This window comes from Plectropomus leopardus, chromosome 11 (assembly GCF_026936395.1).
Source record: "Plectropomus leopardus strain MGB_pleo_1.0 chromosome 11, ASM2693639v1, whole genome shotgun sequence".
NCBI lineage: Eukaryota > Metazoa > Chordata > Actinopteri > Perciformes > Serranidae > Plectropomus > Plectropomus leopardus.
Window position 1 is genome coordinate 36,886,633 of NC_142186.1, and position 69,342 is coordinate 36,955,974.

At 40.2% G+C, this 69,342-nt stretch overlaps 7 protein-coding genes and 1 long non-coding RNA gene across 15 annotated transcripts in view; 5 read left to right on the top strand and 3 right to left on the bottom strand.

Annotated features, from left to right (window-relative positions):
* The window catches only part of gon4lb (gon-4 like b), a 21,452-nt gene extending 20,538 nt beyond the window's left edge, over positions 1 to 914 (top strand). Inside the window, exons 28-30 of the mRNA XM_088084804.1 lie at positions 1 to 283; positions 408 to 510; positions 601 to 914. The exon at positions 1 to 283 is cut by the window's left edge and continues 342 nt beyond it. Coding sequence (XP_087940930.1) covers positions 1 to 283; positions 408 to 510; positions 601 to 717 — 503 coding nt within the window. The 3' untranslated portion in view covers positions 718 to 914. The remainder of the gene's footprint in view (positions 284 to 407; positions 511 to 600) is intronic.
* A 1,537-nt stretch (positions 915 to 2,451) lies between these two features.
* LOC148188349 (uncharacterized) lies at positions 2,452 to 4,637 on the bottom strand. Of its 2 annotated transcripts, none has more exons than XM_088084805.1 (4): positions 4,386 to 4,637; positions 3,206 to 3,346; positions 3,041 to 3,127; positions 2,452 to 2,927 (listed from the first exon to the last, which is right to left on the bottom strand). In XM_088084805.1, exons 1-4 carry the CDS (start codon positions 4,471 to 4,473, stop codon positions 2,878 to 2,880), a joined length of 366 nt encoding a protein of 121 aa, XP_087940931.1. In that variant the 5' UTR covers positions 4,474 to 4,637; the 3' UTR covers positions 2,452 to 2,877. The 2 variants fall into 2 exon arrangements, with proteins under 2 accessions (XP_087940931.1, XP_087940932.1); XM_088084806.1 differs by lacking the exon at positions 4,386 to 4,637 and adding an exon at positions 4,226 to 4,379.
* A 659-nt stretch (positions 4,638 to 5,296) lies between these two features.
* Positions 5,297 to 9,305, bottom strand: tmem79b (transmembrane protein 79b). Of its 4 annotated transcripts, none has more exons than XM_088084807.1 (5): positions 9,180 to 9,305; positions 7,900 to 8,507; positions 7,610 to 7,804; positions 7,285 to 7,510; positions 5,297 to 5,851 (listed from the first exon to the last, which is right to left on the bottom strand). In XM_088084807.1, the coding sequence occupies exons 2-5, from the start codon at positions 8,501 to 8,503 to the stop codon at positions 5,647 to 5,649; spliced, it is 1,230 nt and encodes a 409-aa protein (XP_087940933.1). In that variant the 5' UTR covers positions 8,504 to 8,507; positions 9,180 to 9,305; the 3' UTR covers positions 5,297 to 5,646. The 4 variants fall into 4 exon arrangements, with proteins under 4 accessions (XP_087940933.1, XP_087940934.1, XP_087940935.1 ...); XM_088084808.1 differs by having other exon boundaries at positions 9,166 to 9,294; XM_088084809.1 differs by having other exon boundaries at positions 7,900 to 8,487; positions 9,180 to 9,278.
* A 4,783-nt stretch (positions 9,306 to 14,088) lies between these two features.
* LOC121945700 (rho guanine nucleotide exchange factor 2-like) lies at positions 14,089 to 42,814 on the top strand. The gene is made up of 22 exons (XM_088084811.1): positions 14,089 to 14,279; positions 23,361 to 23,523; positions 27,762 to 27,829; positions 28,534 to 28,597; positions 29,255 to 29,387; positions 29,490 to 29,593; positions 30,409 to 30,552; positions 30,675 to 30,925; positions 31,885 to 32,010; positions 32,377 to 32,494; positions 33,240 to 33,488; positions 33,596 to 33,672; positions 34,256 to 34,428; positions 34,557 to 34,624; positions 35,023 to 35,247; positions 35,326 to 35,403; positions 35,508 to 35,551; positions 36,264 to 36,305; positions 36,551 to 36,601; positions 36,712 to 36,978; positions 37,631 to 37,787; positions 39,011 to 42,814. The coding sequence occupies exons 1-22, from the start codon at positions 14,223 to 14,225 to the stop codon at positions 39,058 to 39,060; spliced, it is 2,709 nt and encodes a 902-aa protein (XP_087940937.1). The 5' UTR covers positions 14,089 to 14,222; the 3' UTR covers positions 39,061 to 42,814.
* A 1,890-nt stretch (positions 42,815 to 44,704) lies between these two features.
* Positions 44,705 to 55,808, top strand: LOC121965221 (tropomyosin-like). 4 transcript variants are annotated; one of them, XM_088084816.1, is made up of 9 exons: positions 44,705 to 45,014; positions 47,634 to 47,780; positions 47,986 to 48,119; positions 49,466 to 49,583; positions 50,092 to 50,162; positions 51,846 to 51,921; positions 54,012 to 54,074; positions 54,175 to 54,244; positions 54,803 to 55,808. In XM_088084816.1, the coding sequence occupies exons 2-9, from the start codon at positions 47,646 to 47,648 to the stop codon at positions 54,883 to 54,885; spliced, it is 750 nt and encodes a 249-aa protein (XP_087940942.1). In that variant the 5' UTR covers positions 44,705 to 45,014; positions 47,634 to 47,645; the 3' UTR covers positions 54,886 to 55,808. The 4 variants fall into 4 exon arrangements, with proteins under 4 accessions (XP_087940942.1, XP_087940939.1, XP_087940941.1 ...); XM_088084813.1 differs by lacking the exon at positions 51,846 to 51,921 and adding an exon at positions 53,356 to 53,431 and having other exon boundaries at positions 44,706 to 45,014; XM_088084815.1 differs by lacking the exon at positions 51,846 to 51,921 and adding an exon at positions 53,356 to 53,431 and having other exon boundaries at positions 44,706 to 45,014; positions 47,637 to 47,780.
* Positions 55,809 to 58,251: 2,443 nt separating this feature from the next.
* On the bottom strand, positions 58,252 to 60,477 carry pmvk (phosphomevalonate kinase). Its single transcript, XM_088084817.1, has 5 exons — positions 60,289 to 60,477; positions 59,273 to 59,336; positions 59,019 to 59,171; positions 58,696 to 58,825; positions 58,252 to 58,509 (listed from the first exon to the last, which is right to left on the bottom strand). The coding sequence occupies exons 1-5, from the start codon at positions 60,381 to 60,383 to the stop codon at positions 58,337 to 58,339; spliced, it is 615 nt and encodes a 204-aa protein (XP_087940943.1). The 5' UTR covers positions 60,384 to 60,477; the 3' UTR covers positions 58,252 to 58,336.
* Positions 60,478 to 61,037: 560 nt separating this feature from the next.
* decr1 (2,4-dienoyl CoA reductase 1, mitochondrial) lies at positions 61,038 to 66,842 on the top strand. Its single transcript, XM_088084812.1, has 10 exons — positions 61,038 to 61,149; positions 62,535 to 62,743; positions 62,926 to 62,983; positions 63,185 to 63,271; positions 63,522 to 63,669; positions 63,781 to 63,880; positions 64,425 to 64,497; positions 64,605 to 64,751; positions 65,484 to 65,546; positions 65,722 to 66,842. Exons 1-10 carry the CDS (start codon positions 61,081 to 61,083, stop codon positions 65,779 to 65,781), a joined length of 1,014 nt encoding a protein of 337 aa, XP_087940938.1. The 5' UTR covers positions 61,038 to 61,080; the 3' UTR covers positions 65,782 to 66,842.
* Positions 66,843 to 68,733: 1,891 nt separating this feature from the next.
* The window catches only part of LOC148188350 (uncharacterized), an 8,708-nt gene continuing 8,099 nt past the window's right edge, over positions 68,734 to 69,342 (top strand). The window contains exon 1 of the long non-coding RNA XR_015778067.1: positions 68,734 to 69,149. This is a non-coding gene — a long non-coding RNA (uncharacterized LOC148188350). The remainder of the gene's footprint in view (positions 69,150 to 69,342) is intronic.

A 69,342-nucleotide genomic window follows, 5' to 3' on the forward strand; every position in this document is an offset into this window, starting at 1 on the left:
CTGTCACCACCTCCTCCTCCCTGATCTCCAACCCATCTATCACCTCCTGCCTCATCACTTCTATCGCAGTAACCTCCTCTGTCTCCTCCTCGCCCTCCTCTTGCACCTCCTCCATCACATCTATCACCTCCCCGTCTATCTCTCCCACTATCCTCTCCTCCTCTCCCTCTGTATGCGCCTCCTCCTCTGCTCCTCCTTGGCCGAGTCCTCCTCTTGACCTCCCTGTCTGCGCCAAGAACATTTCTCTGACGGCGAGCGGAGAGAAAGTCATCCTCTGGACCAGGTACGCTTCCTGCTGCACCTCCTCTTTTTGGGAGCTGCAGGAGTTTATATTTCAGCTACTCACTCCTCTTCTGTATTCAGCAGGAGCAACAGCAGGAGTACACAGTGTTGTTTTTGTTTTTTAGAGAAGCAGATCGAGTCATTTTGACAACTTGTCAGCAGGAAGGAGCCAATCAGAACACCTTCCAGTCCATCTCTACTCTGCTCGGCAACAAGACTCCGAGCGAGGTGATTGGCTGTTCAGTCTCCTCTGTTGTCTGTGATTGGTCGACTGATAAAGCATTAAACGGTGTCAGTAACTCCTCCGCACATCTCCAGGTGTCTCGCAGGTTTCGGGATTTGATGCGTTTGTTTCGGACAGCGGCTCGCCAGACAAGTTCAGAGGACGAGGCTCCGCCCACTGAGCCGGCAGAAGCCAATGACGAAGAAGATTGATATTAACCAATCAGAAGAGCTGCAGGAATTTTTTTTTTATATTCCAAGGACTTTTATTGTGAAAGTTTAGAGATGTGTTTACTGTCTATAAAAATACTGTAAATATGAAAATATATGAAAGATTATTTAATGTTTTTGTACAAAGGTGGCGTTTTTGGTTTTGTTTTTTTTTTACAATAAATCGATGTTCAATCGAATTCTGTCCGTTGTCTTGGATCAGAACACATAAGACAAACCTGTTGAAACTTTCCGTAAACACTGCAAACAAAGCCGTGCAATTACAGCAGCGCAAATTGTATAGACTATAAATAACAGACGTAGCTGCGGCGATGTCACCCACTGATTTGCGCGCTTCTGTTTTGAAGCCTCAAGTTTGGCACTCCAGCCAGCGCCATCTTGGTTTTTCGGTGAGAGGGTGGAGCTGGCTGATCAGCAAACAGCCTTTAATTATTGGCAACTTTAAGCCTTAATAAAACGTAAAGGGGTGAAATTTGACTTCTATAGCACCACAAACAAATCAAATAAAATTCAAAGTGCTTTACAGTTTGAGTGATAAAAACCAAACAACATGGATCAAAAAACAAAAATGGATCTTAATAAACAGAATAAGTATAAACCATAAAACTATGATAGTAAGACACTACATAAAAGCCAGATAAACAGATTTTTAGTTTAAAAGTATTAATATCTTCAGATCCTCCTGGCTGTGCCATTGTTTAGGAGCGTAATGTCCAAAAGCAAAATAACTTTGATGAGGGGAAGAAAGTAACGCCTGTACCTTTTTTACTCATCAAAGTCATTTTTTGATTGCGATGTGTGTAAAACTCCTTTTCTTCAACTGAAAGAAAAATAACCAAATGTTCTAGCTTGTCATGAATGTTGAAATGTGCTATAAAGCCAAAACTATCGTACTTGACTTTAAAAATGTTCATTTCTGCTGTAAAGTTTGACATTTTTTTCTTTGGGGATTGACTCTATTTTGGAGTCAGCCTCAAGTGGCCATTAGTGGAACTGCAGTTTTTGAAAGTTTCTGACTCAGACTTTTTTTTCCTTTTTGCAGATGAAAGTGCACAATTTGTTCTTTTATTTAATTTATTCTCTCTTTGTTTGGGATGTAATAGATCAAAGTGGGACTTTGATTTAGGTTGTCCTCACATTGTAGAGATGACTGATGGAAATGGACTTAAACCGTGATGTTTTCTCCTGTTGAATTCATTTGTTTATTTTATTAATATAATTTAAAACATCTTTTATCTCACAGTGTGCTTTCACTTGTTTGACTGCTAACTTGTCTTTTTGCTCATACTTATATTACTTGAGCACTTGATTATGTTGATTTATTGCCAAAACAGGTATGAAGTAGTTTTTGTAACTGTGTTTTTGCTTCAGGCTTCTAAAATTGGAAAAAAAAAAAAAAAAAAAAAAAGTGCATAGTTCACATATAACACATAATCTCTTTAAAATGTGTCACTTCATCTCCATGACTTGTTGTTTGAAGGTCATACATTAAGAAACACACATTTTGCAGGCATTTGTAAATAATTAAACTGCTTGTGCTTGCTGACTTTACTCACTCAGACTAACAATGCCAACTAGCTGCCAACGTGTACCACGTGATAATGTGCGATTCTGGAAACAAAAACTCAATTTCTCATCTCAGGACTGAAAAACTCAGGATTAGGCTCAGAGTTTGTTAAACCTGTTTTGTGGAACAGATCCCAAAAAACACATCTGAACTATTTAAACTTCAACTTTATTGAACCCAAAGAGGAAAAAAAAAACAGACTTAAACTCACACAACACCATAAAAAAATAAAGTTAAAAAAAGCAAAACAGATGATAAATTCACCACAAAGCTCACAAAATAAAACCTGTATAACTTTAAAATAATGACAATCAGCTGACTTTTAACAACTTGATAATCTCAAGAAAAGTTTTATCTCTGAACAGATGACTTTCAGTGGATAAAAAAAGTGAATATAAAAGTTTTTTTAATGAACTGACCTTTCAAAACACCTGCTGCAGGTGCGGTTTCCTGTTTCTCTGTGAAAACATTAAAGCAGCAATCTCATTTAACCTAACCGGGCTCAAAGCGTCCAGAGGCACAGCAGTGACTGACGGGTGGGCGGGGTTTCCCTGCTTGACCGGTGGTGGGCGGGGTCATCCCTGCGCTCTCTCACCAGTTTCAGGGTCGACGTCATCGTCCAATTCTGAGAAAAACAAACTAATTAGGACTTTTACAGGCGGACTAGTGATAGTCTGCTGTTCTTCAGTAAGTAGTCATAGCCCAGCTGTTATAGGGTGATCCGTCTGAATGTCTCACCCATGTAGTCCTCCGCTCTGTCCTCTGGGTTCTGCTGGTTCTGCTGGTTCTCTTGGTTCTGCTGGTTCTCTTCCTCCATGTGAACATCTGCAGGTCGAAATCAGCAGAGAGATGAACAGAGTTTGGTTCAGTCTGTAAACTGTACTGGTCATACTGGACGCTCACCTGCGGCTGGCTCTGATTGGTCGAGGGAACACCTGGAGGGAGGTGGGAGGGGCTCTGAGTGGACTGTGCTGATTGGCTGGTTACTGGTGGACGGCTGGTTCCAGTACGAGCCAATGGGAGAGGAGTTAGCTGCTGACAGGTCTGTTCAGGAGGGAACAGGAAGTGATGTAAGATCAAAAGACAGGCTGAACCATGGAAGTATTGATTGATTTATTGATAGATGTAGTTATGGACTTATTGACAGATCCACAGATGTATTGATAAATGTATTGATAGATGTATTAATGGATCTGTTGATGGATGTATCATTGAATGTATTGATGGCTGTATTGATAGATTTATTAATAGATGCATTGGTATGTATTGATAGATGGAAGTATAGATGTGAGTGTTATCACTGCAGCGTTGTTTGGGCTGTTTTTGGGATTGTTGTGTCCTGTTATGTCTGTTTTCATGGCAGCTTTTCTAAAAAAAAATGCAAGTTACGATGTTTGCAGGCGGCTTTTTTTGCAGTTAAATGAAGTGTAGTAAGTCAATGGGGAAGTCAAATTTGCACAAAAAAACAACAAAAAACAGTTGCGATGTTGCAGCAAATTTGGAGCTTATTTTTATGGGAATTCAGTGTTTTCTGCAAAATTAGAATCTAAAATCAATATCTCTAGATGCGTTGACAAAATTGCAAGGTTGCGCATTATTCTCGGGGACTGACATCACGAAATCCTGAGGCCACGCCCACTATGTGGATCCCAAAACTGGACCTTGTTTCTGCCGATCTGAACTCTGTGAAAAAACATTTCAGCCCCAAACAATGATTTCAATACAAACTCCCTGATATGAAAATATATATTAATATATACAGAGAGATATATAGACATAGAAATGTAAAACAATATAGATATAGAAATATAAAAATAATAGATATATAATAGATAATTAAAAAACAGCGTATATACAAAATGTATAAAACACTGACAACAAACAAAAATATAAATATGTAGCAAATAATAAGAGCATCTTTACATGATCTGCACTGATGGGAAACATGAGACATCCGGTTCGATCATCGTGTTTTAATAAGTCCTGAATCAGTTTAATCGAGTAACCATGACGCTTGAATCAGTTGAAGTCGGACGGCTGGTTGAAGCTCGATGAAAGTTTCCTTAAACAGCAGTGGACTGACCGTAAGTCTGTCTGCGGAGCTTCCTGAGAGGACAGTTTTCTCGGAGGCGCAGCAGGCAGGACCTCCTCCGCACAGGCAGAGACTCCATAGAGAGACGCTCCTCTTTCAGATTAAAACTCCGTTTAAACGCGCAGATTCTCCGCAAACTAAAACGTCGTGTTCAGTTCAGAGGCTCCTTGAGTCAGGGAACAGCTGAGTCTGCGCAGACATCTTCAAACACCGAGTGCGTGTCAGCAGAGTCCACCTGCACACACAGCACACCTGAGCCTTCACAATAAAAGCCCTGCAGGCAGAACGGCTTTCTCTGTGGACTTCCCCTCTGAATGTTCCTCTTTACCGATGAGTCAGTTCACAGCCTCACATCTGATCTCAGACCAGTTTCTGCACTTTTCAGTCAAAATATTAAAAATCTGCAGTTAAATAAAGTTTTAACTTTGACTGCAAACGGATTTTGCTTTTTCTGCGCATATATGATTACTTATATTTAATATTATTAGTCAATAAGACGTGTGATGAAATAAAAGATTTTAAACGTGATTTTAAAACTCAGACAGGAAGTTCCATCAGTAACATCCCATAATAACAAACTCTTGAACGTCTTTTATTTTGAAGTCAGACTGTCTGTACTTCCTGTGTGCAGGTGTGTGTTTGTTCGGTGTCGACTGTCAGTCTGACCGGTTCAACCGGAAAAACACCCGCAGCAGCTTCATGTGACTGAAGGACAGACTGATCGATATTTAACGCTGATCAATAAACAGCACAGAGTGAGCTGTTCGTAAATAACATTTTAAATATTTAAGACTCGTGTTAAATCCTAAAAATCATTATTGATCTTAATCAGAAGTGAAGGTGAATTCCATGCTTTTACTGTGAAGCATGAACCTTTGTGTTAATTATAAAAACAAAACAACTTTTTTATACTGAGATCAAATATTTAATGATCATTAAACTGATTTTACAAAATAAAATGTTGAAAAATGGACCAACAGAAACAGGCTGAACAGGAAGTAAACAGGAAGTAGTTTGACAACAAAATATTTCTACAAACTGTCTCAAACAGACAAAAAAAAAACTGAAAAACTGAAACTGTTAAAATATTAATGAAACGTCAGATGTCGTAAGTGAGGTTGTACAATGAACGTCTTAAAACATTTTATAAACATAAATCTTTTAATTCTTATTTCTCTTTTTCACTTCATAAAAAAAAAAGTTTATAAAAAATAAAGTGGTCATAAACATTTGAGCCGTTTTTGATTTCCGTTCATCCCCAGAACCTTTGTCTGCCGGCCGGCGGGGTCATCGCCTCCTCGGGAGGAGGCGGGAGGCTGAAGACGGACCCCGACGACTCCACGGTGAAGATGAAGTAGATGTTGGCGACCATCATGGCGACGCTCGGCAGGAAGGAGAGACCGAAACCGAAACCACGAATGCTGCTGCTGAACGCTGCGGCCACCCAGTAAATCAGCCTGGAGACACGAAACAAAGTGAGTTCACACCACGTCTGATTAACCCGAGACACCATCATTAAATGTTCTTTGTAGATCCTTTAGAACGTTCCACATTAACCTGTGGCTTCAGTTAATCAAAGGTTCTGCGTAAAAAAGCCTCGAGGACGTTCCGCCCTAATCTGAAACACCACAGTCAAACAAACGTTCCTCATAAACAGTCTGTGGATCCTGAAGAACGTTCGTTTTTTATTTGAAACACCACAGTTAACTGATTGTTCTGCGTAAACAGTCATCAGATCTTTTAGAACGTTCCACCTTAATCTGAAACAGCACAGTTAAAAAAGTTCTACGTATGCCCACTGTAGATCCTTTAGAACATCCAACATTAATCTGCTTCATTAGATAATCAAAGGTTCTGTAAACAGCCAGTAGATCCTTTAGGACGTTTCACGCTAATCTGAAAGACCATAGTCAGGTTAACGTTCCTCATAAATGGTCTGTAGATTCTTTAGAACTTTCCTCATTGACCTAAAACACCAGAGTTAAAGAAATGTTCTGCATAAATCTGTAGACACTTTTAAAAAGTTTTTTATTTGAAACACCACCGTTAAATAATTGTAAATCTTTTAGAAAGTTCCACCTTAAGTTAACTAATTGTTCTGCGTATGTAGTCAACAGATCCTTTAGAACTTCCCACATTGTTCTGAAACACCACATTTAATTAACATTTAAATAAACAGCCCACAGATCTTTCAGAACGTTCCACCTTAATCTGACACACCACAGTTAAATAGAAGTTCTACCTATAACCTCTGTAGATCCTTTAGAAGATCCAACATTAATCTGTAACATCAGTTAATCAAAGATTTTGTGTAAACAGTAATTAGATCCTTTAGAACAGCACATAAAACGTTGTGCATTAAAAGTCTGTAGATCCTTTAGAACATTCCACATTCATCTGAAACACTGCAGTTAAACATTCTGCGTTCCACTTAATTCATTAAGTTAATAGAACATTTTGCCCAAACTGTCCGAAGATCTTTTAGAACGTTCCACATCATTCAAAAACACCACATTGATACGTTCTGCTTATAGTTACGTTTACGTTTGCTGTAGCGTCTCAGATGAATGTGGAACGTTCTAGAGAGTCTTCAGACTGTGTCCTGACGAACGGTCCACATTTTTCTGATACATCAGTTAATTAATGTTCTGTCTAAACAGCCCGTAGAACCCTTAGAAGGTTCCACATCTCTCTGAAACACCACAGTGAAATTAACGGTTCACTTAATGACATCCTTGAGAACATTATTCAGTAAACGTTCTGTGTAAACAGTCTGAAGATCCTGCAGAACGTTCCACATTAAAGGTTTTGGTGTCTCTCTGCTGCATTTTGTTTTCTGGGACGTTCTTCACTTCTTTAAAGGTTCTTTGTGTTCTCTTTTAAATCTCACCGTCCGAAGGCGAAGACGACCGTCAGCAGAGGGATGAGCTTCAGGTGCTCTTGGCTCAGGTACATCGCCATGACGACCAGCTGCAGGAAGTAGATCAGGAACAGGGAGACGGAGTCTGAGACGAAGCGCTGATGGACGGCGACCTCATGAAGCTCCGCCTCGTTCACCTGGTCCAGCGGGCGAATCGCACCTGACCTGAGCCGACTGACGCCCAGAACCAACCAACCTGAGACACAGACAGGTGAGACAGACAGGTGAGACATCATGTCCGTGGAGACTGACAGCTGCTCTGTCTCTTCTTCGCTGGTGTCGGACTGCTGCTCACCGAGGACGATGGGGATGGCGGCGAACACGGAGCAGCGCAGCGTATAGACGAGTCTGAGGGGAGCGCCGTCCAGCAGAGGGGCGTCAAACGGCAGGAAGACAAACCCCCCCCACACCAGGAGGGGGAAGAAGAGCGCTGACGTCATCAGGGACACGGCTATCTTCAGGATGTCTCTGTGGGGACAGCCCCGCCCACCTGAGACACAGACAGGTTAAAGCTCCGCCCACCTTAAAGAGAGAGCGACAGGTAGAACCCAGCAGGTAAATATTATACATTTATTTCATAATTACATGTGGTTGGGGGCGGTTCCTCGGGCCACTCGTACAGGTAGCCATGTTGGTTGTAGTCCTGTGGGACTCCTCGGGAGTCCAGGTAGGGACTCTTCTCCGGCTCCGTGTCCCAGAATGCCTCGCTCTCTCTGGGTGAGGAGGGGCCGTGGAGGACGGTCACTGCAGGACTGAACACCTGAGCCGCTTTCTCCGGCAGGTGGTTCTCTATGGGCTCCTCTTCCAGGTGTGTTGTTGACCCCGCCTCTTCCTCCATAAGCCCCGCCCCTTCCTCACCCCGCCTCCTCTTCCTCTCCGCCATCAGCTCCCTCTCGCTTTCCGTCCAACTCGCCGCCTCTCGTACAGAACTGTCTGACTTCATACTCATCCTGTCGCCTTTACCTCCACCTGTCTGTCCCCCTGTCTGTCCCCCTGTCTGTCCCCCTGTCTGTCCACCTGTCTGTCTGTCTCCGGGCCACTGCAGGGTGCTGGGCTCCATCAGGGCCGACTTCACCGCCACATCCTCTTCCTCCGTCTGTTTCGTCTTCATCCCCCCACTGTCCTCCATCCTGGTGCTTTCTGTGGGGCTCACGGCGTCCTCAGGCCGATCATCTGTCAGCAGAGACATCTGTCTGTCAAAGACAACAGAGGACGGTCACATGCCGTATATTTACAGTTACATATATGAATATATCACAGTTATATATACTGTATATATACATATATATAAAAAGCCTGCACTGTTACTGTGTAAGCAGTAGTATGCAGTATATTATAGTACCTGTACACATTAAGCCTGCACTGTTACTGTGTAAGCAGTAGTATGCAGTATATTATAGTACCTGTACACATTAGGCCTGCACTGTTACTGTGTAAACAGCTTCCTTCCGTTCATCATTTTGTCTTTATTGATCTCTGATTGCTGATCAGACACTAAACTGTATTTCTAACCTGTAAATGTATCTCTTTCACGTGCAGCTGCTGCAGGTGAGCCTGCAGGTAACACTAGCTCCGCCCACCGTCACTAACGTCTCCAACATGGCGACCGAGACGAGTTTCGGGTCAAAAACACAACAATAAAAACAAAGTAACGTTGATCTGGTCTCTGGTTGAGCTTTACGCCATCATCTATCGATTAGGATATCACGGTCCGATGTTTGCTGCCGATCACAAAGAACCGATCGAGTCAAAGATCGAGCAGCACAGATCGGTGCTAACATGCTAACATGCTAACAGAGCTAGAATAAACTGAAATTAAACTCAGATTCAAGATTAACCGAAATTATTTACTCTTTTTCTCCTACTTTTTCTCCGTCTTCTCTTTCTTCTTCTTCTTCTTCTTCCTCTGTTGTTGTTGTGAAATGCCCCGGAAGTTCAGCTCAGGTGTGGTCGCGTCAGGTGAGTTAAAGGGGAAGTTTTCTTAAAGGAAAACATTTCGGCGGATAAATATTAACTTAAACTCAGCTGAAGGTGCAGAGAGACCGAGCTGCCCCCCCTGACAGGGGACACGGTCAAATCTGATGTTTCTGTTGGAAATAAGGACGCGGACTTTGTCCTCTAAAGGACATTTGTCTTTTTACTGGACAAGTTTTTCATACGTGCAGGAACTTAAAGACTAAACGCAGATTAAACATTTTAAAGAATGACTTAAAACACTGTCACTGTAAATCACTGTTTCCATTACTACTTGATAGCCTTTATAGAAATCAATTTGAGATAATCCTGTTTTTATATCGAGGATATTTATTTATTTATCAGCCGTTAGTTAAATGAACAAAACAAATAATGATTATATATATATACATACATATATATATATAAAACAACAGAAACCAAGAAAAAAACAATATATCAAAAACATTCCATATTTATTGTTTTTTGTATGCATTTAATTTTTTTAAAAAATTATTTCCACCATGTTATTTTTATTAGTATTATTTCTTTTACTATTATTTATTATTATTATTAATATTATTAATATTATTTTACTAGTAGTAGTAGTAGTATGAATTAAAAATGATTATATATCCCTTTGTTTAATCCTGGCAGAGGAGATATTGTATCTTAACGTGACCTTTCTGGTTAAATAAAGTATGAATAAATAAGGAATAAATGTAAATTTAAAGGATTCTTTTAAACTGAATGTTGTGTAAAAGTGTTTAAAAATATATTATCAGCTAAATGTAGCCCTATACAAAGTTTTACAAGTAAAAGTACTTAAATATCAACAGGTATTTGTAAACAAAAGTAAAAGTAGGCTGTTGTCAGAAATAAGTAAATAAATTATTAAAAATAAAAGTACCAAGGTATAACTCTCTAAATGTATGTTTAAGTACTTCAGTGGCTAAATGACTGTTTGTGTATCAGTCACTTACCACGTGTTAGTCTGAATTCTTGAATAAAACTTTATTTTTCTCGGTGCTGCTGTGTTGAACAGAGAATCCACATAAGAAAACACTCGAGAACTGCAGGCAAAAAGTTCCACGTTGAACAAAAAAATCTAAACAAACTGACATCACTGCTGCAGTATAATCTCATGTATCCAGCTGTGTGCTCAGTACTTCACAAACATGCACTTCTGTTAAAAATCTATGTATGTAACTTATTTGTTTTGTTTCTTCTTATTAATTCTTTGTTTGTATGTATGAAAGGAAACCTGGAAAATAAGAAGTTAATCTCAAGCGGATTATCCTGATAAATAAACTTCTACAACAAAAGAGGATGAATCACCTAAAACGACTGACGGCCAGAATCAACCAGTGCTGACAGGTAAGACTTCGTATCCATGGAAACAGTCAGTGATGGCTGCTGCTGCTCAAAATTATGAGATTTTATTTTTATGAGAATTTTTTTGTCTAATAATTACAGGATCCTTTCTCATAATTCGGAGACCTTTCCTCAGGTCTTTTTTCACGATTATGAGATCTTCTCTCGTAATTAAGAAATCTTTATCCTAATAATGGTATTTTTCTCACAATTCTGTTTTTTTCCTCACAAGATCTTTACTCATCATTACGAGAACCTTTCTAATAATAACGAGATCTTTTCTCATTTCAAGACCTTTTCTCATCATTAGGAGAGTTTTTTTAAAACAAGATTTTATTTTCTCAACTATGAGATTTTTACTCGTAATACTTACTAATACGTACTTTTTTTCATAATTATGAGATCTATTTGTAATTAAGTCATTTTTTCATTACAAGATCTTTTTTCATAATTAGGAGATTTTTCCTTGTAAATACAAGGTACAAGGTCGATTTATTTGTTATTTTTTTAAACAAAATTGAAATACAAGATGTTTTTTTGTCGTTTTTTCTCAGGCTATTGTTCACCTCATGACACAACATTAAACATACAAATATTCAGAATACAACATGCAATTGTGCAAATGAGCAACAGCAGCAAAAAGTGACTTCAATAATGAAAGAGAGCAAATCTTATAAAACGCCAAGCGAAGTTCAATCAACAGCCGAACTCTGAGTGCAGTGGATGTTTTATTTTGTTTAGTTTTTCTTTTTTATTCTTTTGTTTTTCAGTTATTTCATACATGGCTCAAGCATATCGAGATTTAATTAGGAAACAAAAAAGAAACACAACACTGCAAACAAGACATGAGAAAAACAAAACAACAAACACAGACAAAAACATGCAAGACAAACTATTTAATACTATATACATGTATAAATACACATAATGGGTATCGAACTTAAGTATCAAACAAAAATATTTTACAAATGTCTGGTGTTTTCTCAGCTTAGCGATCTTTTAGTCGGCATAATGTTTGTATATAATGTATGTATATTTCTATTTTGCATTATTTTATTTTTGGTTTATTTTGAGTCTATTTACATTTCCGAATGGAATATTTTCCATCCAAACGTGTGTAGCGGCTGTTATGTGTTTGGCCTTCCAGCAGGTGGAGGTGTTGTGTTAGTGTTAGAGCTGTGCGTGTGTGTGTCTCTGTGTGTATGTGTGTCTGTGTGTGTGTGTGTGTGTGTATGTTTATATATATATATATATATATATATATATATATATATATATATATATATTTATTTTGCAGTCGGCTGGTTGTTTCCTCTCCGATCAGCAGGGTGACATCACTTCTTCCTGTCTGTGTGTTATCTGTTGGAGTTGTCATAGTAACAATGGTATCAGTCAGTACTGTTGGAGCCGGTTGTCGTGGTAACAGTGGTATTGGTCAGTACCAGGAGGCAGCTGTGAATAGATGTTTCATTTGGAGGCTGTAGCAGCACACAGTGTTACTGTTGCATACTCATATAAACATGAATGCACTTAATACAATATAATATAAGACATGTGTGTATTGATCAGAGGATTTTTGGGGTAATTTTAATACTGTGACATGAAGATGATTAGTATATTCATTAAAACATGTAACAGTACAAAGAGCACTTTTACTTCTGGTACTTTATTTATCTTATAATGAGATTGAAATGGCCTGATTTTGTTTGCCTGACGGCTGCATCTGCGCTTTATAAATAACGTTTATTACTATTATTATTATTATATTACAGTTTATCTCAGTCGCTTTGGTAGATTTCTCAAATAATTCTTAATACTTGCAAATAAAACATTAGTTAATGCATTTCTCAAAACAATTTGTACAAACAGCACCAGAGAAAAGCCCATAACTTGCTCAGAATCCTTCGTGAATCTCAGAATTAAAATAAATATGCCAATCAACGTCAGAATGACAACGCCACCAACAAGACAGTGAAAATGTTTTGCCATGTTTTCAGTATAACAGTGCACTCTGTTTCCTGATGTGAACTACGGCTAAGATTTTGATGATTTTGAGACGGGACAGGAGTCACATTCATGCCTTTATGTTTTGGACTGTAATTTGGAGAGAGACCATGTCGTAGCATGTTTTGATCAACAATTGATAGTGTAAGAAATCATTAATATCAGACATAATGGACAAAAACCTGGTGCAGCATCACTTTTCTTGTGCTGCGTTCAGATGCTTCTCACAAGTTATTTATCCCTTTTAGAACCTGAAAAATTGGTTTGATTTCTTTCAAAAGACACAGGGAAAAAGGCAGTAACCAACTTGGCAAGAAATGTCACACAAATACCAATAAATAAGTTCAAGGCTACAAAGAAACCTTACACCTTAAAATTAGTTTTAAAAAGGGGATGAGAATTATTAGATAATTATTTATACAACTAGGATAAAATGGCCAGAAAATATAACATATTTCTATTTATTCTAATTATATATTTAAAGTTATGTTACAGAAAAGAAAATAATGCTTATATTTTTACATTTTCTGGTAATTTTCTTGTGTGTTCATGTTTTTTTTCCTTTTCCTTTATTTGTGTTATTTTCAGTTGTTATCTTAACCTATCACTAATTTCCTGCTATTTTTTGGACCGTATGTTAAGTTGCTCACTGCCTTCTCCCCATGTTTCTGAAAGAAATCAAACCATCTTTCTCAGGTTTCAGAAACTATGAGAAACTGCTTTTCTGTGCACAAGTGAACAGATGATGTGGAGGCTGAAAAACAGGGCCACGTTTGAGGATTTCACTTCTGATCTGAGAAAGTATTAAAGTGACCGATAAAAGCTGTTATGCATAGCAATGCTATCAATAAATGCGAATTAATATAAATAAAATGTGTGTCAATATTAATGAATAAAGGACTTTTAACATTCAGTGAATTTAATATATATTAAAAAACGAAATAAAAAACAAAATCAGGTATGAGAACTTGGTATTAACACTTACAGACACTTAGTGTGACGTCACTCTGATCAATTAATATCAGTTATTAATTATATTAACAGATTTTCTTTGTGTTTCCGTTATTTAGCGGGAGGTTTGTTTGTTATTGACACCGGTGCTCTCTGGAAGGGGCGGGGTCAGTGATCGATGGTTCCACGTCATACCGCAACGTGTTGTACAAGGGGGCGGGGTTAATGAATCGCACGCTCATCACTCACGTGACCTCAAATCAGCTCTCTGATTGGCTGCCGCGTATCACGTGACACGTTGACACGTTGTCATAGAGACTGAGTCCACCCGCACCGTTTAACTCGCGGCCGCGGTGTTTAAAACAAGCGCTCCCCGACAGATGCTGATGGGCGGGGTTTAAGGTGCGTACGGTGAGCCGATTGGCTGAGCGCGGCAGCAGCGGGCTGAGCTGTGATTGGTCAGAAGTAGAGAGCGGAGCTGTCAGTCAGAGAGAGGCCCCGCCCCCAGAGCTCAGACTGCGGACTGCTCCGGGACCAGAACCCAACGCTGCGGATCCGCACTGATCAGTTATTAGTTTGTGATCGGCTGATCGATCAGCTGTGATCGGTTCGGTTAGTCGGAGGGGATGTCCCGGCTGCTGGAGAGCAGGAGACAGGACAGGATGAAGGAAATCAATCTGAAGGTGAGTTCACCGGAAAAAAAGAAAGAAACGAACGCACGAGCGCGTGCACACTCACATAAATGATCAGTAATGGTAGTTATTGATTATTGGAGCGTGATCAGACAGTTTGGGTGTGATCGATCAGAAACAGAGACGTCTGTCTCACTTTCTGTCTGTTCCGCTTTGTCCGCGCACAGCTGGAACACACCGACCCGGTTTGTTCCGTTACAGGCTGCTACAGATGTTGGAGAGCTTATCGACACTTCTTATATGTGATCGATCAGTGATTGGCGGTGTGATCAGGTGTGTGTAGAGGCAGTTTGTGTGTGATCAGACTGGTGAAGTTGGCGGAGCTCAGAAACGGGAAACACACTTTTTTTCCCCTCAGTTCAGACTGAAACGGTTTAATGTGTGTATTCAGCGGAGTGTGTCGGTGTGTGTCGGTTAGCGTGTGTGTCCCGGTGTGTGTGTTCAGTGTGCTGCCGTACAGACCGACTTTGAGTGTGTTTCGGTGTGTTTGAGTGTGTGTCCGTTAGCAAGCAGCAGCGTGGCCGCTTTGTCCTGCAGGAGGAAACGAGCGGAGCGGGGGGAGGGGAGAGCAGAGTGTGCGTGTGTGTGTGTGTGTGTGTGTAGTTGTGTGTGTGGTCATACGGGAAGTGTCGGTCAGGAGTGAAGGTGGATGTTTGACCTCTGACCTGCCCATAAAGCAAACTGTGACGTTTTGAAGGCTGAAAAAAGTGTTTTAGTTTCGTGAGAACCAGACAGACACACGCATCTACACACACACACACACACACATCTACACACACGCACACACATCTACACACACGCACACGGACAGACAATTAAAGTCATGTTTATTTGTCACATGCACGCTCACACACAGTTGGCAACAATGTCCAGTGAGAGGTTTTTGTGCTCCAGAAAGACAAAACAAATAAAGAATAGAATAGAAACTTCAGAATATATCTGATATTTTTTCAAAAGGAAACAATGAAACAAAATAACAGTAAGTTCCAAAATAATGAAACAATGTGAGCATGAAGGAGCTCCGTGAGGTGAAACATTGTACCTGCTGCGCTTTACCTGCAGCGGAGGATGAACTGTAACAGCCTGCTCTCGTGTGCTGTTTGTTCGCTTTCCTATGAAAACTAATGCACCAAAATTCAAACATTCCTCAAAATCACGAGCCAGTAATTTGTGCATAAGGTGTATTTTGGAAGTCTGCGATCACGTGACCTTGATTAAAAAAGGAAGTGGCGCTGAGCTGTCCAATTGGAAGCAGGCTGGAGTGGTCACATGTGTCAAGTCAAGTCACTTTTATTTATAAAGCCCATTATCACAAATCACAATTTTCCTCACAGGCCTTTACAGTATCCAACATCCCTCTGCCCTTAGACCGTCACATCGACTGAGGAAAAACTCCCCAAAAAAATGGTGGAAAAAATGGTAAAAAACCTCAGGAAGAGCAACTGAGGAGAGATCCCTCTTTCAGGATGGACAGACGTGCAACAGATGTTGTAAAAAACAATTAAAATTACAGTGGATGACAAAATGATTTATAGGAAAGAGAGAGGGAGGGAGGAAAAGAGAGGGGGAGAGATGCACAGCAACCATAATGTTAACAATAACATAATATATAACAATAGTAATAGACATAAAATTAATAAATGCAAATTATGATAGCATGTGGAGTTACATGCAAATATTACAGTTTATGAAAGTGGCAATAGCGGTCAAGTATGTTAATATTAGAGGCATGACTAATAATGATGGCAATAGAAGTTGGTATTGAGCAGGATTACAGTATTAGTGCGACCATGACACAGGCGCAGCCACAGACGGGATCACAGCATCAGTGCGACCATGACACAGGCGCAGCCACAGACGGGATCACAGCATCAGTGCGACCATGACACAGGCGCAGCCACAGACGGGATCACAGCATCAGTGCGACCATGACACAGGCGCAGCCACAGACGGGATCACAGCATCAGTGCGACCATGACACAGGCGCAGCCACAGACAATGCCGCCTCGTCGTCTTGTGTAAAACACGGACGTATTGAGAAGATATGGATACAGCATGGAGGCGGGGCCCTGTTTGCTCCTGTGAGAGCTGCTCATTGGTGCATGAAGCCAAAAAAGCTCTTTTTCTGCTGGATGAAAGTACCCTGATCTTCTGCATTACCCGGCTCACGGCCCTTGTGAGGTTCCTGAACCAGGTGGTGATGATGCCTGTCAGGTGGAGGTAGACTTTCGCAGGACAACCTGAAGCTGTTTACACTCTTGATCTCTTCTTCTCTGATACCTTCATGTCTTCTTCTCTGCTATCTCTTTATCCTCTATTATTTTCATCTCTTTATCTCATTCTCATCATCCTTATCTCTTCTTCTCTGATATCTTTATCTCATCTTGAATGCCTTCGGTGATGTTTACACCACAGCAGTTCTTGTTTGAATCAGTTTGGACAGTCTTTAGAGTTTCGTTCACATGACAATGGCGTTTTGGGGTCCTGAAAAGGCAAACTTTGAAAACCGCGTTCCAGAGTGTGATTTTTTAAAAACGCGTTACCTTCTCTCGCTGCGTAAATGGGCAATATGTGGATCTGTGAGAACGGTGACATCACAGACGCACTTACGTTTCAGACAAACCGCCATGTGTGAGCAGGAGGACAACCATAACGACAACAGCGGACGGCCGAGCTGTTTGTGCTGCTGACTCTACTGAGGTTATTAACGCTGTTGGTTCTCGTGCGTACGTTTGCCATGGTCTTCTTGTGTGTTTATACTCACCGCTCTGTAGAAGAACGCCTTTACGCACAGGCGCGTGTTGTTCTTCTGTGGTGTGTCATTACAAAGTTAGGCCGCCAGCTACTGTCCTGGTGTGCATACTACAGCGTTTTCAGTTGTTGTTGCTGATCCGTGTACACAAGGATCGTTTTCGCAACGTTATGAAATAAATGCAGGTTTTTTTTAAACACAAAGGAAACGCTTTTCCGTTTTTAGTGGGGCTGTTCTCATCTAAACGTGGCCTTCATATCGTCTGTCTGACATTTTCATCTCTTCTTCTCTGATATCTTTAGCTCTGTCTCTTCTGTATGAAGCATTTCATCATGAATGAGAAAAATATTAAAGACATTCTCTAAAATGTGAACATAGCAGAGATCAGAGCAGAGCAGTCGGCACAAGCTGAAGGCATGCCTGGCTCTGTAGGGAATGGGAGATGACATCAGCTGTTGAATTCATGTTACATCCAGAACACACCTATGATTGATTAATTAAAAACACCCCCTTTTTCCCTTACTCTACACCCAGATTATGTACCGTACTGGTAAACTGCGCTGATCGTTTAAATAGATCCCTCCTCTTCTTCTTCTGATATCATCATCTCTTCTTCTCTGATATCTAATCACTCAGTCACTTCTCGTTGTTTATCCTCTGAGGAGTGACTGAGTAAACAAGGGAGTGATTTCAGACACAACCATGAACTGTGTTTGACTTTAACACGTGACGGACAATCCGGATCGTTACCGCAGTGATTAGTTAGAAATATTAAACAAAACAGGCAGCAGATACCAGAGAGCGGAAGATGTGACCTCCAGCAACGGATCTGGATCTCTTTATATCTTTGAATATTGATGTATGTGACATAATTTATATCCTTAAAATGTAGACATTACAGAACATTATATATCTTTGAATATGGAGACAACACACTTATATCTTTAAATAGTAAGATTACAGATCATTTCATATCTTTAAATACAACAATAGCAACACATTTTATACATTAAAATATGGAGATAAAATGCTGTTAGGTTTTTAGATATGGAGAAAACAGAGAGCTTTAATGTTTTGAAATATAGAGATAAAAACACATTTTACGTATGGAGATAACAGAGCACATTTGATGTTTTTTAATATTGGGAATACTTGTGAAATTTGATATCCTTAAATCAAGAGAAAAAAATAGTTTTATCTTCAAATACTGAGATAACAGCTAATTTTATATTTTTAAATATTGAGATAACAGCTCATTTTATATCTTGAAAAAAAGAGATTTTTAAAAATATTTTGAAATAGAAATATAATACAAAATATTTCCAGATTTTATATTATAAAATCTGGAAATATTCTGTGTCTTTAAATTTAGACATAACAGCAAATTTTATATCTTTAAATATGGAGATGACAGAACATTTTAAATATTTTGATAACAACACATTTTATATACATATGTTATATATTTAAATTTGTGATAATGCACTCTGACAACAGAACATTTTATATCTGTTAAAAATCAGCTCACAGCATAATTGCGATCAGACGTCAGATTATAATAGTAAATAAATATTCTGAAATGTGTTAAAAGGTTTTTACGGTCCGATGTAAAACTTCAGAAACGACTAGTAAAATATAATGTTAAATATGATGATTCAGATCAGACACAAGTCCGACTGATGTTACTTTTTCCAATCAAATCCATATATGTGTATATATATATATATATATATATATATATATATATATGCAGATTATATTTCCGTCTGCTGTATTTGGAGGTTTGGGCGCAGAGTGAGCTCACAGTGACTCAGAGGAATGAATGAAGCGTTTCAGCTGCTCTCAGATCAGTTACCTGTCACCTGTCTCTCACCTGAATGAGACTTTTTGGTCGCCGTGTCTCTTGTGGTTTCATGTTTCTGTGTCTTTTCTCCAAACTCAGGTCTCCCCCTCGTCTCCCCCGTCCTCCCCCGTCTGTCTCGTGACCCCTCCTCCACCCTCGGTCAGACAGAGGTCCCTTTATTTCCCAACATCACTGAGCTCTTTATTTATTGATCAGCTGATCACTGACTGTCACTGAACCTGCTTTTGAAGCATTTTTTAATACGTGGCACTTTACCGATCAATACTGAGAAACTGAGAACATCTTTCTAAAAATATAATAACAACTTCAACAGACAGAAAAAGTCATTTTATTATGAAACTCTGAGATATTTCAACTTCTGTTCTTCTTTTTAAAAATACAAATCTATAAAACAACCTGCTGTTGCCATTTAAATGTTTGTATTTTTACAGAAAAATGAAGAACTTTAGTTTGCTTTCTGTTTCTGTGATCTGATCCGTCTCCCCTCCTCTCTCTCACACACACACACACACACACACACACACACACACACACACACACACACAGAGACACTTCCTCTTCCTGCCCCTCCCAGTTTAGAGCAGAAGTTAATGTGAAAAACAGTCAGAACAGAAAGGAGAAGTTCAGACGGAGGCGGACAGACACACACACACACACACACACACACACACACACACACACACACACAGATGGTCAGACGGCAGATATCTAATCAACCTTGTTTGGTTTTATATTTCTCAGAGTTTGTGTGTCAACAGAAATTTCATAATGTCTGTGAATCATTAAGTGACGCAGGTTAATGAGTCATGTGATGCTCCATAAAAGTCGGATTAAACAGCACATAAAGTGCCGGTCGGTGGTTGGCTGCCAGGGTCGGGGCTGCGGTTGTTGTTGTGATCAGTCACACAGGTGTGTGTCTGATGATCTTCGTGCTGTCTTCAGTGTTTCGGTGTGACGAGCTGCTGGTTTCTCTTCAGTCCTGATTGTGACTCAACACAGGAAGTCAAATGATGATGTCACCGTCACACAGGTTTATGTCTTAAACTCCGGTTTGAATCATCTGCTTCGGATGCACAATATTGGATTTTTTTGCCAATATAAAATCAATTCATTTGACCGATTACCGATATGGCTATATATCCACTTTTTTCCCCACGTTATTCAGAGATCATTACGTCTCTTCTGTAGTAGATTTAACATCATGTTACGCTCGCTCGATTAACGGCCTGGACGATTATCTCGGCCGATATTTGTCATTTTGCCGATTATGTGTATCTGAGTTTTAATTTAATGCTTGCAGATAAAATTAATAAATGAAAAAGCCAACATCGGGGGGGCAGTCTGCAGTACACGCAAAGAAAGCGTCAACACGGGAGAAACTTTTGTAAAACCGCAGGGAGGTATTTTTCGTTTTGGAAATGTGCCGCTTTCAGTGCGGCTCCTGCAGATAAATACACCGCCACACATTTGTAGTGTAAGTTCTAACTGACGGAGGTTATTTTTGTGTGAGTCCGTGCATTGTGTTTTTTTAGGGATAACTGTGTATATATACGCTGAGGTGTGGAGTGTTTCATCTTTAGCTTCTGCCTGCCGTTAGTGTTGAGCTCTGTGATTGGATGTCTTTTGCGGAAATGCTCCTTGGGAGTTGCAGTTTAATGTTCAATTAATGTTTTTAATAAACTTGCGTTCTTTATTGGCTGCCATGAATACTAACAGAGATCTGAAACCTGGACTGTTTTCTTGTGCTGCGTTCAAACACTTTTCACAAACCTTTAAAGCTTTGAAATGTGAAAAAAATGTATAATTTCTTTCAAAAACACAGGAAAAGTAAATAAATTAGCATTTTGGCATGAGATGAATCGCAAACTGCAAAAAAAAGCAGCAAAAAGAAGACCTGAAAAAATGCCTTAAAAAAGAGAAAGAGAAACTCATTAAAAAACTAAGGAAAATATTAAGAAATATATATTTAGAATCACATGTTTAAAACTAGCCTACAGATTTTTTTATAAATATATATATCATTTTTTTTACTTTCTTTCATTGTTTTGTAAATTTTAGGTATTGTCTTTTAACATTTTTTTATTATTTTCTCACAGATTTTGGGGTCACTTTTAGCTGCACGTTGCTTTGTTCCATGTTTAACAAAAAAATCATGTGAAATAGTTCAGGTTTCAGAGGGCGAGCTTTTAAAAAATATTTTTATAATTACCACTGTGTGTAAAAACAACCTCTCAGAGCTGGAGACTGTTAGACTGGGTTACCCACAATGCCTCTCTGTTTGTTCCTGTCTATAAATCGCTGTTGTGCAACTTTGAGTCCATTTTTAGATTCAGTGTGGATCATCTGACTGACAGTTTATCATGAATCTCCTCAGCGTTTGTGTTCGCAGCAGTGAGACAGCCACAGGTCAGAGGTCATCCTGCTGATGGGGCTGATGGTCCCTGTAGTTTCTACCTGGACTACAGCTCCCATGAGGCCGTGCTGCTGTGTCCTGGAGCGAAGCGTCTGACTGTTTGGAGTCTGACCTTCATCTATTATTCATATCAGCAGCAGCGTGCCCCTGAGCAAGGCATCTGAGGCAGCCAATCAGATCAGAGGAGGCGCTGGAAACACACAGTCCTGCAGTCACGTGACCCGACCACTACGGGGTCGCTTCTTTGTGCCTCCTTTACAGTTTCAACACTCAACCAAATAACGACGGCATCGTTCTGCTCCAGGGTGTGATTTTAGACAGCATACCGGCGTCGCAGCGCTAAAAGAGGCGTGACACGTGTAACGTAACGCGTCAGCCTCAAGTGTGACATAAAACAATAACAATGACAAAACACGTCAACAACAATCGCTGAGCGTCCCTGTTAGACGGCGGCTGATCTCGTCCTCCGCTCGGAGGGAAGGAGCTCCTGAATTTTGTTTTCCATTGTTTTCATTGTTTTCCCAGTTTGCAGACTTTTTCGGCTGCTGTTCTTCCCCTTTGAGTTAGCTGCTAACTGCAGCAAGCTGCTTTTTAAACCTTTGAGACAGTTTTTTTTCTGTGATTGAACCTTTTAAACAGAACAGCGAAGCAGAAATCAGCAACATTACCGCCTCGAACACGCAGCATGAAACAGGTGTCTGTGTTGTGTTGATGTTTAAATAAATGTCTCAGGGTTCCAACAGTCATGGAAAAGTCATGGAAAAGTCATGGAAAAGTCATGGAAAAGTCATGGAAAAGTCATGGAATGACGTGGATAACCCTCCATGTAATGTCACAAAACAGCACATTTATTAGCTGAGGACATAACACGTCTCTGATATGTACTGATGAGTGACAACATTTTCTTAATTATACTTTGTTACAGTGCTGAAGTAATAATAATGATAATATTAATAATACTTTATTTATATAGCACCCTTCAAAACAAAGCTACAAGGTGGTTTACAATAATAAAACAAGTTAAAATAAAATAAGTAACAATAAATACTACCAGTTAAGAAAAGGCCAAACAATAAAAGCGAGTTTTCCAAAAGGATTTAACAAAATACAAAATAAGAAAGAAAGAAGAAAAAAAGAATTTTGTTCTTGAAGTCCTTTAAGTGGTAAAAAAAAAAAAGACGTGTTTATTTATTCATTTTATTGAGTTTTCAAATGAATATTTATAGAAAATAAAACTATAAAACTACTATAACTTTTATTTAAATGATATTTGATGTTTATGTTTACATGATGTAAAAGCTCGTACAGCGTTTACGTGTGTTTACTTCAACATGACTGAAAAAAAAGAACTTAATTAATTTAATTGATTAATTTAATTTCCTGAGAGACATTTTTATTGAAGCTATTTAAAGTTTCGTTTTGGAGAATCAAATCAGCTGATTGGTTGTCTCCTCACATTTTTTCATAAAGTTTAACCTTTTGCAACTTTCCCATGATGCCCTGCTGCTCTCTCTGGGTTCGGTTGTATTCGCACCTCAGTGAACCGCGTGACCACTTTATTCCAGCCACAGATCAGGGTAAACCCCCGCCTCCTCCTCCTCCTCCTCCTCCTCCTCCTCCTCCTCCTCCTCTCCTCCTCCTCCTCTCCTCCTCCTCCCTGCAGTAGACAGGAGGTCTCCAGGTGTTAGCCCGCCCCCTCCTTCCTCCCTCTGTTCTTTTGTTGTCTGCTCTGTTTCTGAGAAACAACACAGCTGAAACTGAGACATCAGGTATTCATTCAGTCAGCTGATGTACCTGAATTACTTGATGTACTTGAATTACTTGATGTACCTGATGTACCTGATGTACCCAATGTACCTTATGTACCTGAATTACCTGATGTACCTGATGTACCTGATGTACCTGATGTACCTGATGTACCTGAGGTCACATGACACGCACACTGAAGTGAAACAGCAGTGATGAAATAAATCAATAACACTAACCGATCGATTGTTTATCACGGAATCAATAACACGTCTGCCCGTCTGTCCGTCTGTTTAGAATAAGGAGAAGGAGCGCCTGAAGGAGCGGGAGAAGGAGGCGCGAGAGAGGGATGCCAGGTCCAGCAACGGTCACCTGTTCACCTCCCTGACGGTGTCGTCCACCACCCTCTGCTCCTCCTGCAACCGCAGCATCACCGCCAAGGAGGCGCTCAGCTGCCCGGGTAACATTTACACACACACACACACACACACACACACATATATACTTATTTATACACAGTATGTACTTATACACACACACACACACATATATATACTTATTTATACACAGTATGTACTTATACACACACACACGCACACAGTATATACATATAGCATGCAGTATATATACGCATATATATACTTGTATACTGCGTATATACATGAACACTGTATACAGAATATAACAACAGACAGAACATACAGAGACACACTCCTCCTCTGTGTGTGTGTGTGTGTGTGTGTGTGTGTGTGTGTGTGACAGATGGTGTGTTAATCCTCCTCCTTCACAATGAACAGATGTACCTCTTCAGATTAACACACACACATTTTAGTGTGTGTGACCATATTTTCCAGCTCTGTGATTGGCTGCTGTGGATGAACCCTGAGAACTGGGTCGAGGGGGACACGTGTGTGTGTGTGTGTGTGTGAGTGTGTGTGTGTGTCTGCGTCTTTAATATGTATGTGTGTGTGTGTGTGTGTGTGTGTGTGTGTGTGAGTGTGTGTGTGTGTGTGTGTGTGTGTGTCTGCGTCTTTAATATGTGTGTGTGTGTGTCTGCGTGTTTAAAGTGTGAGTGTGTGTGTCTGTGTGTTTAATATGTGTGTGTGTGTTCATGTGTTCAGTTGTGTGTGTATCTGTGTGTGTTTAATGTGCATGTGTTCATTTGTTTAGTTGTGTGTGCGTCTGTGCGTGATAAATGTGTGTGTGTGTTTAGTGTATGTGCTGGGTTCAAGCGTCTGCGTGTGTGTGTGTGAGTGTGTGTGGGTGTGTGTTTGTAGGTCTTTATGTTGTGTGCATTTTTGTGTTCAATGTGTGTGTATTTTATTGTGTGTTTAGTTCGTTACATGTTTAGTGTGTGCATGTATTAAATGTTTGTTCAGTGTGTGTGTGTTTAGTGTGTTCAGTGTGTGTGTGTGTGTGTGTGTTCAGTGTGTGTGTGTGTGTGTGTGTTTAGTGAGTATTTGTAACCGTGTGTATGAACTCGTTCATTAATCGATCAAACCTGAGCGGATCTGTGAGCAGATATTGATCTTCAGTAAATATATTGTTGACCTTTATTGATGTTTGTTGTTCCGCCTGCTTTTATATCATCAGCTGCCGTCTGAAGGAAAACATCTCTGTTAGTACTACATAACTACAATAACACATTAAAGTATTTAATACTTTAAAGTATCTAATATTTCCATACTGAGTGAAACCAGGATGTCTGCACAGGTTCTGTTAATCTGTGTAAACTACAAACAGTTTCCATCTGTGGAAATAATAATAATAATAATAATAATAATAATAATAATAATAATAATAATAATAATAATAATAATAATAATAATAATAATACAATAAGAAAATAAGAAAAATAAATAAAATGACAAAATAAAAATAGTACATATCATTTATAGAGCGCTTTTTAGGAAACTCAGTCAAGAAAGATCAAAAACCAAAAATTAAAATACATAATAAAATACACACATCACAGTTTCTACACCAACAGTGAGACGTTCGAGGCGGTCTGAAGCGCGGCTTCGGTGGGTGTTTGGAAGCGGGAGAGGTCGCTGAGGTCACAGATGTGTTTGGGGAGAGATCAGGGGGAGGGGCTGAATACGAAGAAGACTCCGGACACAAAGATTTTATTTACACTCGAGTCGCAGATAAAAACATTAAAGTGTGAAGACAATAAAGCGTCCATGCAAAAACGTCACGTCTTCATTTCATATCAGCAAGTCTCAAATCTGACGTTACTGAGAACGCTTCAAACTGGATTTATGAGACACAAACAACCACAAACACACACACACACACACACAGGCACACCCAACATGTGTGTGTGTGTGTGTGTGTGTGTGTGTCTGCAGACTATTTTTACCTCGTCCTCTCTCAGTTGGGTTATTTTAGCAGGAATGTGGACTGTGATTTGTGGAGGTTTTTTAAGGCCCAGCTCCAGACCAACTTTTCCACTGGTGGTACTGGTGCTCTCGACTCTCTGAGTTCGCTCTGGGACAAGATTTGGTGGCATCTTTTTTTTTTTTTAATTTTAATTTTCATTTCAATGATTTTGTATCTAATAACCAAAAACATGAATCAATTTAAAAAGGCTGTTGAAGCTCTGAAGCAGCCGTCTCGCTCAGTGTCCCGGCAACAACGCCTGATTAACCCTTAGGGACTGCTGCTGATTTTACATATTCTTCTTTTTTGTTAGTAACTGTGTGTGTGTTGATGCATGTGTCCTAAATGTAGTCCAGATTGTGTATTTGAGTGTAATCAGTGAATTTGCAGCTCAGCTCCTACAATAAGTCTAAAATACACTGTGGAAACTAAATAGTTACATTCAGACTGTTCAGGTCCAAAAATGCTCCATTGAAATGCTGCCTGTCTGTCTGTCTGTCTGTCTGCCTGTCTGTCTGCCTGTCTGTCTGTCTGTCTGTCTGTCTGTCTGTCTGTCTGTCTGTCTGCCTGTCTGTCTGTCTGTCTGTCTGTCTGTCTGTCTGTCTAATCCTTCGGTATTTTTAAAAAATGTTTCCTGTTCTCTCGTTTTTTCATCGTGACTTTTGTCTCTTTGGTGTTTTTCATATTTTCGGTAGTTTCATGGTGTGTTTTCTGTCTTCTTCTGCGTCTCTTCAGCTCCGATGATGAAGGAAATACATGCTGTTTCCACTAGGTGACCTGTCACAGTCAATGTAGCTGCTGATCACTGACATATCCCAGACTGTCAGCAGCTACACTCACACACTGACATATCCCAGACTGTCAGCAGCTACACTCACACACTGACATATCCCAGACTGTCAGCAGCTACACTCACACACTGACATATCCCAGACTGTCAGCAGCTACACTCACACACTGACATATCCCAGACTGTCAGCAGCTACACTCACACACTGACATATCCCAGACTGTCAGCAGCTACACTCACACACTGACATATCCCAGACTGTCAGCATACTAATTTTAAAATAATACATTTTTATGGGGCTTTTTTTAATCTAAAAACATAGTGACATCATGACAAAAACCTGACATTTAAAGGGTTAACATTCTGAACATAATGCATTTTTAATAATTAGGATTAAGACTGATGTTGGTTAAAAAAAATTAACTTAAGGAAAACAGAATTTTTTTCTTTTTTAACCTGATTTACATTACAAGTGCATTTTGTGTGCAGAGCGGTATGAGTGTGAGTATTTGACGCTGCAGAAGAAAAGAATAAAAATCAGTGTTGCTGCTAAACATGGACATATGTATCCCAGCCTGTGATAATCACGAAAAAGGTTGATTGTGTTGTGGCAGGACCTTTTTTTTTGGCGTGTTTTGCGGCAGGACTTCTTGTGGCTGAATCTTTCGTTGCGGGACGTTTTTGTCTCGGCGTGTTCTGCAGCATTTCGTTATTGAATGTTTCGTTGCAGGATGATTTGCAGTAATCTGATGTTTGGCCATACCATGTTTTCAGAAAATCTGTCATGAAAGGAGGATTTCTTGAAAGATTTTTTGTGCAGGTTTTTTTTCCTGGTTGCATTTTGTGCTGCAGGGTGTGATGTTGATGTTGAGCCGCTCACTCAGCAGGACGGCGCAGAAAATACCAGCGTACGGTTAAATGTCACAGCAGGCGAGCGTCGGGGCTGATTGTTAACACGTGTCCTGAATGCTCTTTACTGCATTTAGTTCACAGCAGCCAAACGCAGTTTATCCACATTTCACGTGTGTGTAACGTGATACTGCATACAAACAGAAGACTTATTGATCCGATTTTAAGGCAAAGATACAGAATCATTACTATAATGTGATCACTAAATCTCATTTGGAACAAACTAAAATATGGTATTTATTTATTCTTCATTCAGATCCACATTACAGGACTACACCACGCTGCGGGGGTCCACACGCTTAAAACAACACGAGTACACAAGAAGTCACATCAAAACTGTGTTCAAGACAGTAAAGTCAAGTAAACAAGTAAACATCACGCTGCACGAGACGTATAACTCAGTTTTATAAAACACACAAAAATCTCAATAATAACCAGCAATAATATTAATAATAATGATCTAAAAAATAATCTCTACATAACTAGATATTGTAAAATTGCATTCCAGCTTTTTTTACCAAGTTTGGTTTACGTTGAGGTTTTTGTTGATGCGTTGAATTCGCCTCACGGGAACTTCACCGTGAATATTATTCATCAACAATCTGTCTGTCTTTCAGCGTGCAACGTCACCATCCATAACCGCTGCAGAGACAGTCTGGCCAGCTGTGCAAAGATGAAACAAAGGGTAAGAAGTGTCGATTTGTCACAACAACAACAACAACAACAACAATAATAGTAATTTCTTGACCAATGAGAATTGTATCGCTGACTGAAAGGAAGAGGTTATATGGATAAAATTAGATAATATTAAAGTTTTGACCCTGTATTGTAAGGTAAGGTATTATTATTATTATTATTATTATTATTATTATTATTATTATTATTATTATTATTATTATTAATAATAATTATTGTTATTTTCATATTTCATTAATTTATTTAATTTTTCAAATCCTTTTTTCTTGTGTTTTTGTCTGTTTGTTAGTCTGTGGGAGTGTGTGGAGGGTGTGTGTATTTGTATATTGCAAGCATTATGTGCAGTTTTTCTGCACTTTTTGTATTGCCAAAACTTTAATAAAAATATTGTTTAAAAATAAAATAGAAATTAATAAAAAAAAAAAAAAAAAAATTATATAATCATATTATGATTTTTTAAAAATGTTTTTGAAATTTTATTTATTGGTATTATAATTAATAATAATAATTTATGTATACAGAACTTACTAAAACAAATGTTAAAAAATGCTTCACAAGACAATAAAAACAGAGAAATGAAGTAAAAGTAAAACAATATGATAACTGTAAAATAACAAAATGGTAAAACAAGGTGATATTAAAAATATTTATAAAATTATAAATGTATTAATGCTGATTTTCTGTCTCTGACAGCAACAGAAGCTGGCGCTGGTGAGAAACAGTTCAGCTCTGCAGAACGTCGCCATGCGCACCAAGAGTGAGTCTGTCTGTCTGTCTGCTTGTCTGTCTGTCTGCCTGTCTGTCTGTCTGCCTGCCTGCCTGTCTGTCTGCCTGCCTGTCTGTCTGCCTGCCTGTCTGCCTGCCTGTCTGTCTGCCTGCCTGTCTGCCTGTCTGCCTGCCTGCCTGCCTGTCTGTCTGTCTGCCTGCCTGCCTGTCTGTCTGTCTGTCTGCCTGCCTGTCTGCCTGTCTGTCTGTCTGTCTGTCTGTCTGTTTGCCTGTCTGCCTGCCTGCCTGCGTGTCTGTCTGCCTGTCTGTCTGCCTGCCTGCCTGTCTGTCTGCCTGCCTGCCTGCCTGCCTGTCTGCCTGCCTGTCTGTCTGCCTGTCTGTCTGCCTGCCTGCCTGCCTGCCTGCCTGTCTGTCTGTCTGTCTGTCTGCCTGTCTGCCTGCCTGTCTGTCTGTCTGTCTGCCTGTCTGCCTGTCTGTCTGTCTGTCTGCCTGTCTGCCTGTCTGCCTGCCTGCCTGTCTGTCTGTCTGCCTGTCTGCCTGCCTGTCTGTCTGTCTGTCTAATCCTTCGGTATTTTTAAAAAATGTTTCCTGTTCTCTGGTTTTTCATCGTGACTTTTGTCTCTTTGGTGTTTTTTGTATTTTCGGTAGTTTCATGGTGTGTTTTCTGTCTTCTTCTGCGTCTCTTCAGCTCCGATGATGAAGGAGCGTCCGAGCTCGGCCATCTACCCCTCAGACAGTCTTCGTCAGTCTCTGCTCGGGTCCAGACGGGTTCGCTCCGGCCTCTCTCTCGCCAAGAGCGTCTCCACCAATAACATCGCGGGGTGAGAGCGTGCAGACACCGGACGCGATGCTGAATCTTAATTATCTTATACATACGCATGTATTTATATATACGTCCTACATGTCTCCTGTCTGTCTCGCAGTGCGAGTGAGGACGCTGTCGGTCTCAGGAGGATTCTGTCTCAGTCCACCGAGTCCTTGAACTTCCGGAGCAGGACTTTGTCCATGGAGTCTCTGACTGATGACGGTCCGTGTTTTAAAATCAGCTCTTTCTGATCATTGAAAGGTCCGGTGTGTTAGTGTGGTGAAGCCGTCAAAAAAAGTTTAAAAAAAAAGCAGCATGCACCTTTGAGGCTAATTTTTGATGCCATTTAGCCCAAAAAGACTTTTTCAACATCGACTTCCTCCATGAAAAAGACGTCTGAGTCAATACATTTTTTTGAGCGTCACCAGTAACATTTCTTAACCCTTTAAACCCTGAATCAACACAAGCATTTAAACCTGCACTGAAAAATTAGCAAATTTGTTTCAATTTAGTTTGAAAAATGGAAAACAGGAAATCAGCAATTCAGCCTGAAATGTCCCCGACTCACACTGTGACAGAGACGTCTGTAAATCAGGGGATACATTTGTTTATCGTCACATCCCCCGAAAAACGACTCATGGACTTTTCTTTTTTAGCGGAGCTGTTTCATCTAAACGTGTCCCTGAATTATTTTGTCCTCAGTCAGTGGTTCACGGGATCCAGATTTGTCCTTAGTCGTGACTTTAAGGTCCACAAATAAATGACCGAATATCATAACAGCACATCACAATAAAAGCTCCGAGCAGGAGATTCACATGCAGACACACTGGACCTTTTCTAGTTTACTTTATTTTTCTTTATTTTATTATTTTTACATTTTTATTATTATTTTTATTATCATCATTACAGGACTTTAAATTGCAGCTCGTCACAGACTCTGGATCAGTTTCTTGAAATTGTATCCTGAAAGTGTGTGTGTGTGTGTGTGTGTGTGTGTGTGTGTGCGTGCGTGTGTGTGTGTGTGTGTGTGTGTGTAGGTGAGTGGTGGTGGAGCCCCCTGCTGGAGGAGCTGCAGGCGGAGGGCAGCTGCGTTCAGGCCGACAGCTGGAGTCTCGTCGTGGAGCCAAACTTCCTGCAGACGCTTCATAAAGACCTCATCAAAAAACAGGATGTTATCTACGGTATATATATCTAATAAATCTGTTTTTCTATAAATATCTAGATATTTGTGCGTGTGTGTCTGGTCTATGTGTCTGTTGCCATGACGACTGCGTCAGGATAAACCGGTGTGTCGTCCCTTCAGAGTTGATCCAGACGGAGTTTCACCACGTGCGGACGCTGCGGATCATGGAGGGGGTGTACCGGCGGGGGATGCTGGAGGAGGTGATGCTGGAGGCGGGCGTGGTTCACACCATCTTCCCCTGTCTGGACCAGCTGCTGGAGTGGCACGCCAGCTTCCTGTCGGAGCTGCTGAGCAGGAGGAGGGAGGGTCTGATGGAGGGCAGCTCCACCAACTTCACCGTGCGCAGCATCGGAGACCTGCTGCTCAGACAGGTGAGGCGGCTCAGGTGACTCACAGAGGGGTCACACGGCTCAGTGACGGCGAAGGTCAGAGGTTAACCTTTTAACACTCACACTATTTTTTTCTATATTTATATTTAAAATGATCTCACAGCAAAGAAATATAACACTTTGTCAAATAAATACATATATGTATTTTTGTATTTTAAGTACTTTTTCTTGTTTGTTTTTGGCTTTTTATGCCCATTTCGGGGATTTTTAAAAAATAACTTTACACTAATGTTTTGGCTTTTTGTTTTTACAATGTCTTGTCATTTAGTTTGATGCTTCCCTCCCATAACGTTATGAAAGAAATCAAAACAGTTTGCTCAGGTTTCAAAGGGTTAAATGTTTTAAAACTGTTCAAAGTAGTGAAACAGCTCCATCTGCTGGACTGTTTGAGTCATCACAGTTACTGTAAATACATACATACAGTCTGTGGTCATCACAGTTACTGTAAATACATACAGTCTGTGGTCATCACAGTTACTGTAAATACCTACATACAGTCTGTGGTCATCACAGTTACTGTAAATACCTACATACAGTCTGTGGTCATCACAGTTACTGTAAATACCTACATACAGTCTGTGGTCATCACAGTTACTGTAAATACATACATACAGTCTGTGATCATCACAGTTACTGTAAATACCTACATACAGTCTGTGGTCATCACAGTTACTGTAAATACATACATACAGTCTGTGATCATCACAGTTACTGTAAATACCTACATACAGTCTGTGGTCATCACAGTTACTGTAAATACATACATACAGTCTGTGGTCATCACAGTTACTGTAGACTGGGACCACACCAGTTATTTTGATTTCTTTTGATAAAATTGGGAAAAAAGGCAAATACCGTACAGTACATCAAGTTTTAAAGTTTAAAGTAGCAGAATGTAATGTAGTGTGTGTGTGTGTGTGTGTGTGTGTGTGTGTGTGTAGTTTTCAGGTCAGTGTGCAGACGACATGAAGAAGATTTACGCCGAGTTCTGCAGTCGACACCCGAAAGCTGTGAAACTCTACAAAGAAGTTTTAGCCCGAGACCGAAGACTGCAGCAGTTTATCAGGGTGAGAACCAGAACCAGAACCAGGACCAGGTTTTTGATTGACTCCTAACTGGACTGTTTTACCTGTCAGACTGGACTAGATCCGGTTTGTCAATGTAAAACTGGTTGAGGTATCTGATCAGGTTCGGACCTGTTTAAACTGATGAGCGGCGGCTGAACCAAGGATCAATTTTTGGTTCTAAAAATGTTTAAAGTTTGCTTCAGACCCAGTCTAGCCTTTAGTTTTACCGTGGTTCAGACTGGTTTAGCCTTTTTTAGTCTACGTCCAGGTTAGATCCAGTTTTATTACAGATCTAGACTAAATTAGATCCAGTTTAAACTGGTTTTAACTGTGACTCTCTGTCTCTCTCCATCCCATAATGCCCAGCGTGCCTGTCGTGGTCCTCTGCTGCGTCGCCACGGCGTCCAGGAGTGCATCCTGCTGGTGACACAGCGAATCACAAAGTACCCCGTCCTCATCCAACGAATCCTCGATTACACCAAAGGTAATCTGTGTTTTACGGCTTTTTATCTTCCGTATGTTTTTAAAAAATCGCTTATCCTGTGAAATCGTGAGTCCGATGTGTTTTTTTTCTATTTGTTGTGAAAATTCTCAATATGAGACAAAATGTAAAGATTTTCCCTTTAATCCTTTAAACCCTGATTCAGCATCAGCTTCCTCGCGCTGTGGTCAGACATCTCTGAAAAGCTATTTAACCCCATGAACAAATTTGTTTGATCTCTTTCAAAAACACAAAGAAAGAAAAAAAACAGACAATGAGCAGTTTGGTACGACGTCTCACAAAATGAAATAAATGATTAACAGGTGATGAAGAAAATGAGCTGAAAACTAGTTTTGAAAGGAGGAGGGAATTATTGGACAATTATCAAAAACCAGGGAAAAATGTCCAGCATAAATTTATAATCATTAGAATTATGTATTTTGAATTACGTTGAATAATTTTTTTTGTTTCATTTTTAGCCCTTTTTGGGTAATTTTCTTTTATGTTTTTGTTTTGTTTTGGCTTTTTTAGGTCATTTTCTTGTCACTTTTTGGGACGTCTGTTGTTGCGTTGCTCATGGTGTTTTTTAAAAAAATTTCAAACTTTCAAAGGGTTAACGGACCCTAAAAACGCAGAAAATCAAAAATCAAAGTGAAAACTTTTCTGCTGGATGAATGTTTGGGAGTCTGTGTAACCGTGATTGATTTTACACGACCTCCTGATGTCACCACCTCGTGACCTCCTGCAGGCTGTGAGGAGGAGGCGCAGGCGTTGAGCGAGGCTCTGCTGCTCCTGAAGAATCTGATCAGCTCGGTGGACCAGCAGGTGCTGGAGCTGGACCGGACCAGGAGGCTGCAGGAGATCCAGGCTCGTCTGGACCCCCGGGCCCAGGCGGAGGTCCGGGGTGGAGGAGTGTTCAGAGCAGGAGAGCTGACGAGGAGGAGGCTCCTCCACGAGGGGATGCTCCTCTGGAAGGTCCAGGGCTCCAGGATGAAAGGTAGAGGAGGCTGAGGCCGTATCACCTGTGCACCTGCTGTGATGTCACACCTGGCCATGTGGGCGGAGCTTCCAGCCGCTGACCAGCTGCTGTGTGTTTGTCTCCAGATGTGCAGGTCCTGCTGATGTCAGACATCCTGGTTTTCCTTCAGGAGAAAGATCAGAAGTTCACTTTTGCGTCACTGGTGAGTCAAACCTAAACCTCCTCCTGGTCCTCCTCGTGCTCCTCCTCCTCCTCTCTCCTGCAGGGTTCGTACAGTCATGAAAAGTCGTGGAATTTTATTTCACGGATAACACACGGTGTGTTTAAGGACTGTCGGAAACTTAAAAATCCAATGAGGATTTCTGCTTTTACAGTTTCTGTCTATGATGAATAGTTTTGCCAATTTTCTTTAAAAGTCACCAAAATTGTTTAAAGAAAAAAATAATCTCCAAAATATTTTCTTTAAAAATTGGCAAAGAATTTCTATAGAAAAAAATGTTTGCTTTCAAAATGGCCAAAACTTTTCAGGAAAAAAATCGCTAAAATGTTATTTTAAAAAAATTGCCAAAAAAGTAAAAAAGAAAATTCTTTAAAATTTCTTTAAAAACATTTTTAAAGAAAACTACTGCTAAAAATGTTTTCTTTGAAATCACCAAAAAGTCCAAATCTTCGGCGCTGATGACCTCTTTGCCTCAGAGGAGCTGATTAACCCTCCATGTTCCCTGCCTCTGTTCACCTGACCGTATGTCTCTGTCCCTGTCTCTCCACCTGTGTCTCTGTCTCAGGACAAGTCTCCAGTGGTCTCTCTGAACAACCTGATCGTCAGGGACATAGCCAATCAGGAGCGAGGGATGTACCTGATCAGTGCCACCACCCCTCCGGAGATGTACGAGCTGCACGCTTCGTCCAAAGACGGCCGCCGGACCTGGATGAGCCGCATCCAGCAGGCGGCCCTCAGGTCAGTACTGCATGGTACTTCAAAGTACTGCAGAGTATAGTGAGGTAGTTGTGAGTCATTCTGTGAAGTATAGTGCTGTATGTAGTACAGTGTGTAGTACTTCACACTTTGGTGTGTTTTGTCTGCAGCTGTCCGTCCAGAGACGAGTTTCCGCTCATCGAGACTGAAGACAAAGCTTTACTGCGCAGACTCCGAGGTAAAACTCCTCCTCCTCCTCCTCCTCCTCCTCCTCCTCCATCTTTAGCTGAAACCCTTCGTCACTGCGGCGCGTCATACGAGTACTGAGCGTACGCGACCGGATGAGTGAGACTTGGATTATACTGTACAGGTTATGTGAATGTTTGTAAACAGATGTTTCGATGTAGTCATCTTAAAAACTGAGAGAAATAACGGGAGGCGACCGCTGATGGCGTGGAGGCGTGGAGGCGTGGAGGCGTGGAGACGGTGTGGCGGTTGTGAAATCACATCTTTACCTTCACCTCCTGTTTCCTGTCGTCTGTATTTCTGTTGTAATAAAATCTGTTTCAGATCTAATTCAACATTTCTTCCTCCTCTTCTTCTTCTCCCGTCCTCGCCGCTCCTCCTCTCCCTCAGCTGACATCCAGCAGAAGGACAGGGAGGTTCTGGAGCTCCTGCAGGAGCGAGTCACTCTGTTTGCAGACCTGGTGGAGGCGACAGGAAGAGGAGGAGGAGAAGAGGAAGAGGGTGAGAAGCTCAACACCTCCTCCTCCTCCTCCTCCTCCTGCAGGAACCTGTTTAGGGCCGACACTCCTCACGCTCCTCAGGCCGAGCCGCTCCTCAGCGCCTCCATCTCTGAAGGTGAGTCTTTGTTTGGTTTCTGTTTGATGTGAATCAAAAACAAAAAGTATCGATCTGAGTCTTTTCTCTGCGTTTTAGTGGACAAACTGACCGAACTGCTGCTCAGCTCCAACATCACCAAATCCACCGTAACCAACGGCAACCAGGAGCTCAGCAGTGAGTCACTGTCAACAGCTGCAACCTCATCGAAGACAAACTCAATGTGTCTGAACAGTTCAAAACTCTGACGCTGTCTGTCTTCATGTCTCTGTGTCCCTCAGACGGCGACTCGAAGTCTTTCGAGCTGAACAGCAGCTCCTCGAAGGTAAATCACCGTCTCACTTCTGATCAAGAAGCTCTGATCCAGACTAAAACTGCAGTTTTGACTTCATTTAAACACAAAAATATTTCAAAAATCAGCTGCAGGAAAGCAAAACCTAAAGTCCTGTTTAAAACCTCTGCAGTCGCCTGTGAGTACGCGACACTTCGGTTACTGAGGACTTTTTAGCTTTTGCAGAGCAGCCTGCCTGCTCATTTTTTTGGTTATTGACAAATTTAATAATGAGACTAATGTCTCCATCCTTTAAGACAAGAAAAGATACTCCTTCATGGGTCCCACAGCGGCAAAATTTGATACATTATTACAAACAAAAGGCATTAATTTGGGAGGTCGTTTATGTAGAATGTGAACACACACACACACACACACACACACACATATATGGGTAAAAATGAATAATTGTGTACTTCTTTTAACTCCTTTTCGAATGTGATGTTTACATTTAAATGGCTTGATCATCTGTAATCAATCAATCAATCATCGTTTTTGTAATTTGTCTTTCGTTTCATTTTTACATTTTAAATCAAAATTCATTCATTCATTGAATTGTTCATTCATTCATGTATTTGTAATATTTGTCCTTGGATCCAAAGAGCACCTGTTTTTGACACCTACATACGGAGGAGTGGCGCTCACAAGCCAACCTGCTTTATAGTTTATACGTTTATGCATTTTCTGCCTCGTTTTTCTCTTTCAGGACAGAAACGGTAACCAGCTGCAAGGACGAACCCTCATACAGGTAATGAACACGTCCTGCTTCACTCTAACAGTTATTTAATTATTATTAGCAATTCTAACTGAATTCCCAGAATCATGGTGTTTTCTAGGAAATTCCCCTTTATTTACATACATATATACATATACAGTAAGTCGTTTCAAAAAGGGCATAATTTGACAACAGTTGGTGATTAACGGACTACAGATGCATCACGTTTTTGTCCAGTCAGAGCGGTCATTAACAGCGTACACCTGTCCTCTTCACAGGAAGTCCGCCAGCGATTGGTCAGTCTGAGCATCCAGCTTCACGCGCTGCAGGTCCGGAAACTTATTTCTTCTACGTGTGATCATGACCAAGTTGATTTATGTTGTAATTAAACGGTAAATATTTTAACACGTCTGTCTTCTGACTCGTGACTTCCCTCCAGGCTGCTGTGATTCGTCAGGATTCGATCTTGGAGCTGTTAGGTAAAACAGGCCCCGCCCCCAGCTCCACCCAGGGACCCCGCCTCAGTCGCTCGATGTCTCGGGACACGGGGCTGGATGCCAGCGGGGAGGCGGTGCTGCTGCGGCGGCAGGTGGAGCTGCTGCAGGAGGAGGTGACACGGCTACGCCTGAGGGGGGAGGAGTCAAAAAGAGACGGGGGGAAGACGGGCAGCAACGGAGAGATCGGTGACGTCAACAAGGGAGAACAGGTGGGTCAGATGTTTCACTGAAGTGGAGGCGTCAAACTAGGCGGGTGTCTGTTAACCCTCAAATTGCACAAATTGAAACTACGAATATAAAGTACGCCTAATGGAAACACGTCAATTTTGGAAAAAAACTTTTTTTTACACTCGGGGGAGACAGGATTTCAGGCGAGGTCACATGATGCTGTGAGGTCACATGATGCTGTGAGGTCACAGGAACTGGCTCCCTCATGATGCAGCAGGAGCTACAAGAGCTGTTATTGCATCACATAACTCTGAGAAAGTTTTGAATCCACAATTCCTCTGTGAAATCGTGGACTACATCTCCCAGAAATCCCTCATACGGGGCTCGCCTTTCCATCATGGCTCCATAACACGCCAACGTGGCCTCGGATTGGAAATAATGACGGCTAGTGCGGTGGCTGCAATAGAAATAAAGCTGCTGATGTTTTGAACATCCGTCGCCATGGTTACTGGGATGTTATTGTCATAGGAGAAGTCACATGACGTCGCTCAGTGGAAACACAGTCAGCTCCATGTTGAGTTTGATCAACATTTAGAAAATCTTGCTTAAGTTTTGCCCAAATCTGTGATGGAAACCCGCCCACTGATGTTAAACTAAACTCAGTAAACTAAACAAAAGTGTTTGTGTCAGCAGGTGAGCAGGAGGCGTGGCAGCAGGGAATTGGAGCTCCGCCCCCTCGCACCATTGGCCAGCCAGGATCCAGTTGACCAATTAGACGGCGTCCAGGAAGGAAACGAGGAGGAAGAGGAAGAAGTGATGAGAATCTCTCCTCGCTCTGACAGCCCCAGAGGTCAGTACGACCCATCAGTTACTGATGTTGATCACGACTGTGGAATTTAAATTAGAAACGTCCCGATCACGATCTCAGAGATCTGTATCGGGCCTGATGAAGGCATTTTTGACTGATCGGGATCGATTAACCCTTTGATACCTGGATCAATGTTGTTTTTTATGTGCTTCATTCAGATGCCTTTCACAAGATATTTGAATCTTTGAAACCTGACAAATTGATTTAGAAAACATGAGCAACTTTGCAAGAAATGTCCCACAAATTGCAAGAAATGACTAAAAAATAGTTTTTAAAAGGAGAGGATAATTAGTAGGGGAAATTAACTGGGAAAATGTCAAGAAAACTATATTTAGGATTATATCAATTTTATTTTTCAGATTATGTATATATAAAAAAATATCGTCAGATATATAAAAATAAATTCTTTTTTTTAAATTTTCATTATTTATTTAGGCAGTTTTGTTGTTTGTTTTTGACTTCTTTTTTGTGCATATTTTCAGATAAATTTTTTGTAACTTTTTTGTTCTTTTAACTAATTTTTTTCTTCTGCCATGACTTGTTAAGGTTATTTCAGATTATTTTGCAGAAAAAACATCGTCAAATATATACCAACAAAATCATTTCATTTTTTCATTTTCAACACTTTTTTGGGCCATTTCCTCGTTTGTTTTTGTGTACTTATTCAGGTAATTTCTTGTTTCTTTTTCATCTGTTTTAACAAATTCTACTCTAAATTTTTGCCATGACTTGTTAAGGTTATTTCAAATTATGTTACAGAAAAAACATTGTAAAATACTGTATATACAAAAAAACAATCCTATGGTTTTTCCTTTTTTAAAAAACATTTTCTTACACCTTTCACCAAGTTCACCATTACCTTTTCCCCAAGTTTTTGAAAGAAATCGCACTAATTAGCTCAGGGTTCAAACGTTTAAATACTTGTGAAAGACGCCTGAAAGCAGTACAAGAAAAGTAGTGACGCCTCAGGTTTCAAATTGTGCAGTTGTATTATTTAGGGAAAATAAGTACTGGATTGGGATATCGGGACATTCTCAACTGAACATATTGTGTCGTTATAAAAAATGAGAAGCTTGATCATAATTATGTCGATATGATAATGTATTATTAAAGAACCACTGAAGACAGCGTCACCTTGGTAATTATAAGTATCAGTACTAAAGTATGGTTGTCACCATGGTAACCTCTGACCTCTGACCTCTCAGACTTGCAGGACATCCCTGAGGAGAGCGAGTGTGGAGCCGATCCCAGTTAACATCACACCTGTGACCCATGACCTCAGGGACCTCTGCTGATGTCGCTGTGATGTCATAGTGATGTCGCTGTAAGACTTTTTTGCAGAAAGCTGGAGCTGGAAATGATGTCATTTCCTGTTTTACGGAAGCGTTTTAGACCAAAACAGACTTCTGACGTCTTATTTTGCTCCAAAGTGTTTTCTGGATGTTGCTGTTAGATTAGAAACACAAAGTGTAACCACAACACCTGTTTACAATATCGCGTTGGCTGGAGCCCTGCCTACAGGTGCTGGAGTGGGCGGGGTTTGTATTGGAAAGGCGGGGTTTAAATTGTGTCATAGGAACTTTTTTTTCTGTCTGGTTCCCTCAGTGAAACTCAAAGATGAGACACCACACTACATTACCCAGAATGCCTTTAAATATCGACAACTTGAGTCACAACCTGCTGTTTTAATCTGTGTTTTAAACACAGTTTTCTGAGAAACCAACAATGTAAACTGTATTTATATGGTAACTTAAACTAAAAGTAGTTTACATTAGAAAAATAATGTAGGATTTTTAGGAGGAGACTAAAATTTGTGTTTCTGTAATGTGTGAAACCAAAAAGCATATTTTTTAAAATTAGTAACAAAGTTTGGCGGCAAGTAAGATTTTATACGTTTACAGAAATCTTTCCAGAACTAAACTAGTGAAAAAAGGATCACAGACAGTTTTGTTTCCTTCAGCAATAAATCGTACAACAATAATCTGCCACAACTTTCATATGTCATCAGCACATTAAATGTCCAGAGTGTAATATATAATACTCATTACTGTGTAACTATGAGTTTATAATCAACTAAAAATAAGAATACGTGTGTTTTGGTGACCTTACAAAAAGAGCCATTTAAGATTATCGGGAGCATGTCCTCTTTCATGTTTCTACAGACGCCCAGAAAAAACAAACTCTGGCTCTAGATCCGGACATTTGTGTTTTCGCGTGTTCACGCTGACCAACGTAGTTCTCCACGTGCTATTGCTGCCTTCACATGCCCCTCGGAAAATACCGTATTTACTGTATTTACGAACACACGCCCCTCGGAAAATACCGTATTTACTGTATTTACGAACACACGCCCCTCGGAAAATACCGTATTTACTGTATTTACGAACACATGAACGTCCCTCTAAAGTCGAGATTACGAGGGGTAAATTCTTTGATACCCTAGGTGCCGAGTTGTTACGTTTCAGTGACGTTTCAGGGCAGCAGAAACGGCCGAAAGCATGGAAACAGTGTCAACCGTTGTCAGTAAAAAATTATATATGTTGTTATTTTGTTCCTAGTAGCTATCAGTTACTTTTAGTAGTTGCACATTTTAGTGTATGCATCTATTAGCTGCAGCAAACGAGCAAACTTTTAACTATAGAGCAGCAGCTAGCTAACGTTACAATTACCATATGAATGAGGGAGTTTAAAAAATCAAGCTAGCTCGCTTAGCATATATTAGCTAATTATAATGATATTTAAGCTTATAAACAAATTAGCACATCAATTACATACCTGATGTGTATTGTATGTTCTTCGTTCTGCCGCCGAAGCACAAAGGAGCTCTGTAAAACATCAGCCACAAAAAAACAACCTTTTTACTTCTAGCTTCCGTTTTGTTGCTTTTTTTTCGGACCAGAGCACGTGAATTCGTGTATGTCGTATTAATGACTGCACAACTGGGAAGTACGATATTTCCGGGGAGCACGTGAAGGCAGCATGTGTTATGCAACCTCACCACTAGATGTTACTAAATCCTGCACACTGGACCTTTAAATGGCAACTATCAGTTGAAGCCAAAAAAGTTTGACCTCCTGCGTGTAAACTTACTCAGATCTGCTGCATTGTTTGGCCCGTAGAGCGAACATGCTACAGACTTTCGCAAGACGAAATCGAACTTCTGCTGGCTTCCTGTCTAGAACCCTGCTAACTTGAATGGGGATAAAATGATTTAGACGTGTGGCTCTTTTGGACTTAACCCTTTGAAGCCCAGCAAAGTCTCTTGATTCTTTAAAAAGCATGGAATGAATATGAGCGAAACCCCCACAAAAAAACCACAAAAAGAAACGTAAAAGAATGAAAAAAGGAAATGACCTGAAAAAAGTGCTAAAATAAAATAATAAATAGAGATAAATAATTATATATTTTACTATACTTTTTAAAATATATAATTATAACAAATATTAATATATGTCTTTATATATTTCTGTAGTTTTTTTAATGATTCTCACGCTCTTTTTTTTTTTAATTTTTTTTTTTTTAATTTTTATTATTTTTTAGATCATTTTCAGGTCATTTTCTTGTCACCTTTTACTGTTTTTTTGGGGGTATTTGCAGGATATTTTATGCCATGTTGCTGATGGCCTTTTTTCCCAAACAAAATTAGAATAAATTTGCTCATGTTTCAGTTCAGGTTTAAATGCCGATCCAGGTGTTCAAGGGTTAAGAAATGTTATTGACAAGATTGGATCAAATCCCGACAGTGAAAGGAGTCGGCGGGACTTTGACAGTCAAAAAAACGTACTCGCTCATTTACAGACGTCTTTTTCATAACGTGAGTCGATGTGGAAGAAGTGTTTTTTTCAGGGGGCACAATGGCAACACGTCACGGACCTGGAAGTTGTGATTTCACTGCTGAGCTCTGTGAAAATCAGCCTCGAAGCCCGGCGCCGCTCCGGGGCGCCTGGTCGTATTTTGGGGTGAAATTAAAGGAACAGGAAGCTGTTTACTGTCTGATAGCATGTTAGCATGTTAGCATGGCTGTTTCCTTTATAACCTACTTGTATAGAAACTGATCGTATATCGTCTTATTGATTGGTTGCTTTTAACCAATCAGCTTGTTTGTGGAGGTTTTTTTTATCGAGAACAGGGAATCGTTATATATTAACCAAAACACTTTATTGACAGTATTTACTGATGAGGGACAGCAGCGGCGTTTCAGACAGATGTTGGGATGTTCGTGAGTCTGTCGACACACGTTTGAAAACAGATGTTTTCCTCTTATTTATGCTTCTTGTCTACATTTCAAAGTTTTAGGTCACTACCCAGAGAAAAGGAAATTTCAGAATAAGATCTCTTCTTTGTTCAGCCTGAATTTTACATCAGTATGAGATTTTGAATTTTCTAAAAGCTCTTAAATTCGGCTCCTGTGAAAAAGCCTTCTTCTTTTCTCAGCCCTATCCTAATTCAGGACCCTAAAATTATCTTTTTGTTTATCTTGAAGAAACCTTTATTAAAATCTGCTGGCCTGATGAGCTTTTGGAGTCGTTCTTGCTTTCTCGTGTGGACAGAGGGGAAACATCTGTTTTCAAAAGTGTAGACGGGGCTGCAGTCTCATTAAAAATGATGTGTAAAAGTGTCTTAATGCTGCAAAGTCCTAAAATATTTCTGTCTAAAACATTATGGATGAAGGAGCGCAGTGATTATGGACGCTGCTCTGTCTCCAAAGTCGGAGTTATAGTCGGTGAATTTTTTATCAAAGATGATGTTGATGTGAACGACGACTGCTGGATCTGTGGAGTCAGAAACAAAAGCCTCTTATTTCAATGTAGTTTTTAAATAGTAGAAATGTTAAACTGAAGTTAGTGTCTGTATAAAGATTTGATCAGAAAACTGTAAATGATTTTTGCTGTAAGTTTATTGTTTCTTTGTATGTGTGCTTATTATAAATCTAATCAGCTGGATAAAAGAAAGTTGATGTTTGTGTTTTTATTCCTGGAATTTTAAATCATTAAATAGGGGAGAACGGGCATGGTTGTAACACTTATTGACTTTGCACCAACTCGCTGATTTTTTTGTTTTAGAGCTCTTAAATTTTGCTGCAAAGAACCGATATATAAAAAATATTTATCTTTTCAACCGTAAATTGTTCCAAATACAAGAAGTTCTAGCATTGTAACTTACCAAACAGGGGTAAGTTGAAATGATAAGAGTTTAGAATACCAAAAAACTAGAATATGGAGGGATTTGACTCGCTAACCTGAACCAGTCAGCAACGGTGGAATATAACATTTTCTCAAGTACTATACTGTACTGTAATCGTACTTTACTTGAGTGTTTTCTTTTCATTCCACTTTATACTTTTACTCCATGACATTTCAAAAGGAAATATTGTACTTTTTACTTCACTCAATATCACCATTGATTGAACATTTTAATGTGATTATGATTAATGAACAATTATTTTTGCTTTCTTCCTTTTTTGTGTTTTTTTTTTTTTTGTCCTCATAGTTCACTGACACAGTGTCATGTGACCATGGTGTGTTGGAGTGTAATAAACATATGATTTATTATTATTTATTAAACTTTCCAGCATTATATAAAAATGAAAAGCTCCATCTTAAACAAACTTCAGGTAAATTGAAGCACATTGTGCTGATAATAGTCCAACCTCTCCTGACTGCAGGACTCTGACTTCAGCTTCTGTCAAACTTCTGTGCTGTTAATCATTTTACTCAGGAATTAAAAACTTTTGAGTCGGCCTACTTCTCCTATAGCTGCCAACAGCCTGCCAACATTCACAGTTAGAGAAAGGCTGAAAATAAGCTCATGTGCTTGTGGCCCCGGGCCCCCAAAACATTACATCTGCCCCTGGTAATAATAATGAGAGCTCAGCGCGAGCGGCCGGATGAGACACGGAGCGATGCGTCCTGGTGTTTTTAAATAATTCATCCAAAGTCTGATTAAAGCTGAAACTAACACAAAGTCGTCTGTAGAGTCTAAAGAAGTCACTTTCACCTCTGCAGATGTGTCTGTTTCAGACACTTTGGTGCTGTGAGGAGAAGCTGCGCTCTGTTTGTCTGTCTCACTGCGCTGCTGTCGGACCATCAGCTGTTTGATCCTTCATGATGAAATGCTGTGGCTGTCAAACACTCAGCTGTTCTACAGTCAAAGTCCTTCACTGCATTTGGTTCTCCGCACCGCTAATCTTACTATCATTGGCTGTTCGTGTTGTCTGTCAGAACATGTCTGGAATGCGTTCTATCAACATTCTATTGACTACGTCTCATATTTCAATCGAGGAAAAGTCATTTCGCAATTGATATCACTATCGTTTTATTCCCCAGCCCTAAATATAATATAATATAATATAATATAATATAATATAATTCAAAGAAATTAAATAATTTGACCTGTTCACATTCTGCATAATGTTTGATGTTTGTTGATGTTTGATGATGTTGATTGTTAAAAGTATTTCTCCTAATTACATATTAAAGTATTCAAATAATACATATACTTTTGTATTTTCGGTCATTAATCAGCTAATATTATCTGTTATGTACTGATTGTGTTGTGAAGTACTAGACCTTTTCAATCCCGAGCAAATTAACTTGATTTCAAGAAATGTCAAGGTAACAACAAAATTACTAAAAAAAAAAACAACCCCCCCAACACCGCCCCTAAAGAAACACAAACACATGCGCACACACACACGCAGACACACACACACACACATACAAATAACCTCAAGGAAGGATTTTTTTGTATCAACATTTTAAATAAATACAATTATTCCTTCATTTTTGTTTTGCTTTTGCTTTCTAAATTATTTATTTACTTTAAAATTCAATTTTAATTTGTTTTTTCGTTTTTTCTTGTGCTGCGTCACTTCCTGTGGAGGGAACTTAACCCGGAAGAGGGCGTGCTCCTGCTCAGTCGGGAATTGGCTGGATTAGGAAGCGGCCAAGACCAGGACCAGAATCAGATCCAGAACCGAAACCGGAGCAACGTTAACCCGACAGCAGGCCCACAACACTCCGAACCACCAAGCCGGTCCAGACCGACAGCGTCCCGCAGTTTGTCCGCTGTTTGTGAAACTTTCTCCGGCAGTTTCTCGCTCAGTTAGCCGCTAACAGCTAGCCCGCCTGCCTGCTAGCAGGGAAGTGACGGCGTCAGGTGAAGTTGGGCTCGAGCCGCAGGTGTGTTTTCTTCAGAGGACTCGGACAGGTGAGAAGAATCACTCAGGTGCTCATCGCCTGCTTTCTTTTAGCTCTCTGAGCACTGAACGCTAGCATGCTAACAGGCTAACAGGGCGGTGGCCCCCCGTTAGCATCGGGAGCTAACGGCTAACTGCAGAACAACAACACGTCACTGCAAAACAACAAATAAAGTACCTGCTAAACAAACAAGGTACGTTAAAAATAACTCAACATTTGAAATGTTGTTTTTTTTGCATGACATGCAATAAATATACAATAAGAAAAAACGTAAATTATAACATTAAAAATATGATATTATTAACATTTATTATAAATAATGAAGCAAATATGTGACATAAACTATAATAAATATTATGTGAAATATATATTCTGTATTTAAATAGGAATCAGTCTTTGACAGGTAAGTTGTAACGCCCAAAAAGCCAACAGATTTTGACCACAGACACACACACACACACACACACACACACACACGCACACACACACACGTCGCGTTGTTGGTTCTGGATGTCACTGTTTATTTGTTCGAGTTTAACCCTTCCACACCTGAGAAAAAAGGCAAATTGTATTTTTTTAAAAACATGGGGAGAAGGCAGTGAGCACCTTAAGAAGACATGACCCAAAAGATAGCAGGAAATTAGTAATGTAATGTAAGTAAATATGTTATTTAAAAATACCTGAAAATCAGTTAAAAAAACTGTATTTTTATAATAATTAGTAATCCCATACAGCTTATTTTCAGGTCATTTTCCTGTCATCTTTAACTATTTTTTTCAGGACATTTCTTGTCAAGGTGCTAATTGCCCTTTTCACATATTTTCAAAAGAAATGAAACCAGTTTTCTCAGCTTTCAGGAGGTGTAAATGGAGGTGAAAGGTGTCTCAGCGCAGCTCAATGATGATGTTGATTCAGGTGTTAAAAGGTTAATGGACACAGCAAAATAAATGGAGTTTTCAGCTGGAAAGTTGGTCTCCAACATTAATTCATCATTGGCTTAAAGCACTAGATTACCCTCTAAAATACAATAAATATATAATCAATAAATTACCAGGAAGATTAACATGGAACATGAAACAAACAGGTGAGATACATGTTAGAGGTACTGTGAATATTATGTTTAATAATAATTATTATTTTTATCTACACTCAGGATATGTTCTAATTGTTATTAAACAAAAATAAACTTAATGTTAATTATTTTTTTTACTTAAGTTAAACTAGGTCACTTTGTGTTAACTACAAAAACAAATATCCTATGACAATATTCATGTTGTAGTGAAACGTGTCTGAACATGTTCATGTCAAGGTGTGAAGAATCAGTGAAAAGATTTAGACTGAAACCCGGCAAGACCTCATTTTTTACCGCTTCAGGTTTTTCAGGTTTAGTGGAACAGCTAAGCGACGTAACTCATCCGAAAACAAGATCTGAAGCAGTAAGTCAGATAATAAGTAGACTGACAGTACATCAATGTGCAGCTATTTAAATATTTAGTTTTTCATCTTTCAAACAAAAAATGAGAAAATAACAGACCAGCACAAACTGCAGGAGCACCACTTAAACCTGTGAGTTTGGAAGCTTTATTTTCTTTAAAAATTACCAAACATTTTCAAAGAAAAAAACATTGCCAAAATGTTTTCTTTTAAAAATTAGCAAAAAATTTAAAGGGAAAAAATGCCCTTTTTAATAAAAAAAAAAAAAGAAAACATGCCTGCAGGTTTGAAAGGCAGATTTGAGAGTAAAATAATATAAACTCCAGCCATGTGAAGTTGTATGCTCCTCCTCTACAGCCAAAATAAAAAACACAAGTGCTTAAATGATTTGACTTGCCTCCCCCTTTTCCACCAACGACGTCCCGCGTCATACATAACGAACAGTCCCTACGTTATATTTAAATTTACAGTTCTAATCCTCTTCTGAACTCATTATTCTTTTTATAACATAATTGAAAAAGCTATTATATAGTACTGAAAATAACGGATAAATCAGAAGTATCGATTGTCGTTGGTGTGTGGTCTTGAACATTTTCCTCAAAGTCATGAAAATGTAAAGTAAAAAAGAGTTTGAACCCTGTGAAGTGAGGTTTCTACTAGAACATTTTTACTACTTTAATTTAAAAAAATACTTCATATGGGAGCTTTTTAGGTCATTTTTTTTAATGTTTTCTTTTGCTTGTTATTTGTTTATTATTATTATTTTTTTGGCATATTTATTTTTTGCATAAAACATTTTTGTTTTATTTGTCAGTTGGGTAATAAGGGACAGGTAGGCAGGCAGGTATAAGGCAAGCATGCACCTGCACCCTTTTTTTACCAGAGCTAGAAAGGCTGCGGGAGATTTCTTTGTTCCTTTGTTCGCTTGCTTGTTATTGGATTAATACATCAAAAGAATAAAAAGAAGTTAAAAAGAAGTAAAAAAGAAAAATCGACTTCTTTTGCATGTATACATCAGATGCCCTTAGTGCGTCAGTGGCCCTTTGATTGTTTGTTTGAAGTTTGATTTCGCCAACAAATGTCTGCTGCTCTATATATTCCTCACGCTGTAAAGTGTGTGTGCTCGCGCTGAGGAAGGAAAATGTCGATACATTCACTGCGTATAAATTACTGATGGCTAATGTTGCTCCTGCAGTAGAAGAAGAAGATGAGCGGAGGATATAGCAGCATCGATGCAGTGAAGAAGAAGATCAAGGTGCTGCAGGAGCAGGCGGAGGAGGCAGAGGACCGAGCTGCCAAACTGCAGAAGGAGGTGGAGAAGGAGAAGAGGTGCAGAGAGGAGGTACGCACTCACCTGGGGTCCGTCAGGTTCTGTCAGATGCCATGAATACTTGTATGTGTTCAAAGGAATGTGAGGTATGAGGTAAAGTCTGCCTGCTCTGTAGTACTCTTTAGTAAAAGTAGCATGTGAGTTGTATTACAGTATTACAGTGTACTGCAGTAGAGAGGTGACGGTGGGCTTTCTGTCCCTGCTTTTTGTCTTGCAGGCAGAGGTGGAGATGACGGCCCTGTGTCGTCGTCTGCAGTTGAGTGAAGATAATCTGGATCAAGCTCAGGGAGAACTGTGCTGCGCCCTCAAGAAACTGGAGGAGGTGGAAAGGGTGGCAGACGAGAGCGAGAGGTCTGACACACCTGAGACACACGTCCCACACACACCTGAGACACACGTCTCACACACACCTGAGACACGTCACACACACACCTGAGACACACGTCTCACACACACCTGAGACACACGTCTCACACACACCTGAGACACACGTCAAACACACCTGAGACACACGTCTCACACACACCTGAGACACACGTCTCACACACACCTGAGACACACGTCTCACACACACCTGAGACACACGTCTCACACACACCTGAGACACACGTCTCACACACACCTGAGACACACGTCAAACACACCTGAGACACACGTCACACACACACCTGAGACACACGTCTCACACACACCTGAGACACACGTCAAACACACCTGAGACACACGTCCCAAACACACCTGAGACACACGTCTCACACACACCTGAGACACGCGTCAAACACACCTGAGACACACGTCCCACACACACCTGAGACACACGTCACACACACACCTGAGACACACGTCCCACACACACCTGAGACACACGTCACACACACACCTGAGACACACGTCTCACACACACCTGAGACACACGTCTCACACACCAGAAGCCAGATGCATAAAACCACAATGTTTAAACATGTTAATCTTTTATTTCTTATCATACACATGTATGATGAATACATGAAACTAACCTGAAAATGGAGCATTTTCACCAAACTGTCACATCAGCAGGGTTCTCCAGTGGTGCTTCAGCCGCCGTCAATATGCAACATTTGTGTAGCTGCTGCTGATTCATCACTATAATGCAAACCATCATCGGGGTAAAAATCCCATTCATCAATATTGTTAATGTTGAGGAGAATGACCAATGATACTTTCACAGTGCTTCACAAGATGAAAGTAAATGATGATCAATTGATGAGTTCATCACATATAAATAATGTAAAATTAGCTTTATTAATGCGCCTTTGATTGACATTTTACAGAATGCTGTGTAGGCAGCAGAAATATCCAAATAACACATCAGTGAAACTGGCAAACAGCCTATAATAATGTTATCCATCTCGTCCTTATCGTTTCACCTGCAGCTATCAGCTGAAACCGTGTGTACGCCCGCTGAGGTGTGCACGTTCCTCCGTTATAAATACCAGCTCACGAAGGGTAAAAGATGTGCGTGTGATTTCTTTGTGTGCACACGGTTTATGAATGTGGCCTCTGGAGGTGTCAGACGTTATTTCTAAAAACAGGCCACACAGACTCATGAATCTCTCCCTCAGCCTTCAACTCCAAAGATGCTGCAGGAGCAAGGATAATTGTAATTTCTTTTTTTTAACTTTATTTAAAAAATGACCAATGAATCTACCTTCTGTCAGAGATAAGAAAGTGATCGAGAACACGGCTCTGAAGAATGAGGAGAAGATAGAGAAGCTGGAGTATCAGCTGAAAGAAGCCAAAGCGATCGCAGAGGAGGCCGACTGCAAATATGAAGAGGTACATATACAGAATTGTGTTATATTACAGTTTGGTTGATTGCTTTTTTTTGTTATATACTTTTTTTTAATTGAAGTTTTTCCATTTTAAGAACACCAACACACATAGACGAGAGAAGAAAACAAACAAAAAAGAATCCGCTGATTAAACAGAAGCACAACATCGTCTCTGCCTTGTACACAACACTCGTGAATTAAAAGTCCATCAACAAAGTACGAAATCTTTGTGGGAGTCATCAGGTGACGTATTCTCCGAAACAAGCCCAGAAACAAAAACCAGATCTCTGCATCTGTATGTCACAGCTGTAATTCATTAAAAACAAGCATTCTTAGTATTAGTTAGACATGAGACGTACATGCAAAAGAAGAATGTTATCGCGAGAGGAGAAGTCGCATAACATCCCTCGACTGAAAAGTGTACTGTCCCTTTAAAGAGAGGCAGAAACACGGATCAGCTGCGTTAACGTCGCATGAGATCTATGACATCATGTTGTGTTTTTGATTGACAGATTGCTCGTAAACTGGTGATGGTGGAAGGAGAACTGGAACGAGCTGAAGAAAGAGCCGGGCAGGGACAGAGGTCTATCACACACACACACACACACACACACACACACACACACACACCATATATAAACACAGCACAGTACCCAATGCATTAAAAACAAACTCATGACACTCTGCGTCTGGACTGGCAGCTGCCGAGGTGCCCCTGAGCAAGTCCCCAAACTCCCAAATGCTTAAGCTGCTGTGCGGCAGAAATCGGTCTTTCTGATTCGTGTGTGAATCAAGAAAAACAACCGTAGAGTACATGATCGTCATCGTACGACAAACACAACACTATCACTGCTGTCATGTGTGTTTCTAACCGCTGCTTACAGCACGAAGCCCATGCTGCTTTTCCACAGTCACAGTCTGGTGTGGTCTGGTGTGGTCTGGTGTGGTCTGGTGTGGTCTGGTGTGGTCTGGTCTGGTCTGGTCTGGTCTGGTTTGGTTTGGCATGTCAGCCCAGTGCAGCAGGGATTTGTGCTCCATCACAACAGGGTGACCCACTTTAAAGAGATAGTTGTGGATGTTTGAAGTGGAGCAGTATGGGGTACTTTATGTAAACTCAGTAGAGATGGGGATCCTTAATATTCATTGATATTGAAATCAATATCAAGACTCCTTAACGATCTGAGTCTTTATCGATACCATTATTGATACTTTTCTGTTATTTGGTGGAAAGATGAGGTGACAAAACGTTTTTAACAGAACTGGTTTTGCTTTTATTGCTTAAAAGATGACTGTTTCTTTTGTACTGCTGGAAGAACAAAAAACACCCAAACAGCTGTATTACTCAAGTTTTTCACCAAAAACAAAATTTTCCTCCTCTTTAAGTTACATTTGAACACATCATGGTGAAGTTTCATTTAGCTTTGCCTAATAGTCATTTTTCTGAGCCGAACGTTATTTCTTTAGAGAACTTCTCTTATCCTGCTGATTTCAACTCTGATTTCAAAATCGTGTTACTGTTTTTAACTGAGGGGCCGTGGTGCTCAGCAGCAGCAGCTGACAGAGGTGCAGCAGGTTTTTTGACCTTTGACAGTTGAAGACTCTGCATTTACGTTCTGCTTCATGTTCAGTTGACGTAGTGATTTCAATGAGGTGACTCGCCTCGAGATGTAATGTTACATTATAGGCGCCACAGGATTCGACAGCAGTATCAGTAAACTCATACATTACTGATTTTTGGGTTTTCTAAAAACGTAGAACCAGGCCCTCAGTAGAACCGGGTTTTGATCCCCATCCCGAATAGTCATAGTGGTCGGCGTGCAGAAACAGACAGGGCGTGCACGCCGCAGGGGCTGATATCAAGGCGTATTTTAGCCACCTGGAAGTTAACTAACACAGACCACTTACTGACCGGTGGTAATAACCAGTGGTCCGTGCTTAAGTTATTAAGTTAATTTAAGTTATTAAGTTAATTTAAGTTAGTTTAAGTTATTATCATCAGATATCATGTAATCCTTTATTATGAGTTGTCATAACAGAAAAATCATGTGTTTGAACAGATAATAAGTAGATTAACAAATCGTAACAGTTATTGATCCAGCATGTAATACCACTAATGATCAGACTAGTGACCTCACCATGATGTCACGCCGCCGCAGTGACAGTGCTCTAATCTCTCTTCCTGTCTGTTTCCATGGAAACACGTTGATGCTCCTGCATGTCCCGCACCATGTCTTTCTGCCTGTCTGGCCGCCTGCATGCGTAACAGTAAGGTTCGGAGGTTGGAGGAGCAGCTGAGGAGTTTCGACCAATCAATGAAGAGCCTGCAGGCGTCTGAGGACAAGGTACTGAGGGTCACATGACCCCCCCGCCTGCTGTCGTTCAAACCAAAGGAGCTCCTCCTCCTGACCTCCTGCTGCCTCCTGTGACCTCTGACCTTTGGCTGCTGCTTCAGCTCCACCTCCTGCTGCTGCTTTTTGCATGACTTTAACTGCTGCATCCCCAAAAACCGCACACACACACACCTGTCCATAACAAACCACACACACACACACACACACACCTGTCCATAACAAACCACACACACACACACACACACACACACACACACACCTGTCCATAACAAACCACACACACACACACACACACCTGTCCATAACAAACCACACACACACACACACACACACCTGTCCATAACAAACCACACACACACACACACACACCTGCCCATAACAAACCACACACACACACACACACACACACACACCTGTCCATAACAAACCACACACACACACACACACACACCTGTCCATAACAAACCACACACACACACACACACACACACACACACACACACACACACACACACACACTCTCACCTGTCACACACACACACACACACACACACACACACCCACACACCACACCCACACACACACACACACACACCTGTCCATAACAAACCACACACACACACACACACACACACACACCTGTCCATAACAAACCACACACACACACACACACACACACCTGTCCATAACAAACCACACACACACACACACACACACACACACACACACACACCTGTCCATAACAAACCACACACACACACACACACACACACACACACACACCTACCCATAACAACCCACACACACACACACACACACACACACACACCCACACACCTGTGCACACCAAAACACGCACACACACACACACACACACACACACACACACACACCTGTCCATAACAAACCACACACACACACACACACACACACACCTGTCCATAACAAACCACACACACACACACACACACACACACACACACACACACACACACACACACACACCTGTCCATAACAAACCACACACACACACACACACACACACACACACACACACACCTGTCCATAACAAACCACACACACACACACACACACACACACACACACACATGTCCATAACAAACCACACACACACACACACACACACACACACCTGTCCATAACAAACCACACACACACACACACACACACACACACACACACACACACACACACACACCTGTCCCATAACAAACCACACACACACACACCTGTCCCATAACAAACCACACACACACACACACACACACACACACACACACACACACACACACACACACACCTGTACGACAGCACACAACAATAAGTTGATGTAAGCACCGTAACTAAAGATTCAGCTCACCTGTTTGACGCCGTCTGTCGTCTGATTTGACCTTTGACCTGCAGCAAAACTCGAGAGTTGGAGGAGGAGCTGAAAACTGTCTGCACTAGTTCGAGGTCTCTGACGGCCCAGACTGAGAAGGTAGGAGGAGGACCTCCAGTTTGTGTTTAACTGGTGTTTCTGGTTCGGTGTTTGAAGCACCGGCGTCACCGATGTGTGTGTTCAGACCCAGCAGCGATGTCACGGTGTGGCGACACACTCAGGTGTACGTTCGTGCGTGGCTGCAGTCAGGTGAGAGGTCGGAACATCCGCGTTATCACCATCACATTTGGAAATGTCGTTTACCTGGATTTGTTTCAGCAGTCAGCCTGTTCCTAATAAACTGACCCATCACACTCACCTGTGGGGACTTTTTGGTGCATTTTAGTCTCTTTTCCTCCTGCGTGTTGTGATAATCGTGCGTGTGTTCATGCATACGTCATAACTGTAGTCCAGATTGTGTATTCAAAAACTCTATGAAAGTAGAAAATCACATCTATGTGGAATGTTTTTATGACCTGATTTTGAAAAGTGAGTATGAGTGAGTGTGATTTTAAAGTGGGCCCTAAAGGGTTAAAAACTCTTTCAGGATTTGACTAAAACGTGTCCTAAAACCTGATGAGCTGTCGTCTGCGTCGGTTCACCTGCTTCTCTGATATCTGTCGGTCTCTGTCTCCCTCAGTACGCTCTACAGGAAGATCGGTACGAAGAAGAGATCCGTAATCTGTCCAGAAAACTCAGGGAGGTGAGTCACTGACTTCCTGTTTACCTGTTTATTACCTGTAGACTTCCTGTTTGTGACCTGTGGACTTCCTGTTTGTGACCTGCTCGTTTCCTGGTTGCAGGCTGAGAGCAGAGCCGAGTGTGCGGAGCGTTTAGTTGCCAAACACGAGAAAAACATCGACTCTCTGGAAGGTGAGACGGTTTCCTCTTCTGTCGCTGTTTATGAATATGTCCTAATAATTATCCGTCCGCGTGTCCGACATCTTCTGCTTATCTGGGACAGAAATAATAATTAATACATTAAGATAATAATAATTAATAATTAACACATGTAAGATAATAATGTACCCTTTAAAATCTGAGCAAAGTGGTTTGAATTATTTTGAAAATATGGAAAAAAGGCAATGAACAACATAACTGGAAAAAACTCAAAAATGCAAGAAATTTGTAGATTTAGGATTTTTTTTAAGGGCTATGGATAAGTGTCTGTAGGACTATTTTTATTATTTATTATTTAAATATCACAAAATGATTATAAATTTTAAACGTTACTGTTTGTGTTTTTTAAAAGCTATTTTTTAGGTATTTATATTCTTGTATTTTACTTTACTGTTTCTCTTTTGCTAATTTCTGGGTTATTTGCTCGTTGCCTTTTTTTCATGTTTTTGAAAAAAAATCAAGCCTGTCGATGCAGGTGTTAAAGGGTTAATATCATCATAAACTAACGGCGTCTTGCTCTCTGTGTTTCAGATGCTTTGACTTCGGCCAAAAACGCCAACATGGAGCTCCAGGCGACTCTGACTCACACTATGGAGGAGCTCAACTCCTGCTGAGCCTCCCCCTCTGCCTCCCCCCTGCTCCTCCCTCCCCCCTCTGCTGCCTGACAGGTGGACGTCAGGGACTCTGAGGCCAAAACATTCCTGTAACTCCTCCTTCCACTCCTCCCCTCTCCTCTGCTCCTGGCGCACATTAGGGAGGTCAAACATTCCTCCCCCCTGCTTCTTCCCTCACCTCCTCTCCTCCCTTCTGCTGGCTGCTTGGTGGATGTCAGGAAACACCTCTCCCTTTTTAACCCCTCCCCCTTTTCTGCTCCTCCTCTCCTGGTGGAGGTGAGAGAGGAGTCGGCGTGCCCCCCACCTCCTGAATGATTCCTGCTTTCACACATTCCTTCTTTGATTATTGAATTCTTATTTGGAGTGTTGCTTTAATTTACTCCTTGTGTCTGGACCTCCTCCTCCTTCTCCTCCTCCTCCTCCTCCTCCTCCTCCTCACCCCCTGACAGTGCCAACTCCCCCCTACCTTCCCCTCCTCAGTATTATGTGCAGGAGGCCAGACTTAGGAGCTATAAGGGAGTTTAACCGTGACTTACAGCCATTCCCTCGTTATGAACTAATTAACGACTAACTAAGTGTTTGTCTTAACGGTTTGTCGTTACTTTGTTATTAATTGATTGATTGACTGATTGATTGATTGATGGATAGATAGAGCAGACATCCTGTCAGCCAATGATTTATTAGTTTGGTTCGAAGTAGCCAATCACAGCGAAGCATTCCACTGTCAAAACACGGTAGACTGAGGGCCAATCACAGACACAGGTGACCTTTGCCTGACGACACGAATAAATGAAGTTTAGAAAATGTTTTTATCCTGAAGCCAGTGATGATGTCATCACCGCGCTGATGTCACAGCTCATTGTAATAAATCATGAAGACAGGATTTTATAAAATAAAAGCACTGCACTGGTATTTAGATCCAAGCTTGACTCACTGTGTTTTTTTTTTTTTTGTCATTTACTTTTTATTGGTTTTTAATTTTACATGTAAACAGACAAACAGTCAAACAATCAACATGAAGACCTATAGATGAGTATAGAAGTATCAAGGAAAAAGTATAAGCGTACATAGGGGGACTGGTAAATACCTCCAGTTGAGAAATCAAGAAAAAAGAAATAAAAATAAAGTAATGAGTACTTATAAGTATTCTGATAGTACAGATTGAAATTACCTGAAATCCGGTCTTATGGTAGAGACAAATGCACACCATTTTTGCCAATTATCAATAAATGCCTCTTTTTGTGTTCTTAAATTAAAAGTGATTCTTTCCATTACAAAGATGCTGTACACTGTATCAATCCATTCATCTACACTAGGTGCCTCCCTCTTCAGCCATTTCTTCGTTATTGATTTCTTACAAGCCACCAGTAATATTCTCAATAGATATTTATCTTTGTTCCTCCAATCCAGATCCTGTAGATCCACCAAATACAACAAACTGAAACAGAAAGTTATTTTTGTTGAAAACACAGTCTCTAGAGTTTGATGTACCTGTAACCAAAATGGGGTCACAGCAGGGCAACACCAGAATATCTGATAGTGATTCGCCTCTTCGCTTCCACAACATCTCCAACATTCTGTCTGATTGGAAAAAGTTCTCTTTTGATGGAGTATAGAAATAGCGAATGACATTTTTCCATGCATATTCTCTCCAGAGCGGAGAATTTGTTGTTTTCCATTGTTGTTTAAAAATTTCCTTCCAGTTCTCCTGAGCAATTATGGTGTTGCCTTCAGTTTCCCATCTTGATTTTACATTAGATGTATTTTCTTTGTTAAGAGATTGAAGACTTGTGTATAGTTTTGAAATTATCTTCTTATTAGGTTCATCTTTATAAGCTTTTACGAATACCTGTAGGGTATCATTTTCAGGTTCATAATTCTTTATAATTTTTTTCCTGATATAGTCTCTTATTTGTATATACCTGAATAGGTCCTGGTTTTGTAAACCAAATTTGTCCTTGAGATCTTGGAAACTTCTAACCGTACCTTTATTTATTAGTGAATAGTATGTTGTAAGCCCTAAGGAGGTCCATTCTTTGAATCTATGGTCGTGTTGATTAGGTGTGAATTGTGGGTCATAAGCAAACCATTTCAGGACTTCGAGCGTCTTTTTTAAATTGAACTGTTTTGATACATCACTCAGAAGCTTTAATGAATTAGTGATCCATGGATTATCTTGATCGATAAGTTTCACTGTGTTTTTTTTAAGTTCATAATTGGACACAAAAAAAGTCCATTTAATTTAGGACAAACAATTTCTGTGTTTTCAAAATAGTACAAAATAACTGCAGTAAAAAGTACAATCAGGCAACTAATTTGATAATTAATTAATTGGCTTGATTTATTTGAAAGAAGAAAAGTCAAAATTCTCTGACTTCAGCCGCTGAAATGTGAAGATTTTCTGTTTTGTGATTGTCTTTGGGTTGAGGACAAAACAGGACATCAGAGGACACTTTTTCACCAGTGTCTGACATTTTATGGATTCCAAAACTAATATGCTAAGATAATAATCAGGAAATAAATGTGTGACTCTGAAGGACAACTTTTTGAAGGTGCTTTTTCTTTTTTTCCTTTTTTACAGGTAACTCTTTACGTGGCACTTTTTGCGGGTGACACTTTACAGGCGACTTTTTAGAGACTGTTCATGTCACGTTTTACAGGTGTCTACTGACGGGACTCAACAGTGACTCTTAGGGAAAAGATTTTGCAGGTGACTTTTTTTCACAGGTAACTATTTGCAGGTGACACATTATAGGGGACTTTTTACAGGTGGCACTTTGGCGTCATTTTTTCTTTACCATATTTAGCATATGGAGATAAAGATGCTATTTCCATTAGGTGCACTGTCACAATCAACGTTGCAACAAATCATTGACATATCCCAGACTGCGACTGAAACAAACATCTACTTAGCATGTAGTATTTTGAAAATATTTTTTTTGTGTGTGTTTCTTAATCTAAAAACAGAGTGGGATCATTGCAAAAGCCTGGCATTTAAATGGTGAAATTCTGAAAATTGATGAATATTTGATAGTTAGGACTGATATGACACTTTACAGAGGACTCTACAGGCGACTTTTTACAGTGGACTCTACAGATGACTTTTTACAGTGGACTCTACAGGCGACTTTTTACAGTGGACTCTACAGGTGACTTTTTACAGTGGACTCTACAGGTGACTTTTTACAGTGGACTCTACAGGTGACTTTTTACAGTGGACTCTACAGGTGACTTTGCATGTAGAACTTTAAGGGGAACTTTTTACAGGTGACACTTTACAGGAGACTTTTTACAGGTGACACTTTTCTTTCAGGTAAGAATCCCCCATCAGTCTTTGCTCTGTGTAATGACGTAAACAACAGGAGCTGCAGACTTACAAAAACTTTATTGATCATCAGAGAGAAAACTAGGACATTCTTCAGTTATCGACACGATTATTGATCAGTGTTTATCAGTGGCACGATGATGACGACGATGATGACGACGATGACGCTGCTTCCTCGGCCAGCTTCAGGATTGGCTGCAGCTGCTCTTCTAACGAAGGGGCGTCTGCGTCGTTGGTGATCAGCCAATCAAATTCAACCCCACTGTCCAACCCGCACTCTGACTCTGCATCGTCCACACCTGAGAGACACAGGTAAAAATAAATGTTACCTTCAAAATATTGTATGTCTGTGTTATGCATGTTTGACTTGATGTGATGTCACTGTGGCTGTCTCCACATTTCAGCTAGTCCACTGACCACAGCAAATAGTTCAATGTCCTCTATGTCTGTGAGAGAGACACAGGTAGAAAGACAGGTAATCTTACCTGGGGAGAAGCTCCACCCCCTCTGTTTGCGTGTTTTTTCTGAACATTGAACTCTGACACTCTGAGTCTGTCCAGGAAACTCCGACCAGAACCACTGCAGGTCTGACAGCCGCCGTGCATCGCTCACCACCTGACCAATCAGAGAGCAGAGAACATCACCTGACCAATCAGAGAGCAGAGAACATCACCTGACCAATCAGAGAGCAGAGAACATCACCTGACCAATCAGAGAGCATCCCACACACAAAGGGCTTGAAATGTGCATGTGCTACTTTCTAAGGATAAATTGTGATGTAAACAAACTGATGACAGAAATGACAAACCCAAACAGGTTGTCGTGCTGCTCTGGTTGCTAGGCGACAGAAGAATCCGGGGTCCTGGCGTCGCCGAGTTTCTCCCCAACGAATCATATCGGCCCGATACTGCTCCTTGTAAACACCAGGACCCAGCAGCTGGTCCAGATCCAGACCGTGTTCCTGCAGAGCCAACAGAACCACCATGACTCAGCAATAACCAGCATGACTCGGCAATAACCTAGTGATGTGTGTGTGTGTGTGTCAGCAGGTGTCGGTGTCACCTGAGCATACTGCTGTTTCAGAGGTCCAGACAGACGCAGGATGCAGCAAACATCAGATCCTAAACTACAGAAGAAGAATGAACAGGTGAGCTTCATACAGGTGAAATAATAATCTGACAGAAAGTAATGTAATTTCATGTAACATTCTGCAGAAATGTCACAGAAAATACCTAAATAATCTGCAAAAAACTACTGCAATAACCTGAATGTATTACAGTAATCCCACAGAAAGTATTCAATCTGACAGAAATTACTGCATTAATCATCAGAAAATACTTCGAGATTTAGACAGAAAGCACTGTAGCAATTTTAAAGAAAGTAATGCAGTAATATGGAAGTAATACCCCAACAATCAGAAGGAATGTACCACAATAATCTCACAGAAGGTACTACAGTAATCTTGAAACAAAAAACACAAAAAAACCCTGCAGTAATCTGGAAGAACACACTGCAGTAATCTGACATAAAATACTTAAGCAATCTGACAAACTATACCACTAATCTCACAGAACATTATGAAGTAATATGACAGAAAGCACTCCAATAATCTGACAGCAAAATACTTAAGTCTCTCAAGGAAAACAAACTGCAAAAATCCCACAGAAATTACTGCATTAATCTGACAGAAAATACTTCAGAATTTAGACAAAAAACAACACTGTGTTAATCTCAATGAAAGTAATGCAGTAATGTGACAGAAATACCCCAATAATCTGAAAGAAAGCACTGCAGTAATCTCACAGAAGTATTTCATTAATCTGAGAGAAAGTACTGCAGTACTCAGCTCAGTGCTTCAGTTTAGAAATAAATAAAGAACAATGTTTGAATCAATAACTGATCAGAGACTCGCTGAGCGACAAACCATCGATCGTTATCACTAATAACTGATCTGGATCAATACTGATCACTGCTGAGCAATAATAAACTACCCGGACAGTTGTTGATCAGGTCCGTCACAGAATAAAAACCATTAATCACTAATATTAATCGATAATAAACCACGCGGACAGATTTACCGCTCCTGTATCAGGTCCGTCACATAATCTTTTCCGGACTTCCGTTTCCCGCTGAAGACCAGAACCAGTTTGGGTCCTGAGGCTGGATCCTCCATCTGTCATCGATAAACGCCTATCGATACCTGCAGCTGATCGATCCGCCGCTGCTCTCTGACAGCTCAGTGTTCCGACTGTCGGACCACACCGGGCCGGTACCGTAACTGTCACAGCAAACAGGAAGCACTTCAAAATAAAACTACTGCCAGCCTGATTTTAAAAACACAAGAGGGTTCATCAATATCGGTAATTGATATCAAACTGATTGGATGTGGATTAGGTGACGTGTGAAGTTTGTTTGTCGGAAGAAATCAGATAAATACTGGAGTGTTTTTCTGCAGGCACAACATATTAGGCACATTACGGTAACATGTGATCATCGTCACATTCTGGACTGAACCACCGAAGTACACAGAAGGGGGGGGGTTACATTTTCTTTTCTACATCTATTTTTATTAATATTTAGCTTTTTCCTCCACATTGTAACCAGGTTTATATATATAGATATTTAGTGTGATATGCATATGAGGTTTTGTATGTGTTTTCTGTATGTTTTAATAATGTATAGGTTTTTTGTACTAATTTTACTCAGGTTTATACACACACACGCACACACTCACACATATATCTTTTAGTGTGGTGTGCGTGTACATATGTGTGTTTGTTTTTCAATTTCAATTGTCTGTTTGCATTTAAGACCCGCCCCCGTCCTCCATGTTGGTTTAATCCAGGTGAAAGTTCATCAGTGTCTCGAACATGATGGCGGCTGCTGTGTTTTGGAGGAGCGGGGGACTTTTTAGATCAGTGAGGACTTCACTTCACAGGGTACGAAAACATTTGAATGTACTTTATATATCTACAAATATAATCGTGTGTGTGTGTGTGTGTGTGTGTGTGTGTCGGAAAATACTGTTTTTAAAGCCTATGACGTCAGAGAGAAGCTGCAAAACAACAACAACAACAACAACAGTCAGTCGGCGCGTCTGACGGCAGGTTTAATAACGATGAAATATTAATAACTGCTCCTGTTTCTGAGCGTTTAACGTATCAAAGGTTCCGCCAGCTGCCGTAGTTCAGTCAGGTGACCTGCAGGTGGCGCCGCTGCACGCGCGTCAGTCTCAGTTACGCGTGCACAAGCAAATAATTTGACTGTAGTTTTAAACAAAGACAGGAGCTTCATCAGCAGGTCTTTAAACAGCGTTACACCAAAAACTAACAGCGACCAACAGCTGCTGCTGCTCTCTGCGCTTCCTCTCCTGCAGCTCAGTCTTCCTCATCAGGTCCGACAGCTTCACCGCCAAAAGTCTGCACCTGTGCAACAGCTACTGAATTTCTATAAGTCCCAGTATGTCATAAAAAATCATTAAAAAGTCATAGTATAAAGGAGTCGTAAAAAAAGTCTTTTTACGTGATATCGAAAGTCAGTATCGTATGTTGAAAGAAGCCATAGTATAATATATATATAAAAAACATATAGCCCTAGAGTATGTTTATAAAAAGTCATGATATGTCAGGTAAAAAAAGACAGTCATAGTATAGTATGTGAAAAAGAAAAAAAAGAAGAGCTATAGTCTAGTATGATGAGCATGAAGGCAGAGTATAGTATAGTATAGTATAGTATAGTATAGTATAGTATAGTATGTTAAAAAGTCATGGACGAGCGTGTCGGGGAAAAATCGTGTGGTATGCTTAAAAAAGTAAAAAAGTAATTGTATTGTAGGTGGACAAAGATGTCATGGTCTAATATGTAGAACTTAATGTTAAAGTCATAGTATAGTATATAAAAACACCATAGTGTAGTTTGTTGAAAACTTTAATGACAATCGTTTTTAAAAAATGATGTCATACTAAAATCATAGTTTCATATGACACTGAAAAGTCACAGCGTATGTGCCTAAAACACAAAGTTATAGCAGGATGTAAAAAAGTCAGTGTGACAAGAAAAGTTAAGAAAAGCCATCGTGTAGTACGTAAAACAGCTTTGAAAATACCACAGTATAGCCTGGTGTGTAGTACTGTGTAGTATTTTAAAAACACCAACAAAAAGCTCAAAGTATAAAACATCAGGATGTCTTTAAAACAACGTTTGGAAAATTGGTCGTATAAAATGCGATTAAAGTCATAAAAAAGAACACGAAAACTAGAAATGATGAATTGCCCGTGACGGACGCGTCCGCTGCTCTCTGACGGTGTTTGGGGTTTCCGGTCAGTCCTGGCTCCACGGCTCGGCGGCGCTGCCTCAGCAGGCCGGCTCCGCGCTGCCGCAGTCGCGGTTCTTCCCGCCGCTCGAAGGCGTCATGCTGCCGACGGGAAGCTTCAACAACAAGGTGGCCTTCATCACAGGAGGGGGGACCGGACTGGGCCGAGCCATGACCGCCACCCTGTCACAGCTGGGCGCGCAGTGTGTCATCGCCAGCAGGTCAGACGTCGTATACTGCTGACTAGTTTTAATTATGTTTAATATTTTAAATATTTTTAATATTTCTAAGACATTTTTGTTACAGAAAACATCAGCTAGAGTTGGATTTTATGAGCTTTTCTTGTTAAAAAAGTTTTAAAATGTGATTTCTAAATCCAGAGGTCATGTGTTTTATTGTTCAGGAAGTTGGACGTCCTGCAGAAAACAGCTGAGGAGATCAGCAGCCAGACGGGCAACAAGGTGACAGACCAGAACCAGAACCAGAACCAAGCTGAACCAGCACATAAAGACTCATGTATCAGAATCTGATGTTCATGTGGCTGTAATTTAAAAAGGGGAAAATAGTATTCATATTTATGTCCAAACACAGTGTGTATGCACACAGACTGGTCTGACCCGGTCTGACCCGGTCTGACCCGGTCGCCCCTCTCTCTGTCTCAGGTCCATGCGGTTCAGTGTGATGTCAGAGATCCTAAAGCCGTCGCTCAGTGCGTCGACCAGATAGAAACTCTGGCGGGACTTCCTGATGTAAGAACACACACGTTTGATTTTCTGTTCTCCTCGTGATGCATTTCCTAAAATCTATCTGTGTGTGTGTGTGTGCGTGTGTGTGTGTGTGTGTGTGTGTGTGTGTCTCTCTATCTACATATAGACACATATACATATACACATCTACACATATACATACACTTATATATATATATATATATATGCTCACCTTGATGTCATCACCTATTGATGATGACATCACTGTGCCTGTGTGTCCTGATTGGTCCAGGTGATCATCAACAACGCAGCTGGAAACTTTGTCTGTCCATCAGAACGTTTGTCCCCAAACGGCTGGAAGAGCATCACCGACATCGTCCTGAACGGGACGGCCTTCGTGACCCTGGAGCTGGGCAAGAGGCTGATCCAGGGTCAGAGAGGTCAGAGGTTTCAACATTTCGGGTCTGATTTTGTTGTTTTTGAGTTGTTTTAGTTGTTGGTTATTTTTTATAAATGTGGGTTGTGCGTTGTTCGATCATTGTGCTGTTCAGGCGCGTCCTTCTTGGCTATCACCACCATCTACGCCGAGTCCGGGTCAGGCTTCGTGGTCCCGAGTGCGTCGGCGAAGGCTGGAGTCGAGGCGCTCTACAAGTCAGTCTGACCTTTAACCTTTTAAGCTGCACACTACCGGGGGAAATAAAAACAAGCTGTTGGTTTAATGTAGTTTCATTTTTCCGGCCCAAAACGGCCCAAAAATGAGCAAGAAAAACTAGAAAAAAACAAACAAGAAAATGACCCTCAGATAGTGCTAGAAATTAAATACTAATGATTAAATATGTCCAGAAAACTGTATTTACCATTCTCTTAATTATGTATTTGAAATTGTTACAGAAATAAAGAAGAAAGTAATAATTAGAGAAAACCTGTTTTTGTGTGTTTGTTTGCTTTTTACTTTACATTTTTCTTTTTTTTCTATTTTCCTGTATTTTTCATGTAATGTCTTATTAATTTCTTGCTATTTTTTGGTCCTTTTGTGATTAAGTCGCTTGCCGCCCTCCAATGTTTTTGACAGAAAGCAAGCTAATTAGTTCAGGTTTCAAAGGGTTAACTGCTGAATGTTCATTACACTGACTGATTTGACCGCGATGTCATTATGATGTGTGTGTGTGTGTGTGTGTGTGTGTGTGTGTGTCAGGTCCCTGGCTGCAGAGTGGGGGCGGTACGGCCACAGGTTCAACATAATCCAGCCTGGACCGATCAGAACCAAGGTGAGGTCCTGCTGATGCAGTTTGTTGATTTGCTGTTATCTGTTGTTTGTTGTTATTGTTGTTGTTATTGTTGTTGTTGTTGTTTACCTGGTGTTTCTTGTGTTTAGGGGGCGTTTAGCCGTCTGGACCCGACCGGAACCTTTGAGAAGTCGATGATGAATCGGATCCCGACGGGTCGACTGGGAACACCAGCGGAGATCGCAAACCTGGCAGCGTACATGAGCAGTGACTACGCTACATGGATGTCCGGAGCTGTGAGTTTGACTGATCTGGGATCAGAGTTCAGACTAATCTCAGGCCAGAGTTTGGAATAGAAGGACTTTTTTGCAACAAGCTATAATGTGACACCTTTTAGATTTTTTGAAATTTTTTTGAATAATGTGACTTTTTCAAAAACTTGCTGTACTGTGGCATTCACGCCTTTTTAGGACAAACAAACGATGACTTTCTTCTGCTGTTTTAGAAGACATACTTTACACTGAAGTTTCTGTGCGTTTTTGGACAATCCTGGACACCATACTAAACTTTGACATTTTTGCACAATTTTAGATGACATACTATACTATGACCTTTTCATGCAATTTTGGACGCTATACCATACTCTGCTATTTTTGCACGATTTTAGACGAGACACTATGACGTTTTTGTGCAATTTTGGATGACATACTGTGCTATGGTATTTTTGTGCGACCTTGGACGACATACCACACCATGATGCTTTTGGTTATTTTTGTGGACATACTACACTATGACTTTTTGAGCGATTCTGGACAACAAACTATACGCTGACGTTTTTGTGTGATTTTGGATGACATACCATACTATACTATATACATGCTATAGTATGACTTTGGCGTGCCTTTTTTGACAGCATTTTATACTATGACTTTTTTATGCTATTTTGGATGGCATGTTATATTCTGACTTTTTTTATTCGGAGTATTTGAACCGAGACCAGTTGAGACTGACTGTGTGTTTGTCTTCAGGTGATTCGGTTCGATGGAGGAGAATACGTGTCGATGGCTGGAGAGTTTAATGATCTGCGCAGGGTGAATAAATAATAATTGATAACTCAATGACATAAATAAATAAAAAGTTTCCACTTATTTATTCCAGTTTACTTTTATTATTTAGCTTAAAGAACACAAATACATGAATGAATTCTTTATCATATCTCAAAGTGTCACAGATGAAAGTATCAAATGATTTCTGCTTGTGTCTCAGGTAACTCCGGACCAGTGGAAGATCATGGAGGCGATGATAAGAAGTACCAAAGGATCCTAAAAACGCTAGCACTCCAAACTGAACCACAACAACCAATCAGACCGGACTTCGAAGGTGGACCCGCCCACCAGTCGATGTAATGAAGTGGAGAATCTGATGAAAGTCTCCTTAATTTTGATGTTTTCTTAAACGACTGAGCCTTAATAACAGAAGACAATGTTAGCTTGTAGCTGGGGAGGAAGTCATGTGACTAACTGCACATGCTCAGTGCAAACTCAGATTCATCAGTTTGATAATAAAACACTGAAGTTTCACTAATACAATGTTTCGGGTGTGGTACTAAATAGCTAAACTGACCATTTTAGAGGATTTGAAACAGAAATCAGAGATCGGGGGTTCCCGAAAGTTTGATAACGTTGTGCCTTCATATAAGCCATCATACAGCAAACAGATTTTTTAATGTACTACAATACTATGACTGTATTTGCTATTTGACAAGCTATGCTGTAATTTTTTGGTCAGCATGCTATACTTTTTTTGAATGTTTTGTACAACAACGATTCTGTGCCATTTTTTCGACCTGCTTTATTGTGTTTTTGGCAGTTTTTTCTTTACATGCTAAATTATGACGTGTATAGACGAGCCATAATATGTCATTTTCAACCATTTTTTCAACATGCGTTACTATGATGTTTTTAGCCTTTATTTCAACATAGTGTACTATGACTTGTCTCAACATGCTATATTATGTCATTTTCAGAAGTTTTTTTGAAAAACATGAAATTTTGACATGTCCAAAAATTGTCTGAAAACAACATATTAAAGCTTGTAGAGTCGTGTCATAGCACACAATGTCAACAAAATTGGCAAAAATCACGTACAAAAACTGCTTTTTTGGCAATGTAATATAGCATTTTGGGTCATGTTTTCAACATGCCATATTATGGTGTTTTTGGCTGTTTTTGCAACTTTCTATGCCATGGCGTGTCTGGTTAGGGTTAGGGTGGTCTAATTTGGAAGGAATGTTTTTAAAAAGAAATTACTGATCCAATTAATATAAGCTATAGCCATATAAAGTTTTGTGCCCCTCCCATAAGCACAAATAAAAAAAACCAAAAGTCCGTCCCTGGTGCCTGAAGAATTATTGGACATGCCTTCCCCTTTTTGCACCACCCACTCTCCTCTCATAAATAACAAACAGTCCCTGATAATGATATTTTAAAAAGCCCTGGATGTAAAACTCTGTCCATACTTGTACTTGACTGCAAGTATTTAGATTCTGCCACTTTTATAGAAGTATATACTATTTTTCCAACTCTAGTCATTTTTTTAAGTGTGCTGTTTGTATGCTTATTCCTGACAGCTACTGCATTTTTTACATCACAATTCATAGTTACATTTTTTAAAAAAGTTTATCAGGGTAAATAAAGTACTACTGTGCATTAAAAAGCATCAATATTGAGTCTGTTCATCAAAACGGAGGATAGATGTCAGTATCCAGCCTTAGTACATATATTTAAGTACTATGATTAATATGAGTAGAAAAATACAACATTTGCCCGAGTTAATGTGACTTTGAGTATAAACTTCCACTTTCAGTGTTATTTCTGGATACAGATCATTTTATTGGTTGAACAGATACACATAATTTATGGAAAAATTGACAGAAAGTTATGTTTTGTTATGTTTGTAAAAACTTAGGATGTCAGACAAGATGTAATAAGCTGTATTTTCTGATAATAATGCAGATTTTTCTCCTAAAATGATTTTTTTTTACTGAAAAACAAAACAATAAAAAATAAATCCTGTCTCAGTATGGCTCTATTAAACAAACAGTGTTTATGACAATCAGACTGCTGCTCACAACAAAAAAGAATCCAAATCCGAGTTTGTATCTGTACTTTTTTCATCCGTTTTTATTAAAAAACAAACCTGTCAGACACTGTGATATAATTATGCCTCAACAGATGAGCTTTAGTGAAAGGAAACACCTTCCACCAATCCCAGCTCATTTAAAGTAAAAGAGTTGTCTGGATTCAAAATTCAGTTTGTTCAAACGACAATTAAACCTTTTTCTTGTTTACTGTCCAAAATAACAGCTCGGCCTCCGTACGTTTGTCACAGTTACATGTGAAGTTTAAATTTTGAGCATCAAATGTAAAGAAAAACAAATTTCAGGCAATAGTGGACAATTAAAAGTATAAAATAGGCTCTTATGGACTATAATGCAGCAATGCTCTCAGGCATTCTGAATTGCTTTAAAATTTTGTCTCCAGATATATTTTTCCAATATCAGCCAGCACATACGTAGGTGGATTTTTAAAGGAAACATGCATTTGATTTTATTATTTTTGGCAGTTAATATTTATTTTAAAATTTCTGACAAGTTTTCTTTCCCATAAAGTGTTTAGTGATTGGGATTTTTTTAAAAGGGAAACTGGCAATCATTTTTTCTTGAAAACGTTTGGATATTTTTTCTTTAAACGTATATATATATATATATATATATATATATATATATATATATATATATATATATATATATATATATATATATATATATATATATATGGTATTTTTCTAAGATAACATGTTTTCCAAACCTGCGGACCCGCCAAAATGTTTAAACTCGCCAAAATTATACCAGTTATAAAAGCCTGAGACTGTAAAATCCACAAATTTCCGATGGTCCGTGAACATATGAAGTGGGAGGAACACTTGATGCATGTTCTCCGAGTCTCTCCGAGTCTCTCCGGGTCTCTCCGAGTCTCTGGACTGAACACGTGTTCGCTGTTTAGTTAAATATCTTAAATTTTGAGTCTTGATTTAAAAAAATAAAGAAAAAGTATGTCGGCTTTCTCCGCAGTGAGGGGCTCCCTCAACTGTCGAGGGGGTTCCCCTCCTCAGCAGCAGCAGCGGGGCGCTGCAGCCTGTTTGTGTTGTCGTTGATTCCAGCTCGGGAGTACCCCCTTAAACGGGCCCCGCCCCTCTGTGACGCGGCCAACGGAAGTTTTCAAATCTCACAGACGGAGCTGGCTCTGTTTGACCGTTTGCTTCGCTGCTGCTACTCGGTAAAAACGCCAAAAAATAAAGTCTAAAGTCGATTTAAAATCAAACGGAGGCAGAATTACCGTCCCCGCCGTCAGTCCGGATCGTGTCCGCGGAACTTGGAGCGCGGTTGGATGTTTTATGTAGCGGTAAGCTAGCTAAAGTTAGCCGTGTTAGCTAACATGACGGAAAAAGTTCAAGTCGGAGCTTTGAAGTGCGCTAAAGCAGAGAGGAGAGGACATCCGGGGACAAGTGTGGATATCTGGAGTTTTCATGTCCAAACATTGGACATTGTGGACATTTCACACGGGCTCCGGTGGACTCTGTCGTTTTTGCTGGATTGGACTGAAGCTAACAGCCGCCGGGTGAAAACACCGTCGGTAAGTTGTTGTCTCATAAAGGCTGTTATAGATGCTGTGTTACATGTTATAGATGCTGTGTTACATGTTATAGATGCTGTGCTACATGTTATAGATGCTGTGCTACAGGTTATAGATGCTGTGTTACATGTTACAGATGCTGTGCTACATGTTAATGATGCTGTGCTACATGTTATAGATGCTGTGCTACATG

Coding starts and splice junctions, on each gene's coding strand:
- pmvk (XM_088084817.1), bottom strand. CDS start 60,383: ATGGAGGATCCAGCCTCAGGACCCAAACTGGTTCTGGTCTTCAGCGGG. Junction 58,826..59,018: donor CAGCACGACAACCTGTTTGG/GTTTGTCATTTC, acceptor CTGATTGGTCAG/GTGGTGAGCGATGCACGGCG. Junction 58,510..58,695: donor GGGGTGGAGCTTCTCCCCAG/GTAAGATTACCT, acceptor TGTGTCTCTCAG/GTGTGGACGATGCAGAGTCA.
- LOC121965221 (XM_088084816.1), top strand. CDS start 47,646: ATGAGCGGAGGATATAGCAGCATCGATGCAGTGAAGAAGAAGATCAAG. Junction 48,120..49,465: donor GTGGCAGACGAGAGCGAGAG/GTCTGACACACC, acceptor ACCTTCTGTCAG/AGATAAGAAAGTGATCGAGA. Junction 50,163..51,845: donor AGAGCCGGGCAGGGACAGAG/GTCTATCACACA, acceptor CATGCGTAACAG/TAAGGTTCGGAGGTTGGAGG.
- LOC121945700 (XM_088084811.1), top strand. CDS start 14,223: ATGTCCCGGCTGCTGGAGAGCAGGAGACAGGACAGGATGAAGGAAATC. Junction 23,524..27,761: donor GGAGGCGCTCAGCTGCCCGG/GTAACATTTACA, acceptor TCTGTCTTTCAG/CGTGCAACGTCACCATCCAT. Junction 36,979..37,630: donor ACGTCAACAAGGGAGAACAG/GTGGGTCAGATG, acceptor TTGTGTCAGCAG/GTGAGCAGGAGGCGTGGCAG.
- LOC148188349 (XM_088084805.1), bottom strand. CDS start 4,473: ATGGAGTCTCTGCCTGTGCGGAGGAGGTCCTGCCTGCTGCGCCTCCGA. Junction 3,347..4,385: donor GCTCCGCAGACAGACTTACG/GTCAGTCCACTG, acceptor CCTCCTGAACAG/ACCTGTCAGCAGCTAACTCC. Junction 2,928..3,040: donor CAGAGCGGAGGACTACATGG/GTGAGACATTCA, acceptor TGTTTTTCTCAG/AATTGGACGATGACGTCGAC.
- decr1 (XM_088084812.1), top strand. CDS start 61,081: ATGATGGCGGCTGCTGTGTTTTGGAGGAGCGGGGGACTTTTTAGATCA. Junction 63,272..63,521: donor CTCTGGCGGGACTTCCTGAT/GTAAGAACACAC, acceptor TGATTGGTCCAG/GTGATCATCAACAACGCAGC. Junction 65,547..65,721: donor AGTTTAATGATCTGCGCAGG/GTGAATAAATAA, acceptor CTTGTGTCTCAG/GTAACTCCGGACCAGTGGAA.
- tmem79b (XM_088084807.1), bottom strand. CDS start 8,503: ATGTCTCTGCTGACAGATGATCGGCCTGAGGACGCCGTGAGCCCCACA. Junction 7,805..7,899: donor GGAACCGCCCCCAACCACAT/GTAATTATGAAA, acceptor TCTGTGTCTCAG/GTGGGCGGGGCTGTCCCCAC. Junction 7,511..7,609: donor CGCCATCCCCATCGTCCTCG/GTGAGCAGCAGT, acceptor TCTGTGTCTCAG/GTTGGTTGGTTCTGGGCGTC.